This window comes from Hyaena hyaena, unplaced genomic scaffold (genome assembly GCF_003009895.1).
Source record: "Hyaena hyaena isolate Hyena2069 unplaced genomic scaffold, ASM300989v1 scaffold_230, whole genome shotgun sequence".
Taxonomy (NCBI): Eukaryota; Metazoa; Chordata; class Mammalia; order Carnivora; family Hyaenidae; genus Hyaena; species Hyaena hyaena.
Window position 1 is genome coordinate 1,047,861 of NW_024080863.1, and position 70,896 is coordinate 1,118,756.

Sequence of the window (70,896 nt, forward strand, 5' to 3'; positions counted from 1 at the left end):
CCGAAGCAAAACACTGAATAGAGTATGGCCTGGTCTATGTTCATCTTAATTTCAATTCAGTCATAAAATTCACTTTTAACACTTCATTATTCAGGAAAAGGCCGACAAGGACAAACGTGGCCACACTGAGCTTGTAGCTCCTAAAGCTTCCTCATCCCAGGCCCCCTTCCCTCATTATGATGCATCTCTTCCCTACTTTCGGATTTAGGGGCCAAGTGTAATTGTTCTTCTCTGACCCTGCAGGTCTGGCTGTGATTGTAGGAACAGTCAACGGGTGGGGGACAAGAAGTTCCTGTACTAAGGCTGACCGGAGGATGGGGTTCAGCTTGGGGACAAAGGGGCTTCCGGTCCCCGAACTGGAGGGATTCCCCTTCACAGGGCCCCCCCTGCAGCCCAGGGAAGCTCCGTGCAGGTCTTGAAAGGAGGTCCAGGGGCGCCTGGGTGGCTTAGTCGGTTAAGCGTCCGACTTTCGCTTAGGTCATGATCTCGCGGTTCGTGGGTTCGAGCCCCGCGTCGGGCTCTGTGCTGACTGCCAGCTCAGAGCCTGGAGCCTGTTTCAGTCTGTGACTCCCTCTCTCTCTGACCCTCCCCTGCTCACGCTGTCTCTCTCTCTCTCTCTCTCTCCTAGAAATAAATAAAACATTAAAAAAAAAAAAGAAAGAAAGAAACGAGGTCCAGCTCCTGAAGGTGCAACTCCGAACACTTAGCAGGGCCCTAGGGATTGAAGTGCACAGGCCCAGACCCCTCCCCACCCAACCTGGGGGACTGAGGGGACAGGAGAGGCTTGTTCTCCCCCCACTCTCTTGTCAGGGACACCGGGTCCCTGGAGCTTGCTCCCCCTTTCTCCTCATCTTGCCGGCTTTCCCTCGCAGATCCCCTCCCTGTCTCTGTACCTAGGTGCCCGATGGGATGGTCCAGGACAGTCCCTGTGCCCTCAGGAGCAACCTCAAGCGTGTCGAGCAAGGGCTGAACAAGAGTCAGGCACCTGGCCCGTGGGGAGCCAGCGGCCACCGGCCAGAGGCTGCCCGCCGCTCCCGCTCCCTCCTGAGGCACTCCGCAGCTGGCCCGCGGAGAGCGGCAGGTGTGCCACGTTCTGCACCGGGGCTGCCCACTCACTGTACTGGCCTCACTGGACTGGCTGGCCGTCCTCCCTGCTTTGCTTCTCCAAACAGACAGGCCCTCCCCTCCATCCCCAAATCCTCTTGGCCTTCCTGACCTGGCTCTGATCTTGTTCCCTGTGCTCACCCTCCATGTCCCACCTCATTTGTGCCTCTCGGGGGCCAGCCCCGCCTCGGGCTCATGGTCACCTTAGCCCCCTGACCACGTTCAGGATGGCAGGCCTGCTCCTCAGGTCGTCAGGGCCCCCAGCTGGGACAGAGAGGCAGTCAGTACCTTGAGTGGGTGACAAGAGCCAGGACGGGAGGGGAGGGGGCTTGTACAGCTTTGGTCAGAGCAGAGCCCAACAGAGATTTTGTGTTAATTTTCACTTCATCCCGCCCTTCTCTCTCCCCTCCCTAAGGGTTCCCCAGAGTTGGAATGCCCCCTCCCTGTCACCAAGCCGTGGGGGCTCCTTGTTCAGTGTCGGAGCCCCTCGCCCACACCATGCGCCCCCACCATCCTTGTGGAGGGAAATGAGGCAGAGAGGGCCCTCCCCTCTGCTAAGGTGGATGCCCCCTGGCTTCTAGGCTGTGGAGTGGACCCCGAGTGTACAGAGCGAGTTCGTTTCTCCAGGACCCAGTGGCATGAGACTATCAGGCAGGGCTTCCCGCCCACTACAAGGCCCCATCTGTCCTGCACTGACCCTGGCTCTCTAAAGTGGCCTGGGGGCTCTGGGCTGGCGCAGTGAGGGCGCCTGGCCCATTGGGAGCACCCCCCAGGCTAGTCGGCAGTGCTGAGCCATGTCCTTCCTGTTGCTTGTGAAACACCTTCACCCTGCAGCCCTGCACCCTGGGGACATGGAAGGTGTCAGGCAGGGGTGATGAGCGTCCCCTCAGCACAGGCCCAGAGCGTGGTGTCAGCAGCAGATCCTGGGTGTGCTACCCCTGTGTGGCCCCGGAGGGACAGCCTTGGGGAGGGGGAGGGGTGGGGGGCAGAACCTACTGTGCCCCCAGGACCCTGCAGGGAGCCCTGGGTGTGGGCTCTTGAGTCAGCTCTTCGCCTTCCCAACATCTTTTTCTGGTGCTCGTGACCCACAACAGGGCCTGGGGCTCTGGACAACGCCCCCTGATGAGGAAGCATAAGGCAAGCTGAGGGCCGAGCACAAGCTAGCACACCCAGCGCCGGGTGGGATGTATGAGGCACTCCTGACTGCCCAAGGACAAAGGGAAGGACAGAAACCAAATGGTTAAACTGATGAGAGTCTCCATCAGGTTACAAATATCTTGGTACAATTAGAAGGAAAGGACACTCTTATCAATAGCCTCATGTCCAGAACTCCCCACTGTCTTCATGTTAATGCTCTGCTAGAGGGAAAAACATCTTAGCTTGACAATAGCATGCACGGTAGCCTACCCTGCCCCCCCAAGCTGAACAGTAGGTTTCCGGCATGTTTCCCTCCTTATTATCTGTCCTGTTCTCACTGTAGCCTCAGAGTCTGGGACAGGCAGGCGGGGGTGGGGGGGTGGGGATGGGTTCCTGTTTTAATGAATGGTTGGTTGAATGAGGGCTATGTAATATCCAGAGTAGTTTAAAAGAATTTGGTAAGCTATTCCTCATAACAATATCAAATATATTACAAAATTATTATATTGAACATATTTGAAAATAAATCTTAGTCCAGATATCTCATCGTATTTGTATGGTGGTTTCTTAGAAGCAGTAGAATTTCTTGATCAGCATGTAGAAGTGTATTTTTATTATAAACACACACACACACAGAGTTCTGGTTCATATCAATTTATCAATTTTGATATGACACTGAGTAGTAGAAACATTTAATTTTTGTTCCTCATAAGCTTAGAAAGTTATTCTCAGCATAGGAAGAAATTCTCTAATTCTTTACTGAATTTTTATTTTATTTTCTTAAATTTTTAAAATATTATTTTAGAGAGAGAAAGAGAGATCAGGGGGAGGCAGTGGGAGAGAGAGGGAGCAAGAGAGAGAGAATCTCAAGCAGTTTCCACGCTCAGTGTGGAGCCCAATGTGGGGGCTCCATCCCAGGACCATGAGACCATGACCTGAGCTGAAATCAAGAGCTGGATGCTTAACTGACTGAGCCACCCAGGCACTCCCCTGGTTTTTAAATTTGATGATGATTTTTAGCATAGAGCAATATCACTAAATGGAATTTATTTGGTGATATGATAGGAGGTAAGGAGCCTCCTGAATTCTGAGTCACTGTCTTCTGCCTGCAGTCCTATTTAACAACCGATTTTTCCTTTCCCTCTGCTTTTCTTTCCTCCTTTATTACATGTGAAATGTTTACATGGACAATTATCTCCCTCCACCTAGGGTATTTCTTTCTGTTCCTTTCCTGCATCTATACCACATTCTTTTTAAATAAAGAGAAAGCATAAAAGTAAACAAAAAGGCCCAAAATCCCTCCATCCTGATTAACCACTTTTCACATTTTCTCAAAGCAGTCAAAGCGTATGCACAGCGATATGCTTAAATTGTACCGAAGGTTTTCAGTGGGTAGCACAACCCTCCCCACTCTTTCCCCAGCAACCTGGCTTTTTCATGTCAGTTAGTTACAGAAGTAACTTGTGATTCTTTGCTGAAATCTTTAAGCATATGCCATCTAAGTACAATACTGCACCAAACTAAACTTTCTAATACGTTTTAGTATCTGAGAAAGCACAGTGACAGTGAGCGCAGCTGAGCTGGAGGTAAAGCAAGACCTTGCTACTCGCAGGCACTTGCCCTGTGCCCAGGTGCCGGTGCAGACCAGGGACCTCGCTCTCACGTTCCATGCAGTTTCCCACCTTTGAGGACCTTTTTGCTCCCACAGTCTGTCCTACCCTCTGACTCTTACCACATACTGCTTTCTCACTCCACAACCCATCTATCCTCCCAGAGGGGCAATCAGCCCTGCCTTAGGGCAGGATTATCTGTTGACCTTGACTCCCCCAGGGCCTCCTGCTCAGGTGAGGCCCAGGCAGTGTGGCCTAATTTTCTGCTGAGGAGATGCCCATAAGGAATATAGAACAGCGGACTCACCAGCAGGGGGAGCTCATTAGGTTCCACTCCTGGGTCTAGGCTTGACTGAGTGTCATCTGTCCTTTGGGAAGTGTGTCCCAACTCACAGTCTCTGTGACTTTCACCCAACCTAGGCCAAAACTGTTCTCTGATGTCTTTTCAAACATTGTGTTCTTTAATTCCTGAACCTACTCATGTGCCAGATAGGCCTCCTGAACAATGAGATCACTGTGGCCAGGACTCTTGCTCTGGGCATGCAGGGTGCCTTGTATGAAATGCTGGTGACCTGGCTCAACAAAACGAGGCAGGGGGTCTCAAACAACACCCTACTGGACAGAATCCAGGACCGCCTAGTAGGTTCCAGAAAGTGCATCTATGAAGAAGGTGGGTGGGACAGGCTCTGCTGTGTCCTGAGTGGAAAGACTTTTTTTTTTAGTAATCTGAGCTTCTCTTTTTGCCTTTTCTTCTTGAAGGGGAGGCATAAGTGGACACTAGCCTGGAAGAGACAGCAGATACCTGATGAATACTTGAAAAAACTTGAATTCAAAAACATCCAGCTCTTCACAAGAGACTCTTTTAAGAATGTTTATTTATTTATTTATTGAGACAGAGAAAGAAAGCGTGCTAGCACATGTGCACAGCAGGGGAGGAACAGAGAGAAAGGGAGAGAGAATCTCAAGCTAGCTCTGCACCAGAAGCACAGAGCCCAACTCGGGGCTCTAGCCCATGGGCTGTGGGATCATGATCTGAGTCGAAATTAAGAGTTGGACGCTTAACTGACTGAGCCACCCAGGTGTCCCCACAAGAGACTCTTAATGATAGAGAACAAACTATGGGCTGATGGAGGGGAAGTGAGTTGGAGACAGGCTAGATGGCTGATGGGTACTAAGGAGGGCACTTGTGATGAGCACTGGGTATTGTATGTAAGTGATGAATCACTGAATTCTGCTCCTGAAACCAATTGCACTGTATGTGAACTAAAATTTAAATTAAAAAAAAAAAAAACGACAACATACAGCTCTTGGAATATCCTAGAGCTTTTTCAATGTGCTTGGAATAATTTTTATGAAATGTTGGATGTGATAAGTAAACTGTGTATAATAAGATGTGTAAAATAAGATTCTATGTGGATTATAGTTATAGGCATACCTCATTTTACCATGTTTCACTTTATTGCACTTCAAAGATATTTCATTTTTTACAAACTGAAGTTTTGTGGGAACCCTGAATTGAGCAAGTCTATTGGTACCCATTTTTCTACAGCATTTGCTGACTTTGTATCTCTGTGTCACATTTTGGTAATTCTTGCAATATTTCAAACCTTTTAATTATTATTATATTTGTGATAGTGATCTGTGATCAGTGATGTTTGATGTTATTACTTTAACTGTTTTGTGGAGTCACAAATCGTACCCATATAAGATTGTGAACTCAATTGATAGATGATGTGTGTCTTCTGTCTGGTCTACCAGCTAGCCATTCCCCAACCTTTCTTCTTCTCCGTGGACCTTCATATTCCCTGAATTACAACATTATTGAAATTAGGCCAATTAATAACCCCAAAATGGCCTCTAAGTGTTGAAGAGAAAGGAACAGTCATATGTCTCTCACTTTAAATCAAAAGCTAGAAATGATTAAGCTTAGTGAGGAAGGCATGTTGAAAGCTGAGATAGACCAAAAGCTGGGCCTCTCGCACCAAGCAGTTAGCCAGGTTGTGAATGCAAAGGAGAAGTTCTTGAAGGAAATTTAAAGTGCTTCCCAGCAAACACGTGAATGATAAGAAAGCAAAAAAGCCTTATTGCTGATGTGGAGAAAGCCTGAGTGGTCTGCACAGAAGACCAAACCAGCCACAACATTCTGTTAAACCAAAGCCTAATCCAGCACAAGGCCCTGACTCTCTTCCACTCTGTGAAGGCTGAGGGAGGTGAGGAGGCTGCAGGAGGAAAGTCGGAAGCTGGCAGAGGTTGGCTCCCAGGGTCTGAGGACAGAAGCGTCTCCGTGACATCAGAGTGCAAGGTGAGGCAGTGGGTGCTCATATGGGAGCTGCAGCCAGTTCTCCAGAAGATCTGGCTGCGATGGTTCATGAGGACGGCCACGCTGAGCAACTAACAGGTTCTCAATGTCGTGAAACAGCCTCTACTGGAAGAAGATGCCACCCAGGACTTTCATAGCTACAGAGAGAACGTCAATGCCTGGCTTCAAAGCTGACCCCCTCCTTCGGAGCTAAGGCAGCTGTGACTTCAAGTGAAGCCAGTGCTCATTTACTATTCTGGAAGGTCGAGGGCCCATATGAATGATGCTAAATCCACTGCCTGTGCTCTGTAAATGGAACAACAAAGCCTGAATGACCACATTGCTGCTTACAACATGGCGTATGGAATATTTTAAGTCCACTGCTCACTGACAATGCACCTGGCCACCTACGAGCTCTGACGGAGACGGACGACAAGGTGAATATGGTTTCCGTGCCTGCTCACACGACATCCATTCTGCAGCCCGTGGATCATTTCAGCTTTCAAGTCTTATTATTGAAGGAATGCATGTTGTAAGGCTATGGCTGCAGTAGACAGGGATTCCTCTGATGGATCTGGGCAAAGTAAATTGAAACCTTCTGGAAAGGATTCACCATTCTAGGTGCCATTAAGAACATTCATGATTCAGGGTGCCTGGGTGGCTCAGTCAGCTAAGTGTCAACTTCAGCTCAGGTCATGATCTCATGGCTTGTGGGTTCAAGCCCCGCATTGGGCTCTGTGCTGACAGCTTGGAGCCTGGAGCCTGCTTCAGATTCTGTGTCTCCCTCTCTCTCTGACCCTCCCCCACTCACTCTCTGTCTCTCTCTCAAAAATAAACATTAAAAAAAAAAGAAAATATTCATGACTCACGGGAAGAGGTAAAAATATCAACACGAACAGAATTTGGGAAGAATTTGGTTCCAGCCCCCATGGAGGACAGTGAGGGGCTCCAGACTGCAGCAGAGGAGGTGACTGCGGGTGTGTGTGTGGGGACAGCAAGAGAGCTAGGACTGGAAGAGGAGCCTGACGATGGCACTGAGTCGCTGCCGTCTCATGAGCGGCCTCGAACGGATGAGGAGTCGCTCCTTCTGGATGAGCCAAGACCGTGGTTTCTTGAGATGGAATCTACTCCTGGTGGAGATGCTGTGAAGATGCTTGAAATGACGACAAAGGGGTCAGAACATGACATAAACTCAGTAGACTGAGCAGCGGCAGGGCTTGAGAGGATTGACTCCAATTTTGAAAGAAGTTCTGCTGACAATAAAATGGTATCAAACAGCATCGTTGGCTGCAGAGAAATCAGAAGACTCCATCAACATGGCGAACTCTATTGTCTTATTTTCAGAAATGGCCACAGCCACCCCGACCTTCGGCCACCACCACCCTGGTCAGTTGGCAGCCACTGACAGGGTAAGCCCCTCCACCAGCAAAAAGATTACAACTCTCTGGAAGCGCAGATGATGGTTAGCATTTTTTAGCAATAAAGGATTTTTTAATGAATACATTGTTTTAGACATAATGCTATTTTGCACATTTCATAGACTACAGTATAGGGAGACATAACTTTGTATGCACTGGAAAACCAAGTAATTCAGTTGACTCGCTTTATTGTGATATTCACTCTGTCGGGGGTCTGGAAGCGAACCTGCAATATCTCCCAGGTATGCCCCGTTGCGTTCGTGTGTGTACTGCAAGAGTTGTTTCAGGGTGGCATTCTTTTCAGTTCGCGGCACTTTGTCATCCTAACAGTGTTGCTCTTTTTACTTGTATTTATTATATTGTAAGATGCAGTCATGTTGGATGTGTGCATTTAGTTATGTGTAACTATTAATGCTACAAGATGTGCATCTTCCTGTTTTTACATTTTTGTATATATTTATATGCGCATGAAAAACCTTTTGAAATGTACTGATTAGTTTGATTACCCAAGTCACCTGAATGGGAGCAGGCCACCATACAATGAACAGGAATACAAAAAGGGAAAATGAAAACGCTCACCTTTAGGGATGGCACTGGTGGGTTCAGTGCTCCCTCATATGCAGTCAGCGCTTTCCAGGATTAGATGACCAGAAACTTCCTAAGTGCCCACACTTTTCAACGTAATTTTGTGGGTGTATGAATATTTATAGGCGGATGTATCCAAGTAAGGAGAGTGAGGGGAAGTGGTATTCCTGTGCAGCCCTGTGTTTGGGTGCTCCTGAACTGGGCAGTCATGCGTGGGCTTCCTTCTCACCTATGGATGGGGATGTGGGGAGAGGGATGGGTTAGATCTGAGTGGCAAATAGGTTCTATGTCATGTGTCACTGCAGGTCACAGGACTGACCCTTCAGCCCCATCTTCCTTCCTCAGTCCTTCCATCATATCTAGATTCCAGTCACGATGGGCTAATGTTATAGAGGTTATTCTCGGGGCTCTTGGTTTTTTCCGTCTCAAAGGTCCGTGTGTGCCCACACTGGTATGGCTGGGCCCAAACTGGAATTGCCGGAGCATCTGGGCACTTTCAGGGTATTGGTGTCCTAGTAGAGTTCCGTGGGGGCACAACCCTCATGGCCTTGCAGTTTACCTCCCTCTCCCACTTCCTTCCGGAGGCCCCACCCTGCCCGTTCCCTCTCCTGGAAGACTCCAGTGTTTCCTGCCTCTGCTGTCCCTTCTGTGCGGGACGCTCGTATCTTCAGAAGGAGCCAGGGGTTTTTTGTCACCTGTCCCTTTCTCAAGAGGACTTGAGCGCTCATCCAAAGGATTAGCCTCATCAGTGTTTGTCATGCTTACTCATTTAAGGTAAGCTGCGTCAGAGCACGAAGCTGATCCAGTCCCAATGGCACTTGGCACTCAATAGGCACTTTATACGTGTTTCATTGGTGATTGGTGTTCTTCGTTCTTCTCTCCAGTGGAAGGTGCCACCTCTGAAGGGGTTGTTGGACATATCAAACAATACAAGGAAGGCCATTAGGTACAAAATACTCATGTATTTATGAATTCATGACCAAATTAAATATGAAACCTTATATAAAAAGAGGTGTGTGTGTGTTGTTGTTGTTTTTTTCTCCCCCTCCCTCCCAGTCTCCTCTAAAGCAGCTTTGAGCAACACAAGTACAGGGGTGTGTGTTCTTATGACCTGTCCTTCCTGTCTCCTGAGGAACTGGAATTCAGTCCCTCCTCCCTCCACACCCCCCCACCCCGGAGGACACCAGCCCTGGCCTGGCTCCCCCACAGCCCCCCCAGGCGCCATCTCTGGCTTGCACTGGGGCCTGCTGGGCTCGCACGGAGCAGCTAAGAAGAGGCAGTGGGTCCCTGAGGGTTGAGCCCACCCTGGTTGCTGGGGTGGTGGTCCTGTGGCTCCTCTCCCACGGGCTTCCTGCATGGCCTGGGCCATCCTGACTCCCTCCCTTTGGCCTTTCTGCATCATCAGCGGGCCACACTGCTCAGCTCTGGAAGCTCACAGACGCTTGGACTGTAGGTCTCTGCCCTCCTCTCATCAAGAGTTCCTGGGAGGCCCCGGGCCCCACCTCTGGCTCCCTTCTCCAAGAGCAAAGGTGCTGGGTGCAGAGTCGTACCCTCCGCCTTGCACGCTCCCTCCTGCCCCTGCCTGTTGGCTCGTCAACCTCGCGCTGAAGCCAAGGATGAGAACCAAGCCAGCCAGCCTGCCAGCTTAGAGAAGGGGAGGCAGCCATGGCCTTGAAGTCTGCAGCTCGGACAACAGAGGTCACAGCCACTCCAGACGTGCCACGTCCTGCTTCTTCCCTTGATGCGGACTTACCATCAAATCCCTAGGTCTCGGCACCACGAAACCGTGGCAGGCTTTTCCTCTGTTTCTGTGTTTGCTTGATCCCAGACCTAAAGCCAGGGTCTTGCTGGTGGAACCCACCCCAGGGTTCCAACCATCATCAATGGGACTCCGACTTTTAAGTCTAAATGTGGTGTGGGGGGGTGAAATATGGGTCAGGATCACAGAATAGGGAGAGGTCTGTTGTGGCCCAGCTTTTCCCCATGGGGCTGCAAGCTGCTGTCTTAACCCCCACAATCCTCCGGTCTTGTCCCCCTCTACTTGAGGCTGACCTTGATTTGCCCCTCCTCCTTCCCTCTTACCCCAAACCAGCACTAAGTGAGGTCATGTCCTATGATCCTTCGTTACAGGGACTCCCATTCTCCAAGTTGGTGTCCTTTCCCCTGATCTTTGACCTCCCAACACATTCACATCCTGTGAAGTCACCCTCTGAAGTCGAGGGGGATAATTGATTCTCAAGATGGGCAAAGTAGGGGTCCAATGCCATGTCTGAGCCCTGAGACCACCCCTCCCTTGCCCCTGCAGCCTCAATCCCAGCATGTTGAGTCGGAACTTGTGCTGTCCTCCGAGCCAGCCTGCGGTACCAGGGCATCCTCCATCACAGCCAGTGACAAGTCCTTTCCTGACAGGCACTGAATCAGCCTACAACCTAAACTTCTGTGTCATCAAACATGGAGGCCCCTGTTTGTAAGCTATACAGGGTCTTCTTCCAGCTTTCTTTCTTTGAGGGAATAGAGGCTAGCGTGTTTCTGTTGGTGGTGATTTTGTCATTTGGGGGTTTGTTTTTTGTTTTTGCTCATTTGGCCCCACCGTGCTAAGAAGCCATGCTAAACAGAGGCAGGGGGAGGAGTCCAGAAGAGCATAGGGTTGCTGTGCCCAGACCCCACCACCCACGTTCTCCTCGCCCCCTGTCCCAGCTGTTTCCTTTGGTTCCATCTCAGGATCTGAGTGGTGAAGGACGGAGGAGGGAGAAATTTCTCACTGCACCAAGAGGCACCGCTCCGAGGCCTGAAGCTCTGGACAGTCTCGGCCAGCCTTTATGCGGCCCGGATGCCTACCACCTTGCAGGGGGGTGCGGGAATGGCTGCAGAGTACAAGCCTTCCCGCCTGTGGCCTCGGCGGCTGCACCCTGGGATGTGGAAGCCTCGAGCTGGGTCTGAAGGCTTAATTTCTACCCTGACTTCTCCAGTGAGGATCTGAGGAGGCGCCGTGGGGAAATGCCCACAAAACATCTGCAGCCCTCAGGTCCATGGATGGAATAAGGTGGCCGTAAGAGCCGGGACCCTCCCTGCACGCCGCCGCCTCCTGGGAGGGGGCTGCCTCCACAGCCAGACACACAGCCTCATGCCTGGGAGAGTTTCCCCCGGGCGCCAGGGAGCCAGCGTTCTCCCGCCCAGAGTCTGATGCCAGAGCTCTCCCTCGCTTCCCGGCCCCCCGCCCCCCGGCAGTCGTCCGGCTCCTGCAGGAGTCCCCGTCCCGGTCCACAGGGCCCCCCTCCTTGCTTGCTGAGCTACGTTAGCTGATGAGAACAGCTCTGCCCTTAGGGTCCTGGTTATGCGGGTCCCCGTGTCCCCGGAAGGCGGAGGGGGCGATGCAGAAGAGCAGAGGGGTGACGACAAGGCGGGAGGACAGCAGCAGGGTCAGGAGAGGGCGGCGGCGTCTCAGACCACAGCCGAGGAGGACGACGGGGACGACGAGGAGGCCGCAGAAGAGGACGGTGAGGAGGGACTGTTCCAGAACAGCCACCGCCGCTTGGGCTGCCGTTTCAGGTGGAGGTAGTCCTCCTTCTCACGTTCCTTCCGCGCCCGCTGGTAGTGATCTTCCTCCTTCAGGTACCAGACGGGCGGCCACCGGTGCTTCTCAAAATACTCCTGGTTTTCTGGAGCGGAACAGTAGGGCAGTAGTTAGAGGGCAGGAGAAGGGAAAGAGGAGGGATGGGGCGTGGAGGGGTCCAAGGGATGGCCCCGGAGGCCCCCATACCGCCATGGGGACCAGCAGTGACCTCCATCTGGGTATCGGCCGTCAGAGCCGCTGGTGCAGCTTCCTGAAGACAGTCACTGCCAGTGGTGGGGCCCATTGTGCTGGAAAAGTCCTTGCCCTGTGCTGGGCTTTAAAGACAGAGGGCACACCCAGATGGGCTTCACGTGGCCTGGGAATGAACGAGGCTGGGACGGAGCCCAAGGAGGGAGGAGGGCGGGGGGGCGCTGGGCATGGCCGGAGTGACAGCGCCAACGGCCGGTGGGGCTGGGTTCTGAGGGAGGCGTAGGGAGGGGGGCTGCAGGACAAAGAGGGTCAGCCTAGAGGGAAGGCTAGGCTGAGGGGTTGGGACTGACTCTGGAAGGTATGAGGGGGAACGCGAGGTTTAGACCAGGGCGATGTGGCTGGAGCTGTGCTTTAGACAGAAAATGCCACAAGGATGCAAAGGAGAGACCAGGGGTGAAAGGTGTACGGGACAGCCTGGCAGCTGGGAGGGGGGCACCACAGACTGGAGGGTGAGGGTGACCAGTGAAGACCTGAAGAGATGAGTGGCAGGAACCTGGGGAGGCCAAAGCACCTCTCCCTGGGGCTCGGGCAGTTCTTTTTGGGCCCCGGGACTTGAGACTTTCATTAAGCAGAGGTGGACCCCAGGGACCTCAGAGGATATCTGGACCTGTGCTGTCCATGCTGTGCCCCTTTGCCCCTTTCTAGGTTATGAAATCAACGTGGTGGGTCATGAGCAGCATTAGAAACAATTTGCATAGTTTTTTATGTGTGCACTGGCTCACAACGTAAAATGTGTTTCTTATTGTGGAGTCTTGTCTGAAAAATACCAACACCGAAAAAAAAATATCGAGTCTGAAATACCAAAATAACAAAACACACACACACACACAAACCCACCAAAAGTCCAACCCCCTCTTTGTACCTGTGAGAACTAGAAGCCCAGAGAAGTTGAGTTGCCTGAGGTCCCCAACTGCCCTGCACTTTGCCTGGGATCCCTCTGCTTGGCTGGATACACCTTTGCAGGCTGCTCCCCACCCACAAGGTCAAGTTCAGCCCAGGGATCTTCGGCAGCCACCGGATGCCCCAGGGTCAAGTCAGAGATCTGGACCCAGGTTGAAACCCCTCCAGCAGGGGGCTGGAGCACAGGTCCCGGCGGAGACGCTCACCTGGGGACATGGCCTTCATGTCTCGTGGGAACTTGCGGCACACGTTGTTGTAGTTGGTGCAGATGTGGTGGAGACACCAGTCAGCCAGCTGGTACGCGCAGTGGAACTGGGGACAAACAGAAGAACCTCTGTGCTGGAACCCCAGGGCAGGGTCTGCACAGACACCTAGAGCTGTCTTCAGAGCCAAAGCTTTGGTGCCGACAGGCAACAGCCCTACAGTTGTAAAGAGCCCATCTCGAGAGGCAAACCCACACAAAAATGTGAGATAACATTTACTTTGCTCCTTGGCACCGCCCCCACCATCATCACCTCGCTTCTGTCCTGCCCCCAGCATCCAGGACATCCACGGCTGTGTGTGGTGCCTTCCTACTGTCTCAGTCCTCCTTAGATCCCACCCCAGAGATGTCCTCCTCCCGCCAGGGACCAAAGCGGCCTGCAGTAAGGTGTAGACAACCAGGCTGAGAGCTGACTTGCCCAGCTGCGTCTGCATGCCTCTGAGCTGCAACTCCAACTTCACCAACTAACTTCTGGTAGTAGCATTCCCGCACCCTGAGGGCCGGTGTGGGAGATTGTGCTTGTTTGCTGGGGAATGAGGAGGTGGGCAGTGAATTTTAGATAAAGAGGCCTCGATGACCTGGGGCAATCATGTCTACAAGCAAAACGGGGTTTCCTTCCTCTGCCCTATGGTTTTGCATGATGCCTCAGTCCCATCTCGCCACAGCCAGCCTCTCCTCTCAGCAGGTCCGAGTATATCTTCTGGCAAGAAAGATGAGGACGGGCCCTGCCGAATCAGGGAACCAAGTCTAACAATGGGCTCCCTTCCTGCCCACCACCTCCCAGTCTTCCCCAATCACTGCCAGTGAGCATACAGAGCCCAGAGTCAAGGATGTTGGAGAGATCTCTTCCCCGGTCCTCATACCTGAGCCAGTTCTAGGAACACAAGGACGTCCCCATCAATGTCCACCATCATCTGAGTTGCTTCCATCAGCCCGGTCACTGTGTACTGCTCTGTGACACACACAGCCAGGAATTAGCCACATGAATGGATATGTACTCATTTATACCTCCTAGCAGGGACCCTGCCGCAGGATAAAGAGAGATGAGGCCAGGTAGAAGTCCCAACAGGCCAAGAAAGGCCATAGCCAGTTTAAGTCTGCTCCCACCAGTGAGGAAACTGGGATGAGAGCAAGACTTTCCCAGTGGAGTGGGGATGGGGAGTGAAGGTGGATGTTAGAATCATGTAAGAGAATTGTTCAAACTATGTATGTCGGGCCCAGTAGTCTGATATATGTAGGGTGAAAGCCCCCAGTGGAACCAGCCATCAGTACTGATAGGAAAGGGTAGTAAGTCTCAGGTTTGCCAAGAACTATGAATTAGAACTGTGGAGTAAACCTAGGTGTTTGTATTAACTTAGATTTCATAACAAATTGTATACTAACCTTATATTTTAGGTTAAACCATTTACATTGGGAAAGTAAACACTCTTACTCCTGAAGTTTAACTGTATCAGTATAAACTCATGAGGTATCTTTAAAATACACTTCCCAGCTCAGTCCTTGGAAAAGACCTAGAAACAACTGCTAGGAATGCTACAGTAGTCATGGGCATCCCTAGTGCACAGATTATAGCCTTGAAATACCATTTCCAACTATAAGAAACAGACTTCTTAGAGAAATGGCTGATTCCAGGTCTGGGGCAGGAAATGTACCAAATGAACCCGGGCCATCTTGTCATTCCACATAACCAGAAAGCTCACTCTGGCGCCAACTTGAAGATATTCCTGCTGGCGAAAGGCGCAGTGCAGTATTTCACCTTTAATAAAATAGCTGCAATTATTGAAAACTGATCGAGTACATTCAAATCTAAAAATTGGGAGTAATCCTTAAAAACTAACCGGGCACCCTCAAAAGGTGATGGGAACCAAATTTATCTTGAAACTGGTCAATAAGAGGAAGCAATCAAGCATTCATCTGCCCCTCCTATATGAACCATACGACTGGGTAAACCAAGAGAAGAAGAAGCTTCTCTCCTTTTAGAAGGATTCCAATGGACAAAGGAGTGACTGAATTGGAATATTACCATTTCACAGCACCGAATAAATCAGCGGGCCTACTGATACTCAGTGGCTGCTAACATGGCAATAAGAGAGAAAGATTCTTTTTTTTTTTTTTTTTTTACAAATAGTTTATTGTCAAATTAGTTTCCACATAACACTCAGTGCTCATTCCCAAAGTGCCCTCCTCCATGCCCCTCCCCCCCTCCCCCCCATCCATCAGTCCTCAGTTTTTGTCAGCATTCAAGAGTCTCTCATGGTTTGCCAGAGAGAAAGATTCTTGATGAAAAACAGAAATGGGGTGCCTGGCTGGCTCAGTCAGTGGAGTCTGCGACTCGATCTTGGGATTGTGAATTTGGGCCCCACATTGGGCGTAGAGATTACTTAAAATCTTAAACAAGCAAATAAACAAAGCAGAAACAACCTATGAAGTAGTCTTAGCAAAATAAAATTGAATATGAATCTGATCTAGCCTCTAGATCCAATGCTCAATCAGTGAAAACCTAGATTTTCTAGAACATCGGTGGGTTTTTCCCAATAGATAAATTGCAAGGGGAAAAAAAATAAAGGACAAGGAGCCTCTAGATTAGAAGAAACTTAAAAGGCATATAAAAAATAAACCATGCTATTGTGTTTAAGGATGCACGCTTAGAAGATAAAACTATGAAGAATAAGGTAGCGAGGCCATAAAAAAATACCCTACAAAAGACTAATAGGTAAAGCCTTACTCCTGAGGAGGGGAAGGACCTGGGCAGGTGGACAGGCAGGGAGCTCCTGCTGTTGTCTGGTAAGAGGCTAGTTCTTGGGGCGCCTGGGTGGCTCAGTCGGTTGAGCGTCCAACTTCAGCTTGGGTCATGATCTCACGGTTCATGGGTTCAAGCCCCGTGTCGGGCTCTGTGCTGACAGCTAGCTTAGAGCCTGGAGCCTGCTTCAGATTCTGTGTCTCCCTCTCTCTCTGACCCTCCCCTGCTCACGCTATTTCTCTCTCTCTCTCAGAAATAAGTAAATAACATTAAAAAAAATTTTTTTTTAATTTTAAAAAAAGAGGCTAGTTCCTGATATGGGTCATTTGACTCTATAATAATTCATGAAGCTAAACATTTATTTCATGCATTTGTGTTACACTGAACAATAAAAAAGTTTTAACCTTGAATTAATAACTTCGTAGAAAGCAGATGTCATAAAACATAAAGCATCGGCGATTGTACCACCCTCGGCATTGTCTGCTAATCCTTGACAAGGTCCCTACACAACACACGTTTGTATGTTTTGTAGTATTTATGGACCGTTTCACAGGAAAAGTCATTCAACGGTATTTTCTATAAGCCTTTCCCTGCAACGGTGCAGTTTAACATTTTTGATGGCTGATTTGTTTCTGATTGCGCGCCATGATAAGGCAAACTTACAGAAACATCTTTGTGCATATTTTGCCTTTGGGTCATTTTTCCAAAAAGTTGAATTACTCGGTCCAAGAGTTTGGAAGTTGTCTGTGATCGTGAAGACCATACCTCTTTCCACAGGCAGCTATGGTGGACATAGTGCTTCATCTCTGGTCTTTAGTAGCCTCTTTCTTTCTCCTGACCCTAAAGCCTTCTGTGTCTCCAACTAGGGTCCCTGGACTCTTTCTGTAGACTCAGCTACTAACATTCTAATTCTGATCAGTGATTTCTTCCTTGTTCATATGATCAAGCCCCCTCTTATAACTCATTTCTCACTACGGTTTTGCTGTTTTCCTCATATGTGAGTCCCAGTCTTGATCATCTGTCCAATGCCCCAGAAGCTCTGATGCTAGGTCTTTCTCTGAATCTCAGCTCAGTATCTAAGGTCCTGCTCTCTGCCTCTGACCTGCCCAAGAACGTGAACCCCAATATTAACACCAGCACAGGCACCAACACCAACACAGTGCAAATGCCAATTCCAACTTCAACGGGAGCCTTCTGCCTGCCTGATTGCTGGCCCCAGACCCCCTTCATCTGGACACATCATTCGTGTCCTCTAGCCCTTTGGCCCCCAGTGGCCTGCTGCTCAGTGTCCCTGTTGCCTCAGGCCCTACTCCACCCCGAGGACCTCTGCACTTGGCCTATTCTAAAAGCTGAGCTCCGGCTCTCATGGTCTTTTCAAGGAACTAAGCAGGTCAATGTTTACTGTCTGTTTCTGGAAGAAGAAAGAGAAGGCGAAGGTGGAGGAGAAGGAGGAGGAAGACAAGAAGGAAGAGAAGAGAAAAGAAGGCAGAGGGACCAAAGAGGGGGTAGGGAATGAGGAACTGCATTCTATTCTTCTTGATTTGACCTTGCCAGAGTGAAGCCCAGCTGATAGAACACCGGGCACTGTCATCTGCTGGAGACTAGGCCGGTTGGACCCAAAACGCTTTGCGGAGAGCCTACAGCATGACACCATCAGCATGTCTCTCTCACTTCTTTACATCTGTGTCCTCTCCAAATCCCAATACGCATCGACACATTTCTCTGGGTGCAAACACATTCCCTTGGTGCTAGCAGCCTGTCCCCTGGGAGAAGAAATAATGACTTCTGGGAGTTTTCCTGGCTTCTCCCCCAGAGAGGTCCCCGCGTACCTGTGAGGGCAACCAAGTGTGGCAGGCAGAGGCGGTTGGCCAGGATGATAAGCTTCATGTCGTCCAGGTCGGGACTGGAGGTGAACATGCCCGTGTAGAGGTATTCCAGCACTGCCCTCATGCAGCTCTTGCTCGTGTAAGGAAACACCACCTGCAGGGGGGAGGAAGACAGGAGGCCTCAGGTCCAGGCTTCGGAAAGGAGGACCTCAGGTCTGAGAAGCTCAAAAGGCCCTGGCCCATACGGCTGGCTCCCCCGGACAGGCGGCCATCCCGCCACTGTCCCTGTATTGGCTCAGGAAGCCCTCAAAGGCCTACACCCCAGAGAAAAACCCTGCATGGAGCCCATGTGCCGGCAGCACCAGCGAGCAGGGCTCTAACAGCCTTTCAAAGGACCTAGATTCTCACTGGCATGTTTCCAAAGCCATGTTGGCTTGGAAGACATTTAAAGGAATCCTTCCTTTTACCTGAACCCACACCCCAGCCCTTCCTGGACTTGCAGAGGGCAGTGGGGGGGGGGGGATACGAAGGAGCAAAGCCAACATGGGCTGGCTTCTCTCGGGCTGCCTGACGCGGCTGCTTTGGGCCCCGGGGATCTCTTCAGAGTAGTGCTGCAACAAAAACTGCTTTCTCATCAGAGAAAGTCTCCCCAGGCTGCGTGCAAATCGTCTGGAGCTTTGAAGCTGCTTCTGTGATACCCAGAAGTGCGTAGGGCTGGCCGCTCCTGGGGCTCTGGGGAGCGCCTGGTCTCACTCACAGAAGCCAGTCCCACTCACACTTCAAGGATCAGAGATGAACTTGCATCTCAATCCCTCCACTTAGCTTTCCGGAAGGGCTTCCTTCCCAGAAACATTAAGAAATTTCTATTCTGTGTTACAGGAAGCTATGCTGTGTTATTCTCAGTCCAGTCTTTCACTCACGTGTTTGGTGAGCTCTTACTGAGAGACCAGTGTGCATGAGGGGGTGGCGGAGAGGTGGGGATGACATGGCAGAAGTAAAAGACCCAGTCCCCAGACTTGAAAGAAATCCTAGACCAGTCAAGAAAACTGAGTGTGGACACTCTGAACCTCATGCAGCTGCACAAAGTTGTACCTTTTTAAATGTGAGGCTTGAGTGATGGGCAATTAATGGTACAGGAGCTTAAAGAAAATAGAGACGGGGCACCTGGGTGGCTCAGTTGGTTAAGTGTCCAACTTTGGCTCAGGTCATGATCTTGGAGTTGGAGTTGGAGCCTCCCTGTTGTCGGGGCAGAGCCTGCTTCAGTTTCTCTGTCCTCCTCTCTCTCTCTGCCCCTCCCTTTACTCTCTCACATGCATGCTCTCTCTCAAATACAAAAAATAAACTTTAAAAAAAAAGTGATGAATTCATTTTAGGACACACAGAATTTTTTCCAGTTGGTTCATGTGTGTTAGGGGGAAAGCAAGATACAATGTATAAAGCCAAGGAATTGGAAGTCTTGAAGTCTGAACCTCTCCTTTCTACTTACATAACTTTATACCAGACACTTACCTTCTCCAGTGCCTCACTTTTCCCATAAAGTGGGAACACTATGCCATGTGTAAGGTGTGTGTGTGAGGTGATATAAGGAGATAATGTATTAAAAGTACTTTCTAAACCATACAGTGACGATGTTACTATAATTCCCCAATATATCGTAAAATCCTAGCCTATGGGAACCATCTCATCATAAACTTCTCTGAAGTTGGTCACCCAATGGTTAGCAAGAACAGTCAGTGCTGAAGAAAGTTCTAATAAATAGCAGATGCCTCAGGGGCGAAGCATGTAGGTCTCGCTCTCCCTCCCACCCATTCCCATCCTAGCCTTACCTCCCTGGTAGAACTCTCCACAAATGGCCCCCCAAACATGGCAGCCATCCAGTCACAGCTGGAAATCAACAGGGGCTTATGGGCGCTGATGGTGCCATCATCCAGGATGAAAGTCACATCTGTCCAGGAGGAGAAGAGGCATCACGTGAGGATGTGGCAGAAGAATGTGGGACAACCAACCCCAAAGACTGACACCGTGCCCAGACAACCCACTTCCTTCCGAAGCCACAGCTGTAGAGTGCTACATGCCCAAGCTTTCAGGCTTGGGATACTAGGCTTCAGGTGCAGAGCCACCATAGCTCCAGGACATCAGCAGCTGAGATAACTCAGGATGCTAATCAGACCAACCTGGACTCTTCAGAAGGCTACCTGGAGGGAACTCCCCTGCCTTCGGGCAGTGGGTTCCTAAGCACAATCAATACCTGAGAAGGTGCCCTTTGCCAAGCACTCCTTAACCCGGTTGGTCCGACGGACATGGAAGGCCTTAGTGATCTCTTGGTTCATGAAGGCCTCATTGTTAAGAATGTTGGCCACCATCATGCGTAGATCAAAGACCTCAAGCAGTTCAGCAATGTGGGCGATGTGCATGAGGTCCCGCTCATTCTCATCCAGCTCCCCGGTGTACAGGTACTTGAGAACAGCCCGGAAGGGCCCCGGCTGGATGGAGTTGTCCATTTTTACCACCACCATCAGCCGGGATTTGTAGGTCAGAGGATCTTCTGCCATCTCTTCCTGGATGCTCACAAAAGCTCGGCTCCAGGAAGACAGTACTCGACCCCGCCCCGGCAGATACCCTGTTCCATTGCCCCGTAAGATCCCATCGCTGGTTGAGGCCCGGAGCCCAGTAGGACCGGAGCCCCCGCCCTCCTCCACGCTCTCGCATACGTCAAAGCTGGCCGCCCGAAGCAGGAAGTCCCGGCCATGGTGGTGGTGGTGGTGATGGTGGTGGTGGTGATCAGGGTGAGCCCGGTGGTCCTCTGGGCGGGGGCCCCCTGGCCCCGAGGGGCCCCCCAGCTCCCCCTCACTCAGGTCCATGAGGAACAGGTCATAGAACTTGGAGGAGGAGGTGGAGAGGTAGATCTTGTGGGCAAAGATGCGCACCCGCTCCTGCAGCACCAGTATGACGTCCGCGCACAGCGGGTCCTCCAGGAGGTGGGCGGGGCACTCCTCGCTGCTGGAGGGGGGATCTGGCACCACGATGATGGGGGGAGGTGGCTTGGGAGGCAAGAAGGGCGCCTGCAGCAGAGGCCGCTGCACATTGCGGAGGTGAGATTTCCAGAACTGCAGGTGCCGGCGGGAAATGAGCGCGGCGCGGATGGCGTTGTCAAAGACGTCCTTAATGCCGAACTGGGCCACCACGCTGGTCTCGTAGTAGGGGATGCCCAGCTCCTTAGCTACCTCCCGACCCTTCTCCGGGGGAAGGATCTCATTGGGCTTGATGGGCCTGGTAGGTTCAAGAAGGAAAACTCAATATGGTGGTGGGGGACGAAGGGAGGGGAGGAGAAGGGAGAGATAGCTCTCCAGAGCCTGCCTATTCTCCAGGGGACTGAAGGGTCTCTGCTCAGGACGGTCTCTGCCCTACTCCTGCCCTTCCTCCTCTGTCTAGACAAATCTTACCAGTCCTTCAAGGCCCATTCCAATCCCTTCTTCTTGCAGGAAGGCTTCCATATTTCTGCCCCGCCCCCAGCCCTAAGACCTCCAGCAATGAGCATGCAATGCTCCACATTGGTTTTTAACATGTTCATACATCAAGTTCAACTCCCAGCATGATTATAAGCCCCTTTCATGCAAAGACTTCCTTTTTCTCCTTCTCTCCTGTAGTGCCTAGCCCAGTATTGCCCACACAAGGTGTAATAGATGAATGAATGAATGAATGAATGAATGGGAACTCTTTCTGGCTCTCTCTATGGCTTGCTTTAAATGGAGGGTAAGGTGGGAGGCTGAGTGGATTACCCAAGTGCTGAACAGGGAGCCATGGAGATTCACCCCTTCCCCCTGTCTTCCTCCTCCCCCTCCCTGGGCACCAACACCCCTTACCTAGCCAAGGGTCGCCTGGCCCTGTTGACGGCCTCCAGGTCAGCATAGCGCAGGTCCAGCTGGCAGCCCACCAAGATGACAGGTGCTCGGGGGCAGAAGTGCTTGATTTCTGGGTACCACATGGTCTTGACATGGTGGAGGGAATTGGGGTTGGCAATGGAGAAGCACAGAACTACCACATCAGATCTGGGGGTGGGAGAGTGAGGTTATGGCAGAGAAAGCTAGAGGTGGGGTTACCTGCTTCTGCAACAAGGGAGAACACGCACACACGCAGCCCACCCCCATGCCACAGCGCCACACCTGTCCTCTGTATCTGCTCACAGAATGTATAGTAACAGCGCCTCTAGTTTAGCCTTTTAGAGCTTCCAGAACCCCTCGTTTTGACCTCACAGCTATCTTACAGTTTATAAAGTACCATTTCACAAATCATGGCTGAGAAAATCATTTTAAAACAGTTCCCCTAATTGCTCATATTCACAGAGCTGATAGGCAGCAGGGCTCAGGGTCCTACCCGGCCTCCGACTCAAGCCCAGCTCCTTCCACCGCCCCAGGCTGCCTCCCATGTGAGGTCTGCTATTCTGTTTTCTCTGCTCCCTCCTCCCAGCTCACATTTCCCAGCGTGGCTCCTTCCTCCGGGAAAGCAGAGAAACCCTACCCACTTGGCTCCCTGCAGGCAACCAGGGGCCTGACCCACCTCCCATAAGCAAAGCGGCGGTCTTTGTGGTGGTCTCCAAAGGTGTCCCAGAGGCGAAGGGAGACGCTGACATCATCTACCACGTCTCTGGAGCGTTCCAGCACCTGTGGGGTGGGCCAGGGTAGAGGAGTGGGGATCGAGGGCGGTAGTTCTAGGGGACCCCACAAGTCAACTCAGGCTGGTGCCAGCTCTTCCCTGAGGGTCCCAGATGGCATGGGGATGGAGGGACAGACCTAGCACCTCTCTCTGTGTGTCCTGCCCGGCACTTTATCCAGGGGCCATCTCTGCAGACTCAATGGCAAGAGCGGCCTCTAAGCTGGCCAAACGGGAAGAGACTGTAAAGGGCACACTGTTGTGGTGTGGAAGGGAGCTCGGGGAGCCCTGTTCCCAGCTTTACCTGCAAATTGCAAGCCTCTGATTTTGGTATTGGCCGACGGCTTCTCTCTTCCTCTCTGCCCTCAGCGCTCCAATGCCTCCCTTCCCTCAGTGCTCCCCATTACTGGGGGCTGCAATTGCAAAAGATGCTGTACCCCAGGCAAAGCGTGGGTCTCAGGCACCAGCTGGGCCACACAAATCCCATATAGTTAAGGATCTCTCTCCGGGGTGGGCTCATCTCAGACCCTTCTCCGGGGGCTCCTTCCTCTTCCACTGCCTCCACCCCATCCCTGGGGGCCTCCGTGAGCTCAGCACAGGCCCGGCTGAGTTTGGAGACACCGAGTTACGGTCTGGGAAGAAGCCCAGATGCGCAGGGTGGGATCCCCAACCCTGCAGCCTTACCTCCTGGCACACCCGATACTGGTCGATGGCCCAAACCGTGGGCACATGGGTGGCGAGCAGCTGGTACTGGGTGAGCGTGGCATTGCAGGCCCGGGCACAGATGAGCCTGGTCTTGCCCACCGCGTTGTCTCCCACCACAACGCACTTGATGGTCTCTACGTTTGGCCTTTCATAATCCATGTCAGAATCCATTAATTGGGACCTGAGGAGGAGGAGCACAGTGGTCAAGGCGGCTCCGCACACCAGCTCCCTGAGGGCCAGGGCCAGCGGCTCTCCTCAGCCGGGACCAGCCCCTCTGCCAGCATTTGCCCAGAGATGGGCAATAGTCCTGTGGGGCCTAAAAAGCTGGGGGCCCATTCAGGCTGAGAGGAGCAGTTCTGCCACGCAAACCACTTGTCTGCCTCCTGTTGCCCCCATCCTCCCGCTGGGCTCCTGGCCGGGGGAGGCCTGTGAGAGAAGCCTAGGCAGAACCTGTCTCAGGCCTGTCCCCACTCTCCCAGGAAGAGGAGAGTCAGCCTGGGAAGCGCACTCATCATCTGCTCTCCTCCCCTGGGCAGGGGAACAACAAACAGCTGAGAGAAGAGTCTGAGCCAGGTCCCCACCCCTTCCCAGCATGCCTGAGGGTAGGGCCACTTTAAAATTTAATGGACTTGTCAGAGCTGGGTGGCAGCTCTCCTAGCCTCCACCTTTGCCTCTCTCCCTCCCTGATGGGAGGTTTTCAAACCCTGCCTTGTCTATGAGTCCCTCCAATGCTAGTCCCCAGCCCCTTTCAGGGAGATGCCAGAGGTTTTCTTCCCAGTCCCTCTGGGCTGGAGAGATTCTAGATGCACCAGAGCAGCCCATGGGCCTCCCCTCCCCTCCTCTGGGCCTGTCCTTGCCTGGATGGCTCACACGGCTGCAGGCCCAGTTCTGAGATGGCAAAGGGGATAAACACGGGCCTGTGCCTGTACACTCCATGGCCAGGGGCCTGGCCACCCCTACTCAGGTGAGCCCGTAAGCACTGGCAGGCAGCCTCAAGGAGAGGGAGATACATCGCCATCCACACTCCCCATTCCTAGGGAGAAGGGTTCTCAGGCTGGAAGCCCCCAGATAGGTGGCTCTCCCAGAAGGGCGCTCACTCAGTTGGCTGCATGGGTGATGGGGCTGCTGGGGGAAGAAGAGGGCCAGAAACTTGGGCCTGAATTTCCAGGCAAATGCTTGCCTCGGTTTCCTTCTGTGTTGGGCACAGAGGGAGGGATTATCCACCCACAGAGAGGGATGGTTCAAAGGAACAAACAGAATGCCCTTCTGTAGTGGAAGTGTCATGTCAGTGTTTAAAAGCTGTCCCTAGCAAGGGCCCCTCAGCTTGAGGGCTGTGAGGGACTTTGGGTGGCAGTCTCCCAGTGGTGTCTGCTCTCCTGAAAGGGGAGAGGGGAGGGCCGTGGGGTCGGGGCAAGGCAGGCGTTATTATTAAGAAACCCGGTTTCGCCTAGGTCACTGGCCTGCTCCTCCCAGTCCCTGTGTGCACGAAGTCAGTTGGGGACTGGAGCACCCCAGAGGACTCCGTCCTAGGCCAAGGAAGGCTGAGCTCATAAGAGTCCTGGAGGCAGTCCAGTGCCCTCACTGCTGAGCTATCCGGCAAGAGAGCAAGGCCACCAGCAGCAACACAGCAGCTCTACTCCTGCCGGGCTGTAACTGGACGCCAGCATGCAGGAATGCAGAACTGAAATATCCAAGTAACGATGGCAACTGGGATTTGCGCGAGTAGATACATCTCAGCAACCTAAGCAAAAAGTGCAGCAAGGACTTTTCAATGAGACAAGCACCCCCTCCTTCTTGGAATTTTACAGCAACTGGACTCTAAGCAACAAGGGGTCTCCACGCAGTCCCTCCCTGGTCTCCGGTGCAATCGTCTGCAGGATTCCTCCTGCCTCCTCTACCGGCTTCGCCCTCCTAGGCAGGCAGCCGTTATTCTAACCACCATCTTGCCTCCTCCCTGCTCTCTCCTGAGCTGAGGACCAGGAACCCCACGTTGATGGCTCCTGGTCTCAAGTCAGACAACTGGGAAGGAATCACCTGGCCTGTAGTTTCTGTTCTAAAAATTGAAGGACAAAACAGACAGAATCCCAAATACAAACATGATTAGCTGGAGGAGAGACTAAAACCCACTAGCCAACAGAACTTCTTTCTCAAATGTAGGTTCTAATGGCACGTGGGTGTGTAAGCAAGCAGAAGGGGGGGATGAGGAAGCACGGAGGAGGGGCACCAGTTCTTCAATCCAGGAGCATCTGGAAGGCAAAGAGGATGCCAGAATGCCAGCAGAGCAATGCAGGTTCAGAATCAGAGCATTTATGACTAAAATACCCCGCACACCTCACGCACCTCTAGGGTTAAGTAGGGGACAGCCAACCAACAAGTAGGAGAGGAACAACACTCCCGCGAGTTTAGACAGCAGACCTGCTGGGGGCTACTCAGGCTGAACAGCCTCTCTTCATCCATTCTTCAGCTGCTCCTGCAGCCTTCCCCTGCCTGTCCTGGACTTCCTTCTTATATTTACCATTCTCACCCACTCCACCCCTGTCCTGACTGCCATACTTCATTTCTAGGAAACCTCATACCTAGGGAAGTGCAAATCACTTCACTTCTCTAGGCATCAGTCTGCCCTTCTGGAAAATGGGTATGAGGACCTTGGAAGAAAGTTTCCCAAATCTTGGTGAATTCGTGCCAAGAGAGGCTAGGCAGAAAGAAGGTATTTGCCTTCTTATGTAATCTGGTATTATATAATGCTAGATTACATATCTATATATGTAATTCTATCTCTCTTTAAGATAGACTGGCCCAATTAACCCAGCAGGCAAAACTCTTAGTTGAATCAGACCCATCTTCAAGGAGGATCCTGTACTAGACAGAGCGTACCAAAGCCACCAATAATGTAATTTCTGCTCTAGAATATTGCTACTTTACCGTATCATTGCTGATGTATGATGATACAACCCACTCAATGAGCTTCTCAATTTCCCCTTCCCTGGCACTCTACTCCAATGACTCTAGACTTTTCCGCATCCTCATTCCTTCTGAGCCTCTAGACTAACCTCCATAAACTATGGCTTCCTTGCCATTCTGCCCTGGGTATCACAACCCCCAATTCATTCCTCTCCTTCAGTGATCCCAGAGTACATAGATGCTCCCTCTGCACCCTGTCCCATGATCCCTGTCCCCCTCTCCACAAACAGCCTCCCGTCCACTGTTCTCCCAGCTCTTTCTACTCAGGCCAGGCCAAAAGGCAAGGTGTGCTCAGCTTAGCTACAACCCTCAGCGGCTCCGGGTCCCACCCCCACACCCCTACACACACTCTTTGCAGAGCCCAGAAAAGCCCCCCCTTTCCCTCCCACAGCTGATAGGAGGCTTGTTCATCTGTGGCTGCCCTAGTCTGGTTGTCAAGGAAACGACAGAATCTCCCAGGGAGCCTGACTTGTCTCCTAGCAACCAATATCCCACATCCTGCATCTTACAAAATGCAAAAGGGAGGAATATCCCAAAAATGAAGGTAAAAATCGAGGAGGATGGATAGGAAGGGACAATCGGGAAAAGAAGACCAGAGAGGGTGGGGAGGCTGCCAGTAGGTTGCTGACATTGTAATATTGGGGAAGGTGGGGAGATGAATCCTTCCTGCAGATCCAATGGACAGCAAAGCTCAAAGGGATCCTGAATGATCATATTAACAAAGAACGAAAACCTAAACACATAAAAAAGCCTTCTCAGACATCAACAAACAACGCTAAGCATCTCTCCCATAGTTTGCCAGAACTCTGATGCACAGACTGCAATGGAGTTGGGTTGAAAGAAACGTCTCCAGAACGGCTAGCGAACCAGCTAAATTCCATTGGCTTTTAACAGAAACATTTCCACCACTCTGGACCTTTATTCCTGACAACGCTGCTCTGCACACACACACGAAATAAAAATAATTTATTTTAAAATGGGGAGAGGGGAAGGCGACGACACGCCAAAGCAATCAAGTCATCTTCCTTTCCCTAGAAAAACCCAGAAGAGGTTAGTCCCCCGCCCCCCCGAGACCCCAGCAGCCAAAGCTTTACGGAAGGGGAGAAGGGGAGCCGAGGGGATGTCAGAAGGGAAGCAGATAGGGCCAGGGAGGGCACAGGAGGGCGAAGCGGCGCGTTTCCAGGCAGCTTGCAACCCGGCCATAATAGAAATTAATCATTTACTTACACCACTACATGTGACGGGGTAATTTCTAGTGTAAGGAACACATCTCTTCCTGCTAAGCACGCTCATTTTAGTGAAATATCTGGGGTCACTCCACGCGTGCAAGTTAGGACGATGCCGGCGCCTCCGCGCTGCTGCCGCTGCTGCTGCTGCCGCCGCTGCTGCTGCTACAGGCTCCGGGCCCGGGTCGCGCTAGATCAGAAACTCTGACAGAGCAGCCCAGGCCGGACGGCGGGCCGGGAGCGGCCGCGCGCGCGGCACTGCAGCCACTGCCTCTTCCGGATCAGCATCTCCCCGCGCCCCGGGCGCCCAATGTCATGGAGGCACGCCGGAGTGGGCTGCGCGCGGCCGCTCCGACCTCGGGCGGCTGGGCCGCGCCGCGGCCGCGGGTCCTCTGGCTGCGGAGGCTGGAAGCGACGCGCACTTGAGGAGGAGAGGGGCGAGGCCGCCGCCGCTACGCGCCCGGCCCGCTCCGAAGGCGCGGCCGCGAAGACGCCTAGCGCTGCAGTCCCGGGGACCGCTCACGACCTCCTTTTTTCATTCACAAAAAAAGGAAAGGGAAAAAAAAAAGAAAGGGAGGAAGAGAGGGGGGAAAAAATCGCACCCAGGGCGACTGCCGTGACAGACTCCGCCCACCGTGGAGCTCGGTTGGTGGAAAAGGGTCTGGGGGCGGGGAAGGGGCGGAGAAAGAAGGGGATTGGGTGCCCTGCGGTCCCGCCCTCGGCCCCGCCCCGCGGTGCTGCTCGCTCTCTCCCTTCCCCCGCCCGTAGGCACGCGGCTGGGGCGGGGCCGGGGGAAGGTCTCGGCTCACCTCCGGTGGCGGTCTCCTCCCTCTACCTGGCAAGGCGCAGTACCTCGCTGGACCCCCATGGGGTTTTCCCCTTTCTTCCGGGAGGCTGACAAAGGACTAAGATGCACCTTAGCTCTGGAAGGGATGCGAGTTAGGGGAGGGCAACTTGACATATTTTCCTCGTCCCTTGAACCCAGGCCTCCATCCCTTTCCCCTGGGGAGAGGAATACAGCGTTTCCATACAGGCCCTCCTCTAGCTTGAGAGTTTTCCTGGCACTTGAGGGCCTTCCTCCCTCGATCACCATCACCACCCGTGCAGCTACAGCCTGTGCCTCCAACTGCTGTGGCCCATGATAAACTGTATCACCTGTATCTTTTCCCATTAGGTCTTCTGACACTCTTCAGCTGTCTCTGCTTCCATCCCAACCGCATCCTTTTGCCACCTAGAGTTTACCAGTATCTTCTGACCTCTTAAAATAAATGCCATGAAGACACTAGCCCCAGACACAGTGCCTAAAACACCTTTGAGTTCTGTCTCCATTTACTCCTCTGTAAAACAAAGTGGCTATGAAGGATGACATCTGTAATATGAGCAGACCCCAGAGGAAGTTTTCATGTTGAAGGCTGGTTTGATTAGGATGATCTTGACTACTGGTAATTACAGCAGCCTGCTCAGTCCAGTTTGATCCATCTTGTCATTACCTCTGGACAATTTTTAAAATGGAGACTGACACGCCTCCCACTTAACCCCCTCCAACTTGTGCTCTGAGAACACAAATCAGGTTTAATAATAGTTTATGCAAAATATAATTAGGAAGAGAAATCCATTGCCAAAAAAGAAAAAAAGCACCAAATAATAAAGGAATTTTGGGTTCTCTGAAGCATGCTTTCCATCTATGAATGCAGATAATTGAAAGTTGCCCATTAAGGTATTTGTGATAAATGTGCTTTCTGGCCTGGTCCAGGTTCATTAAGTGCCTGATTGGTGGAGGATGCTCCCGTCCCCCTCTTCTGTATCCACTCAGAGCTGGAGAAGAGGTTAAGGATGCCTGAAGGTGCCGCTTCACCCCTCCCGTGAGGATTCAGTCTCCATAAGAACAGAAAGCATTGGTTTGAATACATTCTTCCGTAAGAAGCTTCACCATGTACAGGCGTGTTCTTCCCCTATGTTTGGCATCGAAGAGCCTCAGCCCATTCTCTGTGTGCTAGAGGTCACTGCCCCAAAGCACAGCCTAGCATGACATCTCTGTGTGAGCGCCACAGAGGTCACGGCCTCTCCCACTGACACCCAGCTCCAGAGCACCAGCCTGTTGGCTTCGTATTTCACACAACCCCGGAGCAGCCACGGCAGGAAAACAGAACTGCCCTCTGCCCAAAACCACAGGGCTCCTGGGCCTGCCTCTGTGGACCCAATGCCCCTTCCCTCTCTGGAAAAAAGCCCGCTGAGCCCGCCAACCTCACTGCCCAACGGGGCCGCCCTGTGGGGGCTCAAAGGTGTAAGGTTGGCCACATGAAGTTGCTCCCTCTGTACCCGGCTGGCAAACTGCCTCAGGCAGAGCCAGGTTCTCCGCCCAGGGACAATAACTTAATTCCCAGTCCTGCTTTTTGCACACAATCTTTTTCTCAGCTTTTCTTCAAACCAGAGTCCTTCCTGATAGCATCAGGCATTCCCAGTCAGAGCCTTCTCCGACATCTCTTCCCTCACCGAAGGCCTCTTGTCACTCCTTTCTCTTGAGCCTGTCCCTCAAAGGGACCCCCCTCCAACTATCCCCATAAGCACCTTCCTCAAGGGCATCACAAGCTGCCATTTTCTGAACCTTGTGAGCAGGAGGCCCAGTCTGGAGAGAACACTGTCCTTCCTGGTTCTCACGGAGGCACCCATGCAGCAGGCTGTCAGCCAGCGCCACACGCCCTCCTCTCTGCATGGCTCTGAAGGTGCGTCCTCAGTGCCGACCCAAGCTCCACTGACCCCGCTCAGTGCGCCTCCTACAACCTGCACGCTGCATTTATGTCACAGACAGCTCCAGCCTTTCTAACGGTTTGCAGGCTGCTAATCTCTCTTCTCTCTCCCCTCTCCTGAACACTCAAGCCTCTGTGAAGCCCACCCCACAGGCCTTCTGACATAAAACTCTGCCCCTCTCCCCAGCAGTGTGCGGTCTGGGGCATATAGCCTTGCCATCCTGTGTTTGTGACCAGCCGAGAGCAAAAGCAGAGGCATCATGCAGAGCCCAGGCAGGATGAATGAACAAAATCTGGAAAGTCTCATCCTCCTTGCCCAGGGCTCAGGGGGCACCACCAGGTATTCACAAGAGAACGCTTTTGGGCCTTTGCACAAACAGTTCTCTCAGCCTGAACACTGTTCTTCCCATCCCTCCACCCGGATAATGCTTACTCATCCTTCAAGTCTCAGCCTAAATGTCACTTCTTCCAGGAAGTCCACCATGAAACCCCCTACAAAGTCTGCAAGGTTCCCTGCCCTTCTTCTGTGCTCCCCTAATCACTGGGTTTCTCTCCCTCCTTCACAGTGCTGAGAACTGTCCGGAGAAGGGACCGTGCTTATTCAAGAGTTTCCTTCTTGATGGTCTGACAACTAGTATGTAATAGGAACTCAATAAATGCTTGATGGATGAATGAATGTTTGGGTGGGGAACTTGATGATGAGGGACTTGACACCACCCAGGGGCTACTCACATGCTGCCCAGAGAGGTCTTCCACAGGTTGTGCCGGCCTTGTCTTTGGGTTGCCATTGCTCTGTGTTCCCTCCAGCCTCCTGGCTGGGCTGGACAGAAGTGAAAGGGGCAGGCCAGCGGAAGACTGTGAGAGAAGGAATAAACAGCTACGAGTCACCCAAAGAGATGCCCAGGTCAGTCAGCCCAAACAGAGGGTCTACTCAGGGCGAGAGTATGGCTCCTTCTGTTCGGGCCCCCTGGGTTGAGACACTCAGACTGGAGGCCAAGACAGAGGCCACCCCAGGGAATCAAGAGACTCCTTGAGGGACAAGAACTGGGTTCATGGTCCATCCCATGCTCCACATTCTGAACTGGTTTGGTAATTTGAAAAGAGCAGTCTGTTGTCCATCAGGAGACCTGGATTATGTCCTCACACAGCTATGCAACATTAGACAATTCCCTCTCCTCTCTGATCCTGTTCTCTCACGTACAAGGGTTGGGCCGGGTTCATCCAGCAATGATATCTAATACGGGTTCTTAGCATGGAAGACCTATACTTTACTAGCCATCCTTTTTACTGAAGAAGCTCCTGACCCAAATTGGATTCAGCGGAATATCAGCTGATGGCCACCAAAGCTGAGAACAGAAGAGGGAAATATTTGGGGACAGAGTGGGGAGGGAGGGATTAGAAACATAGTAAGAGGCAGAGATTACCCCCTTCAGCTTCCTTAAATGGTCAGTCACAATGTTGGGACCAGTTCAGCCAAAGAAAATTCTAGAATTTTAGGAGAGATAGGGAATAATCTAGAAAGGGCTTGGAGAGGCCGGCCGGATACCTCTGGAAGCAGGTGGCACTATGTTGTTTAAGGGTAATGGAGGGGCATCTCTGTGACAGCCCTCCAGAGACAGGGTGCAATAAGGTAGAAGAAAGCTAAGGCAAGAGGAAGCTTCCCACCCCCAAGCCCAGTATGGGCAGGGATATGGACAATAGGATCCCCAAGAGCCCCAAGTAAAAAGAAATCAAAGTAGAGGAGTAGCCATTGCAGTAATTGGTGCTAACCTTGGTTCTAGTCTCCCCTTAACCAGGAATTGGCTGTGTGACTTTGGGCAAGGAGCCTAATCTCTCTGGTCTTCCACTGGGATAAAAATATTACGTGCCAGAAGACAGGGGATAGCCAGAGGATGTTCTCAAGCCCCGTGCAGTTCTGAGATCAGAGATTGTGTGATCCCTTTAACTCTTCCTTCATTTCTGCCTGCTCCCCCTCACAGACTTATGCTCAGTATCCCTGTGTAAAGGGGGACTCAGGATGTGGGTGGGAGATGGGCTAGATGGGAGATGGGCATTAAGGAGGGCACTTGTGATGAGCACTGGGTGCTTTATGTAAGTGATGAATCACTGAATTCTACTTCTGAAGCCAATATTGGATTGTATGTTAACTAAAATTTAAATGAGAGAGGGGAGGGGGGGAGAGAGAAGGGAAGGGAAGGGAGGGGAGGGGAAGGGAAGATAAAAGGGAAGGAAAAGGAAGGGAAGGGAGAGAAGGGGAGGGGAGGGGAGGGAGGAAGTGGGACTCAACTCCTGTTTGTGCCTATGCTACCTAGGTCCCCTATGGTGAGCAGAGAGCACAGAGGGTGTGGAATTCTGACAGTCTAACCTACCAGGGTTGGAGAATCCCATGCCCACCTTGACCCTGGTGCCCAGTGGGTCTCCTGAGAAAATGGACAAGCAGGTGAGGCAGTGAAAGGAACACAAGCGGGAATTCTGCTTGGGATCTTCAAAGCACAGCCAGCCCCTTGCAACCTTCCTACACCACACTGTGTGGGTGCTGATGGGGCTGCTCAAACCAGGAGCTGAAGAATCCACTCCCAGTCTGGCCTGGCCAGGCTGCAGCCAGCCCCTGCTGGCAGACAGCTGAGCACGCAGACCCCTCTGCCCTCTCACCCAGGCCCCTCCACCCTAGCCCCGCCTCCTAGGAAGCCAGAGCTGGCTGAGGCCCCCATGCAGCCTATACTGCAACTTTGAAGCAGCACTTTGCTCAGCAGAGAAACTTGAGTGCTTGTTGGCTTATGTGCTTTAAGAGCTGCAAATACTACCACCACTAATGCCACGGAGGAAATGCACGATCCACCCCAAGTCTCCTGGGGTGTTGATTTCTCAGGGTAATACACCAGAGGCCACCACTAGGTAGGCCTCCAGCAAAAAGAAGCTACACGGTGTTACTGCTGCCCTGTTTTACAGGCAGAAAAGTTAGAAGTCGGGGGCAAAAGTGCACCCCCTAGCCAGTGCATCCAAGGCCCAAGATCCTTCACTTTAAGCAGGCTGCAGACCTTCTGAGAGAGGACAGGCTCGTTCCTGGAGCCCTGCAGAGCTGCAAGTGAGAAGCTCTGAGGAGGCTGATCACCCCAAAATAGACTTGTTTCTTTTCACAACTTTTTCATGAGGCATTGGCATCTCTTGCAAGCATGGAAAAAAAATAGCCTGAACTGTTAACAAATAAAGATTATAAAAAGCCCCAACTGTTCCCCATGGGTTTCCATGTGGCTGCGTTCTAGAGGGGGCAGGGAGGAGGCTGAGAGGGAGGCGAGGGGAGATGTGCGCCCAGGAGCCCCCTATCTCCTTTCCTCTGACCCACTTTTCTCCCTGGGTTGCCCGTTCTGCTAGAGCCCATAGGGCTAACAACCCATGTGAGAGATGGGAAAGATTTTTGTTGACCCGCAGAGGTAGTCCACTGTGCGTGTGTATTATTGTTTACTGCTTCCAGATAAAAGAATGCATGGCATGGAACAGGGAATCTTAAAAACTGAGAAGAGGACAGGGTTTGTTTAGTAAACACTTAGAGTCCTCAGTGTTCTTGTCAAGGTCAGCTTAGTCTGAACTTGGACCCCACCTCGGGCCCTGCTGCATGTCAGTGACTGGACCTGAGTTTGGGGCTGTAGCTGCTTTTGACCCAGGTTAAAGGATTGTGTGGGGCTTTCCTGGAAGGGACCTGGCCCTCCCCTGCACTCTGGGTTCCCCTTGCAGAGGGCTCCAGGCCAGACCTTGCAGAGCACCCGAGCACCCTCTACCCCAGTCCCGGAGCCTCCTCTGTTCTTGAGCCTCCTACAACACAAGAAAGGAAATGGTGTAAAAGGCACTGGAGTGGAGTCTGGAACCGGGTCCCCATCCCCTCGGGGTTCTCAGGAAAATCAGGTAGTTCGACCTGGATGATTATCTAAGGAGCCTCTGGCCCTGGCTTTCTATAACCGGAGGAAGAGAATTCTCCGAGCTCCCAAAGCCGCATGTCCTCCACAGAGTCTGGGATCGGCCAAAGACCAACCCTATCCACCGTTAAGGCATCCTTTCTCTTCTCCTTTCCTCCTTGCCTATCATTCTCCCTTTCCTTTGCCTCCCCCATTCTTCCCTCTCCCTTCCCCCTCCCCCCACCTCCTGGGCAGAGATTTCTATAAAAATATCCACACGTGGCTCTGGCTAGGCCAAAGAGAAGAGGACAGCCAGCTGGCGAACATGTGGCACACCAGGGACCCTCATGGGCATAATTCAGCTTTGGTTGGTTCCCCAGAGTAGACACCTGGGGAACCTGGGCAGAGTTTCCCGAGGTGGTGGCAGTGGTGAGGGCCCAACAGGGCAACTGCATTGTCTCTGGACTTCTCTGGACCCAAAAGTCCTCTTGGGCTGCAACCAGCCAGAGTTAGTAGCCAGTTACCCTGGGAAATTGCAGCCCTTCCCAGGGTCATGATTGAAGAAGGCGGTGGCCACATACAGAGTCCAGTGTCACTGGTCTTGACCAAAGCATTGCTCCACAGGGCGTGGCCATTTCTAGCTTATTAGACCCCCCAGGGCAAGGCATGAAGTGAGGTGGGGTGGGGGGCTGACACAGAGACGGAGGGTGAAGGAGCTGGTGCTCAGAGTTGGAAGCTTCCCACAGAAGCTTCAGTTCTTCACATAGCCTGTGGCACTGGTTCCTCGGCAGATGGGAGGGCGCGGCGGGTTGTGTTATGTAGCCCCCTGGAAATAGTCCAGGGCACCTTAAAAGCCCCTGAATGCATGCCTCTACTTAGGCTGGTAGTTTGGACAGTTCACCCCTGCTTACGCTGCCTTTCTCCCAACCCAGCTTCTTCGTTCTCCTAGAGGACATGTGCTAAGAACTGTCTGGGAGCTTGAGCTGTGGGGGAAATCCTGGGGCTGGAGGCAACCCCCAAAGGAGACTCTTGCGCTGCCATCTCCACACCCCGACAGGAAAGTCTTTAAGTCAGCCGAGTGGCATCAGCAGACCTTGGCTCACAGCCACTCCAACCACCATCTTGTACACTCAGAACTGAGGACTGTGGCCCCAGGGTCCTAGGAAGGATCAGAGTGCCGATGACACTTAGCCTCCGCAGGGCCCAGGCAGTAGCCACGCTGCAGACAGAGGGGGCATGGGCCATTAAGAGCCTTGCCAGGCCGAAGGCACATAACTGGCTCGTGCAACCCAAATTACATTGCCTACTTACCCTGAGACTCTGGGGCAAAAACGAGGCTTGTTTGCTCATTCATTCACTTATCTTCTGTTCTGTTGACCACATGCATGTTAAACTCCTACTAGTGCCAGGCACCGCCCTAGCGATTGCGAGAACTATAAAATGATAAGGATGCCATCCTGGCCATCAAGATGCTTGAGCTTTGGGGTGCCTGGGTGGCTCAGTCGTTTAAACGTCTGACTTTGGCTCAGGTCCTCACAGCTCGTGGGTTCAAGCCCCCAGTCGGGCTCTATGCTGACAGCTCAGAGCCTGGAGCCTCTTTCCAATTCTAACATACTACTTTATTTACACTTCAAAACAATCCTCTGAGAAGATACTATTAATGTTGACTTATTTTTGTGGGGGGGGGGGCAGGGAGAGAGGGAGACACAGAATCTGAAGCAGGCTCCAGGCTCTGAGCTGTCAGCACAGAGCCTGATGCAGGGCTTGAACTCAAAAACTGCGAGATCGTGACCTGAGAGAATGTCGGACACTCAAAAGACTGAGCCACCCAGGTGTCCCACTTAGGAAGTGCTATTATCCCTGCTTGGTAGATGAAGGAAACTGGAGCTTCCAGAAGTGAAGTGACAGGCCACAATCGCAAAGCAGGCAGGCCCAGAGCCTCTCAGAGGAGATGCCAGTCCCTGAGCCCCCACCAACCCCGTGCCCTGATTTTAGAGCATTAATATGTTGTTCTTAGTTCCCAGCAAAATAACTCTTTATCTTACGGTTGGGAAAACTGAGCCAGAGGAGAAAACAGCCCCGTGCAAAGTCACAGCCGTGTGCAGCCATGTCAGACCCCAGTGCTGTGGCCCTTTCCCCAGACCTTGTCTCTGTGGGCTTCTGTTTACTCGCATATGAAACCAGGTGGTTCTGGTGGATGATCCCCACTGGTTTTGAGATTCTGACTGTGTGATGTTATTATGTGACATGTTTTCTGCCATTGGAGGATCGTTGTAGGGAGACAGAAGGCAGAGAGGAAGGAATGGACCAGTGAGACTTACCTCAGAGCCCTCCCAGCCCACATTCACCCCGCAAACCCTGCCCCAGAGGGCGTCAAGATGGTGGAGATGTTTCATGCCTTAAGGCATGGGCTTTTAACTCAGTTGATGGAATATATATATATTTCACATGTGTCAGAGAAAGTGACCTGCCTTCACAGCTGGAGATAAAGACAAATGCTCTAGAAGTGAAGGCACAAGGAGGAGACATAAAATTAGAGCCCAGGGCAAAGGTCACCTGTAAACAGGGGCAGCTGGTATCTCAGATGGTCACTCACACAGCCCCACCCCCACCCCCACCCACCCACTGCGGCCGGGCTGACTACTTGTCCAGGGCTGTGCTCGTCACCTTCACTAGGGCCCATGGCCGCCCACCTCTCAGCATCGGCCCCTTGTCAATTTCCTAGTGGGACATCCTCAGGCCCCTATAAGCCTCCGTCTCAGGCCTCACCCAGCTACTCCTTTGCAAGGAGGTGACAGCAGGCTGGCTGGGGGATCTCTGCTGCCCTGGAAGGCATTCCTTGCCCAAGCCTGAGTACTTGGCCAGGTGTGATAAGAAAGATGAGCCAAACTGGGCTGGCGAGGGCAAAGGGGGACGTGGAGAATTAGAGTTAGGGGTTCTGCTCCATTTCTTTTTGGAGAAATGGATCCCACTGCCTGAAGTCTCAGACAGCTCCTGGGGTGGGGAGGGAAGATCAAGGGGCTGCACAGGGCCCCCCGGGGTGAGCGGTGGGGCAGGAAGACAGGCAGGGTGGAGGCATCCCTGGTATTGGGAGGGGCCCCTCGGGCTGGAGAGGGGTAGAGGCAGAGCGGGCGTGAGGGCTGAGGCGGCCCCAGAAGTACAGGCTTTACTGTGGATGTAAAGGGGTCTTGGAGGAGGAGAGACCCCCTGCTCCCCTTCTCTCCTGGCTAGGTTCCACGGAGAGAGTGAAGTCCACATGTGTCGTGGCTTATGGCACCTGTAGACACTGCCCCTTGATGCTCCTGTTGCAGCACGTGGATCTGCGCCCTCCCGTCCTCCCCTACAAAGTTTCTGCCTTGGAACTGGCTGCCTTGGGCTGCTGGTCCACAGCCAAGAGGCTGCTACACCCTGATAGTTAAGACACCTGATTCCTTAACCCACCTCCCGGCTGCCTTCACACCCCCCTCCTCCTGAGGAGATCCCATTCTGAGAACTGCTGTTGTACTGAGTTCTGGAAGGGACCAGGTGAGGACAGGTGGAGTAGCCAGAGCTGGAGCTCCTCTTTTTTCCCCCTGGGCACAGAAAAAGGACAGGATGGAGGTGGGGGGTGTCTCGGGATGGTGGGGCATGAGTCAGAGACTTACCTGCTGCCTTTCCTCTGGGGCCCAACTGGCCTATCACTATTCCCTGTCCGGAAGCAGTGTCTTGGGCCAGGGCAGGGGGAGGGAATTCATGAGGAAACAATACACGGATTTTAAGGGCTGGGATCCAAAGCCCAGCCTATGGGGAGCCAGGTAAGGGTCATGGTTACTGTTTCCAGGGGTGGGACTAGCAGGCCGGCCTCCTGGTCACTCCCCTCCTCATCCAGGTCTGTGTGGAGTCTGGAGATAAGCCACCTGGGCAGGAGGCTCCACTCCCGTCTTTGGACAGGTGAACATTCTTGGTATCTGGGCCCAGCCCCTGACCCCCAGGGCCCTGATTTGGTCTGCCCTCAGGCTCTCATTCTGACTTCGGTCCTGGCCTCTCCTCCTCCCTGGTGACTCACTTGGCTTTGGAATTTCACTCACTGTTTTTTTCTGACGCACATCCTGGGAGCCTGGCCTAAAGCCAGGGAACAATGCTGTTGCTTCAACCCCGCCAGTGATTAATTTTGGGAACCTGAGCTGGAGGCTCTGTAGAGGGAAGCGAGGCTAGAGAAGCAAGATGGAAGATGGGGAGTGTTGCTGGACAGTGAGCCTTTCTTCCTGCTTCTGCTCATCTGCGCTCAGGTAGAAGACAAACAACGGAAAAGCTATTAGCTTGTAGTGGTCAGACATACCCCGCTGACCAGCCACGCGCTGGTCAGCCAAAAGAAGATTGAGCAACTGGGTTCAAAACCTAGACTGTCCACTGTACTTCTTGGAATCAATTTCTGGACCTCAATTTACCCTTTTGTGAGTCTTAAAGGTTTGATAGCCCCTAATTTTGAACGCTAAGAACAATGGCCTTATACTCAGTTAATGGCGCTTACATATCCCTCACAATGGCTGGGACTCTGTTATCTCCCTATTTTGACTATGATGTGAGGGTTGGGTGTTGTCTGGGATTGTGGAGAGGGTTGGGATTCACTTCCAGGTCTACCATCACCTCCTACTTGTCCCCATCAGATGCCTCAGCAGGAAAAGGAGAGGATCCCCATGTACCATGTACCCTGGGTCTCTGGTGCATCCTCACTCCTCCAGAAGCTGATTGTTTTTCCCACCCCTCCCCCAGACTGTTCTCAGTCTCTTATCTTCTGCAACTGCCCAGGGTGCAAGGAGTCATGGTCCCACCCTGCCCCTTTCAGCTCCTCTGCTGAGAAGCAAAGGGCTCTGTGCCAGTCTGATCAGTTGATCCCAGGGAGCGCATGCATGGGGTAGGGCTGAGGGACACCCTCAATGTCTTCAGGAAACAAAGCCCTCACCCCTTTGTCTAGCCCCAAAGAGTGACTGCAGTGAAAGGAACCAAGGGCCAGGTCAGGGGGGTTGGCCTGTCAGTGAAGATGTTGCCCAGGGTTTACCCTTGGTTTACCCTTCTCGCTGCTAGGGTAAATCTTGTCTGTAGGATGTTCTGGAAAAGCATGATTTTGGCACTACTTACCTTCTTCTTAGCCACACTGGGGGGACCATTATCATTTGGGAAGATGTGAAGAAGTACAGGTTGGGGTTAAGGAAATGACTCTGTACCTTGATACCCATACCAATGCTTATAATGAGAATTTTTTTTTAATTAAAAGCACTATTAATAAGACAATATATCATGACCAGGTAAGTTTAAGAGTTTGAAATCCCAAGTCAGACTGAGTTCAAACCAAAGGAGTTTCACATACAGGTTTTGGATAGCTCATGTATTTTGTTCTATAGTCATTAACACTTTTAAATTATATAACATATGGTTCATTAGAAATTACACATATCCGGGGCGCCTGGGTGGCTTAGTCGGTTAAGCGTCCGACTTTCGCTCAGGTCATGATCTCGCGGTTCGTGGGTTCGAGCCCCGCGTCAGGCTCTGTGCTGACTGCCAGCTCAGAGCCTGGAGCCTGTTTCAGTCTGTGACTCCATCTCTCTCTGACCCTCCCCTGCTCACACTGTCTCTCTCTCTCTCTCTCCTAGAAATAAATAAAACATAAAAAAAAAAAAGAAATTACACATATCCAAGTTATAAAATATAACAAAGACCCAAACAACTGTGAATCCCTTACTTGACTTAAAAAGTGTAATCCAACCAGGACACTGAATGGTTGAAGCCACACATGTGTGACCCCTCACTTCTGCCTCCAATCTCTCCACACAGGGACACCTATCCTACATCAGGTGTTCGACATTTCCCTGAAGATTTAAACTATTTTCTATCATGTGGTGTGGGCATCCCTAAATAATATACTGTTTTGGCTTGCTTTTTTTTAAGGTTTAAGAAATGCTACACTGTGCATCATCTTGTTGGCCCTGAGTTTTCTCAGCTTTATGTTACTAAGATATGGCCACCATGATGCGTGTAGCCATGGTGCCTTCATTTTCACGCCAGTGTAATTCCCAGAGCAATGGCATTTATTCTCCTGTTCAGTTTTTGGCTATTATGAAAACTGTTCCTTTGAATATTCTTGTGCTTGTCCAGGTATACATGTTCAAACATTTCTCACTGGGTAGATACCTAGAAATGGAATTGCTAGGCTATGGGGTACATGCATGCTCAACTTGACAAGATTGCACGGAAGTATTTTCCCAAGTGGCTAGAACATCTGTAGCGTAGAAAGGGTTCCCAGCTGCTGCTAGTTCTCATCTCCAGATTTAAATCTTTCAGATTTAAACTTCGCACCCTCTGTTGGGTGCCTAATGATATCTCAGCAGTAATATTCTTTGTTTCTCTGATTACTAAGAAGGTCCAGTGTGTATCTTCATAGGTTTTGGTACATTTGTGTCTTCTGTGAGGTGCCTGTTCTTGTCCTTTGCCCATTTTTTTGACACTGTCATTTTCTTATCATCTGCAATGTGTATGAGTTATTTACATATTCTGGAACTAACATTTTTCATTTATATGAAAAATATATATTAACATATACTTCTAAGTATTATGTATTTTAATATACAAAAAACATTTCTAGTTTTTCAGCAATATGTGTGACAAATATTTTCTCCAGGAATGTGGCTTGTTATATGACTTTGCTTATGGTGGCTTTTGATGAACATACATTTTAATTATATCAAAGTCGAATTTATCAAGTTTTCTTTCATGGGTAGTATATTTTGTCTTAAGAAACCTTCCTTATCCTAAGGTGATAAATATAGTCTTCTATATAATTTTTTCAAACACGTTAGCTTGCCTTTAGGTCTTTCTCTGTAATTGATATTTAACAGTGGGGTTTTTGCTAAGAAAAAAGCCTCAGCACTTTATTTATTTTTTAATGTTTTATTTATTTCTGAGAGAGAGAGACAGCATGAACAGGGGAGGGTCAGAGAGAGAGAGAGAGACACAGAGTCTGAAACAGGCTCCAGGCTCTGAGCTAGCTGTCGGCACAGAGACCAATGCGGGGCTCGAATCCACGAACTGTGAGATCATGACCTGAGCCAAAGTCGGATGCTTAACCAACTGAGCCACCCAGGCGCCCCCTCAGTAATTTATTTTAAAAATATTTCTTTGGGGCACTGGGTGTCTCAGTCAGTGAAGCATCTGACTCTGGCTCAGGTCATGATCTCACAGTCCATGGGTTCGACCCCCGTGTCAGGTTCTGTGCTAACCACTCAGAGCCTGGAACCTGGTTCAGATTCTGTGTCTCCCTCTCTCTGCCCCTCCCCAACTTGTGCTCTGTCTCTCTTTCAAAAAGTAATTAATTAAACATTAAAAATATTTCTTTGGTTCTATTAACAAGTATTTATTAATAAATAGTAATAACTATAGGAGACTTGGAAAACAAGAAAAATTCAGACTTTTTTAAGCCACCAGTTGACACAGATATCTAAACTACATAATTGGCGTATAACACCATGCATAGAGCATTATCCTCTTTTTTAAATCTTATTTTTCAGCTTCATAGTAGAACATTTAGAAGTAGAAAATAAAGAAAAACGTGTGTGTGTTTCACACTCCTCTGAAATTGGTCAATGTGCCTCCCAAACACCCAACCTAGTTCTTTAGGAGCAGAGGTCTCCACTGGCAAGATCATGGCCATGACCCTGCCTGTGCAAACTCTTCAGGTGCATCCTTGGTCAGGAAGAGACTCATGTATGTCTCCTGGAATAAGCATATCAGGAGGGGACCTCTAACAACCCAACAGAATTCCAAACGGGCCCACTCAAATTCCTGAAAAAAATTGTGAAATGAGTTACTAACTGATAAATAAGCCATGCCTCCACCAAAACGCTTTAATTCCTTAGGGTAGGAAATAAAAAGATAGTTATGATCATTATCACAAACACCAATTGTTTTCTCCCCGCATTTTACTTATACTTTCCTGCGGCCAGATTATCAGCCTCAGAGTTTCAGCCCTTTGTAGAGAAACTATCTGAATTCTATTTCACTGGATTGGTATAGTCTATAAATTGGTGCAAACATGTCTTCCTGGTGTGAATGCACCCACCACGGATGGGGCAGGGAGAGGTAGTTGGTCGAGCGAATCACCATACCCACTATTGTTTTTCAATATTTATTTATTTGTTTGTTTGTTTATTATTTATTTTGAGAAGGAGAGAGAGAGAACACACAAGCCAATGAGGGTCAGAGAGAGGGAGTAAAAGAATCCCAAGCAAGCTCTGCACTGTCAGCACAGAGCCCCACACAGAGCTCAATCTCACTAACCGTGAAATCATGACCTGAGCCAAAATCAAGAGTCAGACACTTCACTGACTGAGCCACCCAGGCACCCTGGTGGTACTCCCTGTTTCTAAACTGAGACTGGAAGGTGCCTCGCAATCCACAAGAAAGATGGTGCCTTTACCAATGACCTGGAGTCTGCACAAAATCTGGAGTCTAGTTTGTGAGATAGTTCCACCCTGATACATCAAAAAGACTTGAGAATGAGGGAGCTGCAGGAAGGGGCAGTGGATAGCTGGGAAGGAGATACTGGACCAGAATCTTCTGCCAACAGGTTGAAAGGCCAGAAGACCGAGGAGAGATTTCCAAACAAGCATTGCCTTCTTGCCCAGGCCTCCCTGGGCCTGCAAGATGGAAATGGAGGTAAGAGCCACAAGCCAGCAGCCTCTGAGTTTTCCTGCTTGTGGGCTAGGTGAAATGCTGAGAGAACAGAGCTGGGAGTCACTGGGAGCCATGGAAGGCTTCTCTCTTCCAGTTCTGCCACACAAATGCTTGGGCAGACTCAAGTGAATGGCTTCCCCAACAACATACATCACCTTTTACTGGGGCCTTGGAGAGCACAGTGGGGAGCCCTGGGGTTGAGAGAGTGGACAGAAGGGTCAGCTGTACCTGAGCATGAAGTGATCCAGACCTTGGGCTGCCTGGGCTGAGCAGCATAGCACTGCCAGAGCTGGAGCTCAGCTGCCTGGGCTCAGGGCCAAGCTCAGGCCCTAAACTCCTCTGGAGAACCTGGCACTTTCCTATAAGAGCATGCCAGCCAGAGCATGCCTACTGCTCATTCTGCAGACCCTGGAGAGCAGACCAGAACTTCTTTGGCGGCAGGTAGGAGGAGAAAGGGGCTGCACAGTGGGTACCTATCTTTCGTCCCTTCCCATCCTCGCCTCCCCCTCCCCTCTGGTGCCCCCCACCCTACAGGAAGAGCCTGCACCAGCTGCAGCTGTGAATTCCTGGCAGGGACAGTGGCTGATTCAAATGAATCTGGTTGGCAGAAGACTCAGCTTTCAAAAACAGCCTACTTGGAACAATCTCGAAGGGCCTCCTAGTGAGGAGAGCATCTCATGGCTTCATGGAAGCAAAGAAGAGGGTGGGGGTGGGAAGGGGGGGGTCACTGCAGCTCAGGAGGCTCCCGCTGAGCTCCTGGTAGGGTCACTGGCTCACCAGGCTTGCCGAGCTCTCTGTCTTCCAGTCAGCTCTCCAGTTAAAAGTCCTGGTCAGCACAACTAGAGTTAAAAAGATGGTTCACTCCTATCAGTGGTTGAATCAGCTCCAGCCAACAAGCATTTATTGTATTAGTTATGGCGGGCACTGTGCCAGGCACTGACAATCAGCTTTTACAGTAGGAAATGAGCTGGGAAGGAAGAAACATTCTCACAAGCAGAACTTTTGTGTATACTGCCGTCTAATTCTGAAGACTACATTCCAAAATCTCAGAGGAAAATCAGTAGATGGTTTAAAGCGTGAACAATTTTTTGGGCTTACATCTCTGCGGATAAGGTATCACAGTTGGAAGAAGGAGCAGTTTAGAGCTATTCTGTGTTTTCTTTGGATGACTTACGGCGGAAAGGGAAAGTGAAAAATAGCTGATGTGAACAAATGTTATATGTTGTTGGGGGGGGTGTCATAGCTATGGAATGAGAAGTGCTTAATGCAAAAAAGCAGAAACACAAAGTTGTAATTTGGGATTTCTCAAGGATTTGCGGACGTCACACAAAGCTGTAAGCAGATTTGATTCCTTGGAATTTGAAGCTCTAATTTTAAATATCCACAGAGTTTGTTTTTTAAAAAAACTTGGTATTGGACATGAGTTCAGACTTCCACTTTGAAGCTAGCTAGGATAACAATCAAAATTGTCCTCATGAAATGATCTGATCCTTCTGTTTTTTAGAATTATTAAGGAATTTGACGATTAAATGAATTCTTATTTCTCTTCACACTGGTAAGATAAACACACAAATTTTCACTGTTTGTCCTCATAAATATTCTATGTAACAACTGAGCATTTAAAACCTGAAGGATTTTAATCTACCAGCAAGAATTTTAACAAATAAAATAGGCAAAACACATGCAAATATAATTTGTTTTTTAAAAGGAAATAAACAGGAAAACAAACGTTTTTAAAAAGGCTTAACCTCAGTTATTTTGAAAAGTGAAAATTAGATCAATTTTTAATCTAGCAAATCAGTAAGAATTTTTTTCAAATGATGATACTCAACTCTCTCTGCTTTCTGAAAAACAATCAGATGATATTTGTGAGGACCCACTCAGAACCCCCGAGTTGGTATAAAGATTATTTTAAGGTTTTGGGTTTTCTTAGGGGGGAGAGAAAGCACAGGTAGGGGAGGGGCAGAGAGAGAGAAAGAGAGAGAATCCCAAGCAGGTTCCCCATTACCAGCACAGAGCTCGATGTGGGGCTCAAATCTATGAACCGTGAGATCATGACCTGAGCCAAGATCAAGAGTAGAATGCTTAACTGACTGAGCCACCCAGGCACCCCTAAAGATTATTTTAAATAAAGATTATTTAATGCATGAAGACATTTGAGAGGCAACAGCTGCATAAAGAAGGCTTCTCAGAGCTTCCTATCTGACTAAAAGCAGCAAATTCTGGGAAATAAGTCTGCCATAAATTCTTTCTTCAGGGCAGACCTATTCCCAGAATATATCAAATAAACCTACCCGAAATCTCTTGGCTGGGGGATTTGTATGGCCCTGAGGGAGACAGAAAGAAAGGCAACTCAAACCTGATAGACAAACAGCATCACAAACTTTCTTATCTCTAAAAGAGATTGTTCTGAAAATCCATTGTCTTTCTTAAAAAAATAAAACAACAAAAATATTTATTCTTCCTGTAGAAGCCTTTTCTCCTCTTTCCTTTTCCCTAATAAGTTAGATAGTTAAGCCTTTAAGTTTAACCATTTAACAAGCCAGCTATTTCATTTGTTGGTTCCCATGTGTAGCCCAAAAAACCTCTTTCCCGTGATACTCTGCCTTTTGTTGGTTTAATTTGCAGGCCTTACCAACTAAACCTAAGAGGCAGATGAAAAGCATCTTTCCCCAGTTTTACATATATATTAAGAGGCTCAAAAGAACACATACACTTTGATCCAAGAAAACTCTAAGAACAAAATCTAGGGAAATAATCAGAAGTCAGGAAAAGATTTACGTGAGGGATAATCTAGTAAAAGTCCATGTCTCGTGTTTTTTTGGTTTGTAAACGCCAATCTTCTCTCTGTGTCCTCACACAGTAAAAGGGGGAGTGGATCTTTCTGGGGTCTCTTTCAAAGGGCCCAAGTCCCATTCCCCAGGGCTCCATCTTGCTGACCTAATCACCTCCCGAAGACCCTGCCTCCAAATACCATTATATTGAGGATGAGGGCGCCTGGGTGGCTCAGTCTGTTACGTATCTGACCGTGGCTCAGGTGAGTTGAAGACTTGCATCTCTGTACTGACAGCTCAGAGCATGGAGCCCGCTTCTGATTCTGTGTCTCCCTCTCTCCCTGCCCTCCCCCCTCAAAAATAAATAAACATTTAAAAAATTTTTTAAAAAAGAAATGAGAGGGGAGCCTAGGTGGCTCAGTTGGTTGGGCGGCCGACTTCGACTCAGGTCATGATCTCACGGTTCATGGGTTCGAGCCCCGTGTCGGGCTCTGTGCTGACAGCTAGCTCAGAGCCTGGAGCCTGTTTCAGATTCTGTGTCTCCCTCTCTCTGACCCTCCCCTGCTCAAGCTGTCTCGCTCTCTCTCAGAAATAAATAAAACATTAAAAAAAAAAAAAAGAAAGGAGAATGAGTTTTCAACATATGAATGAGGTGGGGAGAAAAACATTCAGTCTAGAGCCCTAAGTGCCTTACAACAGGGGAAGTTTTAAAGAACTGATGATATATTCGTAAGATGGAATGTTTATTGCATGCACGCGCGCACACACACACCACAGGATACCTGGTTGTTTATCAGCATGATCTCAACTAATAAAGAAAAATTCATACATGAGAAAAAGCATGGAAAGAGAATCACCAAATGTAAACTAGTTATTTCTGAATGTTGAAATGAAGGGCCTTAAATTTATCTTTCTGTATATTTTAATATTTTCCAGATTTAAAAAATAAGTATGTTAATACCTTTTTATAGGGGATGGGGGAAGAGAAGCAAAAAGAAAAGTAATTATTAACCCAAATAATAAACAAATCAGTTAATGTTGAGGGAAGAGAGGTAGTACAGAAGGAAGGAAATGTTTTGCCAGATCTTTTCCTTCAATTGTAAAATGTCACTAACACAATAAATGTGGGTAGTTTTTTATAAGGTATAAACAGCATTTTAATTGTTTTATTGAATCCGATAGGCCAGTGATAAAAGAAAAAGTAATGTAACTCAAGTTGAAACAGGAAGTTGTAGGTTGGTATGTTAAATAACTTGGTGCATAAAAGGCTAATAAAGCAGGTGTACATACACAGGTATATATCATGACACTATATAAAGGATGTAGGAAGTTAGGCACTGAACTGCTTATTGCAAATAGCTTTGAAATTTGCTTTTCAAAGATAACAAAACATAACAGCAAGTTAAATAAAAGATATCGTCCATGGGCGCCTGGGTGGCTTAGTTGGTCAAGTGTCCGACTCCTGATCTCAGCTTAGGTCTTGATCTCAGGGTTGTGAATTCGAACCCTGTGTTAGGCTCTGTGCTGGGTGTGAGACCTACTTCAAAAAACTAAAAATCCTAAAACAGATGCTGTCCATAATTTCAACATCAGAGCGGCAATTATTTTCAGCTCTTTTACCTCCATGTAATTTGTTTTGTCTATATTTTTTTGCTTTTTTTATCAGTCTTAAAAGATATTACATTTTTTCCTGATTCTAGCCTCATGTTTCATGTTGTATGGTATAAATAATATTTAAACATTTTTTATTGTACATATTTGCAATTGCACAGAAAAATTGAAAAGAAATAGTTTAATAAATACTCATTCTCATTACCAAGATTTAACAATTGTTAACATTTTTCAAGGGTTTTGTTTTGGCCAAAACTTTTCAAAGTAACTTGTAGATATTGGGAAGGAACATCTTCAAGGTCTTTCTAGTTGGACTGAGATCAAACTGACATGAGACAGATTAACAGGAGAAAATCCATTTTTTTCCATATGCATAGGGAATCCATACCAACGTGGAATTTCAAAGACAGGCAGACAGGGGCACCTGGGTGGCTCAGTCAGTTAATCATCCGACTTCGGCTCAGGTCATGATCACACGGTTTGTGGGTTTGAGCCTCGCGTCGGGCTCTGTGCTGACAGCTCAGAGCCTGAAACCTGTTTCAGATTCTGTGTCTCCCTCTCTCTCTGACCCTCCCCTGCTCACACTGTCTCTCTCTCTCTCTCTGTCTCAGAAATAAATAAAACATTTTTTTTAAAATTTTTTTAATGTTTTATTTATTTCTAGGAGACAGAGAGAGAGACAGCGTGAGCAGGGGAGGGTCGGAGAGAGAGGGAGTCACAGACCGAAACAGGCTCCAGGCTCTGAGCTGGCAGTCAACACAGAGCCCGACGCGGGGCTCGAACCCACGAACCGCGAGATCATGACCTAAGCGAAAGTCGGACGCTTAACCGACTAAGCCACCCAGGCGCCCCTAAATAAAACATTTTTAAAAATTAAAAAAAAAAAAAATGACAGGCAGACAGAATGAGGTATATATGTCACCTGAACTTAGGAGAAGGGGTCTGTGTCTGAGGCTTCAAAGAGAAGGAATGAAGTTCACTGGAAGATGATAAAGAGTAAATGTTTGGTAAACAATGTTTGCAGGGGTGGTGGAGGGAGCAGAGGTGGGGGACCCCTCAGGCCACTCAGAAACAATGGGATGCACAGGACTTTGACCAAACAGGCCTTTCTAGGTTCCTTCCTGTCTAGCACACCTGGTTCACATCATAATGGAGTTATCTATGGTGACAGCCAGGCCTCCACTTAAATTCTTTTTAGGCAGTTGAGGGGGTGGTAAAGAGCTTTTCTTGAATCTGCTGGGTTTTGATTGCGTTTAGCTCTAAATCATCTTCGTGCTAAAGTGGCCCATTTTAGGGTGGCTGTCCCTGGCTCCTTCATAGACATCATGCCACTTACTCTGAAATACTTTACCATGCACTCCCCTACATAAATAACCACGAAACCATCATCACCCTGAAGTAAATTAACACAAATTCTTTCATATCATCTACTACCCAGTTGGTACTCAGAGTTCCTGAATTGTCTCCAAATATATTTTACAGCTATTTTTTCAGCCATATGTTTTTAACAGTTGCCTAATATTATCACCAATGGATACACCATGATGGAATTAACCAATTCCCCTGGAGTTAGTTTGAGATTGTCAAGGAACTTCTTTCTTTGCAAACTTGTTCTTTCAACAAGTGTTTATTGAGTGAAGTGCTGAGTGTCGGAGTTATGGCGTAAAAGTCATTTTCTTGCCTTTGAGTAGCATGCGGTCGGTGCAAAAGGAGCCTTTATTTCTTCCCCTGAACATTTCTAAATTAGCAGAACGAGTAGAAACTGAATCAAGTAGTGAGAACTTGCATCTCGATATGTATTTTTTTCTTTGGGGGAAAAAGCGTTCTACTGATAATGCCATATTGATAGAAGCAATGCTTCCGACATTTACCCCAACTGAAAATGACAATACCCCCTCTCGGGATTTCTCCCTTTCCCCTCCCCATTATTTTGGTATTTCATTGAGTAGAAAATGATATTGCCTGTTCTTTATTCTTTAATGAAGCAAAATGGATTTTTCTTTTCAAATCCCCCTGTGCTTACAGGGTCCTTTCCTTTTGTTCTTTTGTCCTGGCTTCCCCACCTCCCAAGCATTCCTGCCCCTGGAGACACGAGAGATCTCTCCACTGCCGTGGGAGAGGGAGACCCACTGGGTGGTCCGCAGTCCCCTGCCTGCCACTGTCTCTGTCTCAGCCTGCAGAAAGTGTCTTTCTGCTTCCACACTCCCACTCCAGGAGCCCCTCGGGGTGATGGGGGTAGGGAGGACTTGTCCTGTCCCAGGGAACGAGAAGAGAGATCAGAGGAAGGAAAGGGACTGCCCAGCTGGAAGGAGACCTTTGGGTTCAAGCCTCCTCAGGCTGCCGCCTCCGTTTTCTCCTAACCCCCACTTTGCTGTGTTCTCAGAGCATCCCACATACCCTGGGTGAGGGATGAGCTTTGCCTTACCCTACCTCTGTTCCTTCTCAGGGCTGTGTCCCTGCCTAGAATGTGCTACCCATTTTCTCCTCCACCCCCAGTTTTGCCACCCCTCAAGGCCAAAATCTCAAGCTTTAAAATTTCCCTTCACTTTGGCACTTGGCTCACACCACAGCCTCTCTCTGTCCCTCCCCCTCCTCACCACCACCACCCACCAGCTCTCCCAGGGGAGTGGCCTCCTCACTTCCTTCCAGCTCTGGGGGGAGTCACCTGATGATCAGTTGCGTGGGCGGCAAGACAACTCAGCATCTTGAGGGGAGCCATTCGCTAACTGGATTGCAAGGGGATGTGGGCAGAGGCCCCGCTGCACAGTACAAACCCAGGATTCTTTCCCGGCAGTCCTGAGGGGATGCAACACTGGCTTCTGGACGGCTGGCTAGAGATGTCCCCGTCGGTGTCCATTCTGCCCGTCAAAAGCAGACATGGTGGGGGCAGGTGGCAGACCAGGCCCACAGCAGCTCCCTGGGGCGGGGGATGATCTGAGGATCATCTGAACATGATGCGTCAGTGGGACAACTGTTTGCAGATGTGGGCCTGACCCTCAGAGGAGGTGCCAGCTTTGGGGGCCAGCACGGTGGGGGGGGGGGTAGAGCTTTGGACCCCGGAGCTGGGCCTCTGCTTCTAGGGAGACAATAAGAGGTCCAAGGGGGAAAATGGTGGTGCAGGAGATACCCCCATTGAAGAAGGGAAAATGGGGCACTTAGTGAGTGAATGATTTCTGTTGTCATTTTCTCCCCAGTCCCTCAAAGTGCTGGGGCTGCCAAGCAGTACCTACTCCTGCACAGGGCCTGGGCCAGATGGCTCCCAGCAGCCCTTTCTCTCCCCCTGCTGGTCATGTGATTCAACTAGTGACTCAGGAAAGACAATTCCCTACGGAGGGTCTTGATGACCAATTACAACTCTACCCGGTGCACTTCACAGTCTGGGACTCTGCAGGGAACCTAAATTTTTCCCTGACCACTGTTACAGTGACTAAGGAATTATCCTTTAGCAGGGCCCCAGGGGGACACAAATCAGCATTGTGAACTGGGGAGGCGCCTTGGCCTGCACTGTTTGGACTCTCTGAGCCTGGAGCTTTCTGTAGCTTGATGCCGTGGTGAGGTCCACGGGCCACTTGAGTCTCGTCTCTGGAGCTATAGGCACCAGCTTGTCTGGTTTTCTCACCCGTGACACTAAAAAAGCACAAAGAGCAAGCAGGCCACCCTGCACCCTGCAACTTGCCTCTGCCTTGTGACTGAGCTTAATATAGGTCAAATGAAAACAGCTCCCAAAATAGACCTCTGAGAAGCAGCTGCGCTTGTGAAATGCTCCACAGAAAGGGAAAAGGTGTGGGTGACAGGGGAGTGTAGTCCTCCTCAGGTGTTATGTAACTTGGACCTGAAAATTGGGGCCAAATATCTGTGGAGAAAAATCGAGTGTACCCCCGCCCCTGCCCCGCCCCACCCCCCCCCCCCGGGCCCCCAGGAAGCAGCCCAACCCTTACATACATCAGGAAGCTCTCAAGAAGCTGGGCAACAAAGTCACCCCTCAAAACATCACTCTAGGGAGCTCGGTGAGCACACCAAAGTGGTCACATGACTCCCACCAGAGCTGGCTGGAGGCCCCAGAGTGAGGAGGCAACTCCCCTGGTAAAGCTGGTGCATGGGGTGGGTTTCGTCTGCCCCAAGTGCTGGGCAGGGGGCTGAGGAGAGCAGGGCCGGCCTGTCTTTGTTCAAGGACAGAAGAAGCCTGAGAAAGAGGAGAAAATCTGCTGTGTCGCCCCCTGCCCCCACAGGTGCAGCCTCTCTAACCCTCCGCACCTTGCCCCTCCCTCCCCCTCCCCCACTGTCCTCCCTGGAGCCACCCGTGTGGCCCCGCACTCTCCATGGGCCTCTTCCTTTGCTTTTCCATCTTTGCCTCAGTGGAGAGGAAGTGTTTCTATAATGAAAGAGTGGCACCTCCGCCATTATTTACTGTCCATTCATTCACTCAGGGGTAATTTAGTAAGGGCTGCCTTTAGTAAAGGCAGCAGAGGATCAAGACTTCCCTGAAGAAGTGACTTGAAAAGAGACAGGAAGCTGAAAAAGGGCTAGCCAAGCAGGGAGAAGAAGCCAGAGGTTTTGAGGAAGCACCTGACAGAGCAAACAAGACATGTGCAAAGGCCCAGAGGCAATAGTGGGTGCATATCTCCAAGAGATAGTACAGCTATTGCAGTGACTGGATGATAGTCAGAAGGGCCTGGGGAAAGGTGAAGCTGACAAAGTAAATGGCCATCATCTCCTGAAGGGCCTGTAGGAAGTATGGGCTTCCTCCTGACAGAATCGGAAGACTACTGAGGCAGGGGCTTCCACAACACGGCAGCATACTAGAAAAGCAGACTGCGAGGGGCGCCTGGGTGGCTTAGTCAGTTGAACATCCCACTTCGGCTCCGGTCATGATCTTATGGCTCATGAGTTTGAGCCCACTTAGGGCTCTGTGCTGACAGCTCGGAGCATTCTGTGTCTCCCTCTCTCTCTGCCCCTTCCCGGCTCATGCTCTTGTCCGTCTCTCCTTCAAAAATAAAGAAACATTAAAAAACAAAACAAAACATAGAACAGACTGTGGGCCGCACCTCAGGTCTATTGAATCAGGGCTGTGGAGGGGGAGTTCCGCAATCTGTGCATTGACAAACCCTCCCCATGCCTCTGATTCATGCTCAAGTTCGAGAACCACTGAGCAGAAGGTGTGGCTGTCCATTTGTGGAAGCAGAGGCAGTGAGCAGGGGTTGTGTCTCCAAGAAGCTTGGCTGTGAAGGAAAGAGAGAGAAGGGGGGTGGTTGGGAGGCCTTGGGGGTGACAGAGACTGTCTTGGTTGGTTCGCTGAAAGGCAGACGCCAAGATGAAGGTTTGCAGGCAGAGGTGGAAGCTGGACTGCGGTGCAGGGTCACAAAGACCTGGGCAGGGCCCTCCAGGAGCTGTGGAGCTAGGGAGGCCCTTCAGAGCTCTCCCGGAATCAGCGCAGGGATGAGGGGGTGGGTGTTGAGCCTTTACACCTGTATTAATCGTGCCTTTTGATTTGCTGGATTTTCTCAGGTTTTAACATCAGGCTGGTCCTAGAGAGCCCCTCCCAGGCCTAGCTAACTTCTAGAGATAGAAAATGACCCTCCTGTGAGCATCACTTTCATATGCAAACCAACCAATCCAGAGCCCATACCCTCAACCACTTCCTTAATGGCACTCTTAAAGGTTTCTTTCACGCAGGGCCAGTCTCCCCCTGCCATAATCACCTCAGGGTCCAGCACCAGATGACTAGGGACAGCCCTATGCCCTGGAGTCCATAAAATCATTCAGACTAGCCAGTCTTACGTCTGTTGTCATTGCCTTGCATGGACTTTCCCATGGAAGCCATAGGAAAAGTTATTGCCCCGGTTTCCCCCGATTTCCCCCTTGCTCCCTCTGTCTCGCACTTCCCCGTGTGGCCTTGTATGGCGTTGCCTTGGCTCCTGTTTCTAGGGACCTGTGAGTATAAACGTCTTCTTTCAAGGCAGTCCTCTGCCTGTCTGTGTGCCTTACCACATCTCAACAACCCTTATACAGAAAGATAAGGCAAGACGTTAGATTCCGCTGAGCTCTGTCGGCAAGCGTAGTTTTAGAAGACAGGAGACTGTAGAAGACAGTCAGCAGGAATTCAAAGTGGTCAGGGAACGAAGAGGAGGCCAGCGGACGGCCTCAGGAAGAAGGCACACGGAGCGCAGGAATGTCCTGGAGCAGGAAGGGGACCCTTCGCAGTCAGCTGTAATGCCGGTGCCTGCAGGGAGGTGGCGCTCCCAGCCCCTCCTCCGTGTCTGTACTCTACCTACCAAAGCCGCCTTTGCTCCGCCTTGTCTCATGACCGCAGGGTGTGAGGTCTGTTAGATAAGAGTTGTGTTTCTTTTTTAAAAGGAATTTTGGAGCAAAAGAGGCTTGAGAAATCATATCATTTTACACATTAGATAAATATAAGCGAGCTTGAGGTGTCAGCTCACATGAAGGACAGGTGGCTATTTATGGAGATTCTTTTCTGTCTCCCATCTTATACCCATCCATTCTCCTCTCTCCGATCTACTTATTGAGTGTAGCTTCTGGATTTATGATAGCAAGACATACATTCTCTTTAGGACATTTTCAAAGAAAGAAAAGGATTAAGATGCACACACAAAACCAAAACTCCAATGCTTGCCCCCCAGAAATAACCACTCCTAAATCTGTACACACCCAGAATCCAAAAGCAACCCCTGTAAAAATTCTGACTTTTTCGTCGAGGCTTTTTACTTTGTCTTCTTAAGGCCATAGCCTACCTGTGGTTTTTGGAATGCTTCCCTTGCAAAAACTATTTAAAAATCAACCCTAATGTAATCTTACACCCCAGGTATCCCACTAAATAAAATTTATGTAAAAATGGGCATCAGATTTCAGATAGTGCTTTGCAACCTGCCTGTTTTGCTTAACTTTGTGTCGTTCTATGGAGGTGTCCGGGCCCCTTGGATCCACTCTTTCTCTGTCCTGTGGTCTGTTCTGGAGGCTGAAAGCAGCCTTGCCCTCTGGCTTCCAGATGGGTCTGGTGAGAGGAAGCCTCGTGGGAGATGAGAGGAAGGGAGGAAAGTGAGAGCAGGTATTTCTCTCAGGCAGCCTGTCTGTGGGTCACCTTGGGCTGCCTCCGGCCCCCTGTTAAAAGGTCACAGCTCCTTTCCATGCAGACTTTTCTACTGGATCTTCCTTCTGGATTCCTTTAATAGCTTCCTCCCCTAGGGCCAGGACTAGGATGGGGTGAGGCCGGTGCCTCTGGCACAAACAAGTAAGGAGGCACTCACTGTCTCTTGCATAACCCTGAGGGGGGAATGTGTCCTCAAATCCTGCATCCTAAGTACCTCACTCAGCTTGCTCTAGTCCTCGCCCTCCCCTCCCCAAAGTCCTTGAGGTCTAGTTGGGTGTTCCTAGCCCCTGGTTACTTCACCATCCACCCCTTAGGATTCCCAGTACCCTGCCTTCACCTTTGTAAGTAACCCCTTTATCAATCTCCCTTTGATTCATCCCAAATAATTTGAGTGTGCCATCAAGTTCCTCCTGGGACCCCACTATAATTGTGTGCGTCTTTCCATAACACTTGCTATTTTTTACATTACTTTTAATGGTTTATTTTCTACATGAAAAACAATCATTAAAAAAAAAAAAGATCTTATTCCCTCCTTTTAGACTTATATGGTTTCCAGACTATTGCTAAGACAAATAACGCTGCAGTTACTTCAGTAAATTCCTGGTAGAATTTCTGGGTTAAACTGTATAAACATTTTTAAGGCTTTTGATATTTATTATGTCTCAAAATGTACTTAGTTTCAACTTGTGATCTTTGTTGCCAGTGAGTAGGAACATTTTTTAGTCATTTTTTAAATTTATTTTTTTATTATAAATTTTTTAAACATTTATTTATTTTTGAGAGAGAGAGACAGAGTTGAGCGGGGCACAGAATTAGAGGCGGGCTCCAGGCTCTCAGCTGTCAGCACAGAGCTTAATGTAGGGCTGGAACTCACGAAGCACAAGATTATGACCTGAGCAGAAGTCTGACGCTTAACCAATTGAGCCACCCAGGTACCCCACTCATGTGTGTGGGTTTTTTAAAAATTTTTTGTGACCAATATTCATTTTTCAGGGCAGTGGTACTTTATTCATATTGATTTATAGTGGCTTCTTATATATTAAGAATATTAATCTTTGTCATTTGTTACAAATATTATCCCCTAGTTTGTCGCTTGATTTTTATCTTGTTTTTTGGCATTAAGTAATTTTATGCTTGTGAATGGGCATTCAGAAATTTCAGAGTTTTATCTCTTAAAGACATCCATTTCTTGCTTTCGGTTTTTTTCTTTTCTTTAAATCATAGCAAGGCCTTTCTCTCCCCAATATCATAGAAATATTTTATATTATTTTTTCTCCTTCTTTTAGAGTTCCATATTCCATGTTTAATGATTTGAACTGTTTGGAATTAATTTTTTTTCTGAATAGCCAATTATCCTAGCCTCTGCACTTCCCTAATTTAAATCTCAACTTTATTCAATTTTTTTAAGGTTTATTCATTTTTCAGAGAGAGACAGAGTGTGAGTGGGGGAGGGGCACAGAGGGAGAGGGAGACACAGAATCCGAAGCAGGCTCCAGGCTCTAAGCTGTCAGCACAGAGCACGACATGGGGTTTGAACTGATGAACCATGAGATCATGACCTGACCTGAAGTCAGAGGCTTAACCTACTGAGCCACCCAGGCGCCCCATCAACTTTGTTATGTATTAAATATTTACTCGTATTTAGATTTGCTCCTAGGCTTTCATGTCTGTCTCATGGAGCTGTTTATTCTTGTGACAGAATCACATGTTTTAGTTATCCTAGCTTTACAGGAAAAAAATAAATAAGACATGCTCTTACCCCTTCCACACCCCATTAACTTCTTTTTTCAAAAAACTTTCTTGACAATTCTGCTATGTTGATTTCTTCCAAAAGAAATTTAGACTTATTTTCTGAACTTGCACTAAAACCTCACAAATTATTATTGGAATTACTTTATATCTATAAATTCATTTAAAGATAATTGATACCTTTAAATCTTCTTTTCAAGTTTGTTTGTTTATTTTGGGAGAGAGAGCAGGAGAGGGGCAGAGAGAAAGGGAGAGAGGGAAAATCCCAAGCAGGCTCCACAACAGCCGCACTGAGACCAGCTGAGGGCTCGAACTCACATGCCTGACCTGAAACCAAGAGTCAGATGTTTAACCAACAGAGCCACCCTGACTCCTCAATATTGGATATTTTAAATATTAAACTATTTAAACTAAATATATAGATATCTCTCCATTGATTGAATTTTCTTTAAAAATTCCAAACTTCATTCATACTAAATTTTTATAATTTTCTTCACATAGGTGTTGATTTAATGTAGATCTTATTTTAATATGTTTAGAAAGAGCTTCCTATTGAAGGTTGACTTAGATATAGTTGTAGTTTTTTAGAGATTTTGTTTTTAATTTAAAAAATATATTTATTTAGAGGCACCAGGGTGGTTCAGTTGGTTAAACTTCAGACTCTTCATTGAGGCTCAGGTCATGATCTCAGGGTTCATGAGTTGGAGCCCTGAGTCTGGCTCCGCACTGATAGTTCAGAGCCTGCTTGGGATTCCCTATCTCTCTGTCCCTCCCCCACTTGTGTGCATGCACATGAGCTCCCTCTCTCTCTCAACAAATAAACAAATAAATGAACTCGAAAATTTATTTAAATTATGGTAAAATATGTATCATAAAATTTGCTACTTTAACCATTTTAAAATATACAGTTCTGTGGCATTAAGTACGTTCACACTGTTGTGTACCTATCACCACTGTCCACTCCAGATCATTTTTATCTTGTAAAACTGAAACTCCTTACACATTAAACACTAACTCTCTATTCACCCCTCCCTTCAGCCCCTGGCAACCACTGTTCTACTTTCTGTCCCAATAAATTTGAGTACTTATTCTAAGTAGCTCATATGAGTGGAATCATAAAGTGTTTACCCTTTCGTGACTGGCTTCTTTCACTTAGCATAATGTTTTCAAAGTCCATTCATGTTGTAGCATGTGTCTGAAATTCCTTCCTCTTTAAAGCTGAATAATGTTTCATCATAAATATGTATCATATATATCATATTTTCTCCATCCATTCCTCTGTGGATGGACACTTGGGTCGCTTCCACTCTGGGGCTGTTGAGGACAATCCTGGTGACGAACCTGGGTGTGCAAACCTCTCTTCAAGGTCCTGCTTACAACTCTTTCGAGTATTGCTGTTTTGCAACGTCCTCAGGAACTTTCTGAGTGTAATCTGAAACCAGCCCTAGTACGGGAAGCCAAGGAGAGACAGAAGGAGGAAGCAGAGCACTCTAGATTGGTAGGCGGCAGATTTGAGAAGCAACGGAACTTACTTACGAGGCCTGTCTTGGGTAGCTGCAAGATGAACAGATCGTACACGTGCCTGCCAGAATCTGAAAGGTTTGCACAGAGGATGTAACTGGGTTTAGCCATGTACCCAGTCCAGATAGCCTTAACACCACATCTTGAGGTTGTATCCTTGGGGCCCTTTCTGGGACAGAGAAGGCAAGTGGGACACACATTCCTAGGACAAGAAAGGGGTGAGAGCCTCCAATTGCCCAGGTCCAGCCTGTCCATCAACTGGTGGTCATGTCTTCCTTCCTTCCTTCCTTCCTTCCTTCCTTCCTTCCTTCCTTCCTTCCTTCCTTCCTTCCTTCCCTCCCTCCTTCCTTCCTTCCTTCCTTCCTTCCTTCCTTCCTTCCTTCCTTCCTTCCTTCCTTCCCTCCTTCCTTCCCTCCTTCCCTCCCTCCCTCCTTCCTTCCTTCCTTTCTTTCTTTCTTTCTTTCTTTCTTTCTTTCTTTCTTTCTTTCTTTCTCTCTTTCACATACAGTGTTATATTAGTTTCAGGTGTACAATATAGTGATTCAACAATTCCATAAATCACCTGGTGTCCTCACAACAAGTGCATTTCTTAATCCCCATCACCTATTTAACCCATTCCACCACCTGGTCATGTTGTCTCGGTACGCTCCTCAAATAGATATATACCCAAAAGTAGAATTGTTCGATCATACGATAGTTGTATTTTTAATTTTTTTTTGAAGACCCTCCATACTGTTTCCCACAGTGGCTGCTTTATTTTACATTTCCACCAGCAGTGCATGGCGGTTCCAGTTTCTCCACACCAACTTGTTATTTCCTGGGGGGGGGGGAGGTTGGTAGTATCCTTCTAATGGGTGTGAGATGGTATGTCATTGTGGTTTTGATTTGCATGCCTTTAATGAACTGGTGATGTTGATCATCTTTTCATGTATTTATTGGCCATTTATACATCTTGGAGAAATGTCTGTTCAAGTCCTTTGCTCATGTTTTAATTGTTTGTTTTTTGTTGTTTTTGAGTCTCAGGAGTTCTTTATATTTTCTGGATACTAATCCCTTATCAGATATGTGACTTGCCACTAGTTTCTCCCTATTTTGTGAGTTTTTTTTATTTTGTTGATAGCATCCTCTGATGCACAAAAGTTTTCTAATTTCTAAGAAGTCATCTCAGCCATATTAAGTCTTCCAGTCCATGAACAAGGGGTATCTTCCCATTAAGATTTTTTTTAAATTTCTTAATGTTTATTTATTTTTGAGAGACAGAGAGACAGGACACAAGCGGGGGAGGGGCAGAGAGAGAGAGGGAGACACAGAGTCTGAAGGAGGCTCCAGGCTCTGAGCTGTCAGCACAAAGCCTGATATGGGCTCAGACTCACAAACCATGAGATCGTGATCTGAGGCAAAGTCAGAAACTTAACGAACTGAGCCACCCAGGGGCCCTAAGATATGTTTTTAATATTAAGAATGGACATTGGAAATTATCAAGTTGTTTTTGGAACTGAGATGATAATTTTTTAAAGTTTTTATTCTTTTGAGAGAGAGAGAGAGAGAGAGAGAGAGAGAGAGAGAATCTTAAGCAGGCTCCACGCTCAGTGCAGAGCCTGACACAGGGCTTAATCCCACAAAGCTGGGATCATGACCTGAACTGAAATAGAGTAGGACGCTCAACCAACTGAGCCGCCCAGGTGCCCTGAGATGATAATTTTTTTTTTAAGATTTTGTTTCTAAGTAATCTTTACACCCAACATGGGGCTTGAACTCATAATCCTGAGATCAGGAGTCACATGTTCTTCTGACTGAGCCAGCCAGGGACCCCTGAGATCATCATTTTTAATATATTTTTTTTAAATTTTATTTCTAGGAGAGAGAGAGAGAGAGACAGCGTGATCAGGGGAGGGTCAGAGAGAGAGGGAGACACAGACTCTGAAATAGACTCCAGGCTCTGAGCTGGCAGTCAGCACAGAGCCCGACGCGGGGCTCGAACCCACGAACCGCGAGATCATGACCTAAGCGAAAGTCGGACGCTTAACCGACTAAGCCACCCAGGCGCCCCTGAGATCATCATTTTTAAAGGGATAATTACATTAATAGATGTATTACTATTCAATCACCCTACATTTCCAGGATAAAGCTAACATGGTTACAGTCAACTATTCTTTTTATTGCTGGATTTGACCTGCTAGCAGATTTGGCATTTTCACTTTTCTATTCATATGAAAGATTGGTAATTACTCTCTTTTGGACTTCGTTAGGTTTTACTGTCACAGTTGTGCTACTTTTGTAAAATGTATTAGGAAACTTCATATATATTTCTCTAATGGTGAACATTTTTTCGACTTGGGAAATATCTGTAGTCATTAAGTTTTTATAGCAAGGATGAATTTTGCACGGGTTCAGAGATACAGATATGTAGCTGTCATCTCTCAATAACAGATGCTTAGTTGAAGACACTCCATTTCTGCTGATGAGAGAAAACTTAGTCATTTTAGCCACTTTTGTATTGAAACATGTCAATTTAGAGTATAAACTGAAATCCACTCCCCCCACCTCCCTTCCCCATGGTGATCTGAATTCTCAGAGGCTGACTTATCTTTCTAGCAGGCGATGAGTTATCTGGTCCTGGAGCCACCTGCTGTCTTTGGTTCCTGTTGCCATGTGCGGGCATCTGCGCAGATGTGCCCTGCCCAGTTCTAGCATCTGCTTGGCAGTGAGCCCATGAATTCCACATCTCCCTTGTCCTGACACGACTCTCCAGCTTTCCTTGTCTGCCTACACGCTACTTCTATAGGTCCCTGGGGCTTGTCTGCTCTCTTTCAACGGTCCAGGGCATAGGGAGCAAACCCCACTGGCCATCCACCCAGATGATACTTTCAACCATTTGGTTTTACCACCTTTGTTCTACATCCTCCAAGGTTTGTTTGGCCATGGAAAGCCAGCCTTTGGGCCTCTTTGCCCTGGGGACTCTTTTCAAACTATTCAGGTTTCTCTTACCCTGCCCCTCAGTTTCTACCAGGAGACAGCCAGGCTGTTGAGCACTCTTTAGAGACTCTTTGTTTGGTGTATATCAATACCACCTCCAGATATTGGGTGAGAAATCTGTCCTTTTGCAATCCTAAACTCTCTCCTCAGCGATTTTGTCTATAGCCATTGATTTGTAAAGTTACATTTTCAAAAATACAAAACAAAATAAAAGTAACTTCTTTCTCAAAAATCTGCCTCTTGAAAATCAGGTGTTTTCAGTATTCAGGCTCTGTGTCTCCAATAAAGTAAAAATGTGCCTTGAAACTGAAAGCTAAGCAGCTACTTTCTTGTTCCACCTTCCCTGCACTATCCATACTGCAGTGAATGCCTTTGAGTTAAGAATGGATGATGAGGGGGTGCCTGGATGGCTTAGTCGGTTAAGCATCCAACTTTCGCTTAGGTCATGATCTCACGGTTCGTGGGTTCGAGCCCAGCGTCGGGCTCTGTGCTGACTGCCAGCTCAGAGCCTGGAGCCTATTTCAGAGTCTGTGTCTCCCTCTCTCTCTGACCCTCCCCTGCTCTCTCTCTCTCTCTCTCTCTCCTAGAAATAAATAAAAAAAATATATAAAAAAAAGAATGGATGATGAGTTCTGGGCAAGTAGAAGAAACCAGGAGTTACTTTCAGTTAAAAAATGCATCAATTGATGTTAAATAAAATATCCTGCTATTTTAGAAATCGTTTTCTCATAAAATCACCTGGCTGTATAGTACATGTCCAGAAGGTAATTCTTTGATAACATTTTCTTTTTTTTTAATTTTAACGTTTATTTATTTTTTTAATAGTTTATTGTCAAATTGGTTTCCATATAACACCCAGTGCTCATCCCCACAAGTGCCCTCCTCCATGCCCATCACCCCCCTTCCCCTCCCCACCACCCCATCTGCCCTCAGTTTGTTCTCAGCACTCAAGAGTCTCTCATGGTTTGCCTCCCTCCCTCTCCCCAACTATTTTTCCCCTTCTTCTCACCCATAGTCCTCCGTTAAGTTCCTCCTAATCCTCCTATACATGCAAACATATGGTATTTGTCCTTTTCTGCCTGACTTATTTCGCTCAGCATAACACCCTCAAGTTCATCCATGTTGCTACACACGGCCAGATTTCATTCTTTCTCATTGCCAAGTAGTATTCTATTGTATAGATAAATCACATCTTCTTGATCCATTCGTCTGTTGATGGACACTTAGGCTCTTTCCATGTTTTAGCCATTGTTGAGAGTGCTGCTATGAACATTGGGGTACATGAGCCCCTATGCACTTTGATAAAATTTTCAAGTTTCCATTGCTATTTGTTTCTTTGTGTTTTTAATTTTTTGTAGATTTGAATACCTTCATGTATTCTGAAAAGCTATGTTTTATCAGTGTTTTCAGGTTGATTAGCATGGTGCTATACCTGTTACTCATAACCTAAAATACCTTCATATTTATGATTGTCTCCCTTTCCTTACATTATTGGTCATTTCTCTCTTTGACCTGCATCTGTCAAGGCTTCAGTTGCAGAAATACAGTCCTTCTAACTGGGGTAAGCAGAAAGGAAGCTGTGTCAGTGTGGAAAATAACTTACACAATTGTTGGGAAGACTGAAGAAGCAGACCCAAGGTTGAACTTCCAAAGACACATGTGGAACTTAGGGAGCCCCTTCTGTGAACCTCCCCCCTCCCCTCCCCCCCACATCACCTTTTAGCACTTTGTATGAATCATCTCAGTGATATCTCACAAAACCCCATGAGGAAGGACAAAAACAAAACCACTGAGTCCATGGTCTCCATGGTTACAATCAGGCCAAAAGGCAGGGGACCAAGACCTGACATCACCTTCAAGACACGAGGTTAAAACAGAGTTGGGATGGGCCACCCATTGTTGGTGGCCACTGCAAGCAGGTACCTAAGACCCAAAGAGACAGGGACAGCCAGTATCTAATAGCAGGAACCAGAATTGTGTACTAATCTAATTCTGAGATCAAATTATGTTCTTGGTAGGAGATCCTTAATTTAATTCTACCCTAGAAAGATGAAATGTGGTCCCAGGATGTGGTTGGATGAGGCTGTGCCTGGAGTAGGAGATGGAGGGAGAATTTGTTAAGGCAGGATGAAAACAGGGAGGAGAATGAGGAGGCACATGTTAGTGGCCCTGATATCCTCTCTTCCCCAAGTAGTTCAAAGAAAGTAAACAATGGACTCCTAAAGCTGGAAGCCTGGCAGGGTCCCAACCATCTTTGTACAGAAATCTGAGGACTGCTGGCCTGGCTTGGACCCTCCATCCAAGCCACACACATGTTTACCATGCCCCATGAGCTGCTAGACAATGTGGCTATGAGGTGTGTTTGATACTGGCCTCCTGCACTCCGGGTTCTGTCCAGAAGTGCACCCACGGCTTCACAGAACTTACACGTTTCAGACTTGTAGCCTCTTGAGTAACAGACTCCATGGTATAGAGTCAAGTTTCTTTGCTTTGATTCCTAAAATGAACCCCATGCTTCAAGCTCTCCTTATCCAGCATTGTGCCCCAGTTTATCAGGCGTTTAAGGAAATAAACAAGTTCATGTTTACCCTATCATACCATCTTCCTCTCAGACTTCACTTGTCCAGGTTGTTAAAGAAAGTTAACTTCTTCAGACTGTCTTCATTTTTTTTAATGTTTTATCTATTTTTGAGACAGAGAGAGACAGAGCATGAGAAGGGGAGGGGCAGAGAGACAGGGAGACACAGAATCTGAAGCAGGCTCCAGGCTCTGAGCTGTCAGCACAGAGCTTGACACGGGACTCGAACCCACGAACATGAGATCATGACCTGAGCCAAAGTCAGAGGCTTATTGGACTGAGTCACCCAGGCGCCCTGTCTTCATTTTTTTAAAAGTTTATTTGTTTTTGAGAGACAGAGAGAGAGTGACAGAGACAAGGTATAAGTGGGGGTGGGGCAGAGAGAGAGGGAGACACAGAATCTGAAGCAGGCTCAAAGCTCCAAGCTGTCAACACAGAGCCCGAAGTCAGGCTCAAACCCATGAACCACAAGAGCATGACTTAAGTCAGACGCTTAACCAACTGAGCCACCCAGGTACCCCTGTCTTCATTTTTTAAATAAATACAGTACTCTACCAGGTTCATTTTATTTTTAAATTTTCTTTTATGTTTTAATTAATTAGTTAATTAATTAATTAATTTTAAAGTAGACTTCACACCCAGCGGGGAGCCCAAACCAGGGCTTAAACTCATGACCTTGACATCAAGACCTGAGCTGAGGTCGACAGTCGAACATTTAACTGATTGAGCCACCCAAGTGCCCCTTTATTTATTTACTTTCAATGTATTTCATTTTTAAAAAGTAATCTCTACCCCCAACATGGAGCTCAAACTCACAACTCCAGGATCAAGGTTCACATGCTCCACTGACTAAGCCAGGCAGGTGCCCACAGCCTGCCTTCATATTTAAAGTTTTTTCCAGGTCCTTCTCATATTTCATATATTATACACCCACACGATACTCCAGGAACAGCATGGCTTCTTTGTGCCTCTGGGCAGTGGGTGAAAAGAAAGAGCAGTGAGTGTACTTTCTCAGCTGAGCAACTCAGCAAGGCTGGTGCTGATTGTCAGGGGTAATCAGCATTATGAAGCCCAATGCAAAGATGAGTTTAAAAAACAACCCATAAGGGCGCCTGGGTGGCTTAGTTGGTTAAGCGTCCGACTTTCGCTTAGGTCATGATCTCACGGTTCGTGGGTTCGAGCCCCGCGTCGGGCTCTGTGCTGACTGCCAGCTCAGAGCCTAGAGCCTGTTTCAGTCTGTGACTCCCTCTCTCTCTGACCCTCCTCTGCTCACGCTGTCTCTCTGTTTCTCTCCTAGAAATAAAACAAAAAACAAAAAACAAAACAAAAAAAAACAACCCACAGCAAAACTTAAGCACAAATAGCATATTTCCATAATCTCAAAGTATTTCCTCCCAAATATTTTTAATTACGAAGAGGAAAATAGTGAGTCTACAGGAGAGAATCCTTTTTTTAAAAATTTAATTAATTAATTTATTTATTTTTTAATTACAAATAGTTTATTGTCAAGTTGGTTTCTATATAACACCCAGTGCTCATCCCCACAAGTGCCCTCCTCCATGCCCATCCTCCCCTTCCCCAACCACATCCATCAGTCCTCAGTTTGTTTCTCAGCATTCAAGAGTCTCTCATGGTTTGCCTCTCCCCCTTTCCCCCACCATTTCCCCGCTTCTTCTCCCCCATTGTCCTCCGTTAAGTTCCTCATAATCCTCCTATACGTGCAAACATGTGATATTTGTCCTTTTCTGCCTGACTTATTTCGCTCAGCATAACACCCTCAAGGTCCATCCATGTTGCTACACATGGCCAGATTTCATTCTTTCTCATTGCTGTGTAGTATTCCATGGTATAGATAAACCACATCTTCTTGATCCATTCGTCCGTTGATGGACACTTAGGCTCTTTCCATGTTTTGGCTATTGTTGAGAGTGCTGCTATGAACATTGGGGTACATGTGCCCCTATGCATCAGCACTCCTGTATCCCTTGGGTAAATTCCTAGCAGTGCTATTGCTGGGTCATAGTGGAGTTCTATTGTTATTTTCCTGAGGAACCTCCAGGCTGTTTTCCAGAGGGGCTGCACCAGTTTACATTCCCACCAACAATGTAGGAGGGTGCCCATTTCTACAGGAGAGAATCCTGGAAGACAGCACCTTAACCAAGTGACCAAGGTCAATATTATCAGTAATAGATCAGCATCATACATCCTCTGGTTTGATGCACTGAGCAGACCACTTTTGTGATCTCCTTCCAGATAATGCATGACCTCAATCTAATCATGAGAAAGCATTCTCCAGAGTATCTAACCAGTATGCTCAAAAATGCCAAAGTCGTGAAAGACCAGGAAAGAGTGAGTGTCTTAGTCCTTTAGGGCTGCTATAACAGAATACTAAGACTGGGTGGCTTATAAACAATAGACAGTATTTCTCACAGTCCTGGAGGCTGGAAAGTCTGAAACACGGTTGCCTGGCAGATTGGGTGCCTAGTGAGAACTGTTCTCTGGTTCATAATGGACACCATCTCTCTGTGCATTCATATAGTGGAAGGGATGAGGAGGCTCTCTGGAGCCTCTTTTAATAAGGGCACTAATCTCATTTGTGAGGGTTCCACCGCCATGACCTAATCATCTCCAAAATGCCCCAGCTCCAAATACACTGAAGATTAGGCTTCAACACATGAATTTTGGGGAGAGACAAAAATCCTCATCTGTAGCAACAAGGAACTATAACAGACCGGTGCTAAGGACACATGACAACTAAATACGGTGTGGGGTCCTGGATTGGATCCTGGAAGAGAAAAATTGCCTAACTCCAAAGGTGGAACTAACGCCATGGGCCCTACATGAGATATATAATAAGATAAAATATCATGAAATATATTCCTTAGAAATGAACAGGTCAAAAAGCAACCTGTGAGGCTGTCTCCTGTCTTGTTCTAAGTACTGTTCTAAGTCCTTTACATAAAAGAACTCATCTGAGGGGCACCTGGGTGGCTCAGTCAGTTGAGCGCCGACTTCGGCTCAGGTCATGATCTCACTGTTTGTGGGTTCGAGCCCTGCGTAGGGCTCTGTGCTGACAGCTAGCTCAGAGCCTGGAACCTGTTTCGGATTCTGTGTCTCCCTCTCTCTCTGACCCTCCCTGGATCACGCTCTTTCTCTCTCAGAAATAAACATTTAAAAAAATTTTAAAAAAGAGAATACAGTGTCATTACCAAGTGGCATCTACCTGGTGAGCACAAGTCTCTAAAAAGAGGTTTTCCCAAGGACTCCTGCCAATACAAAGACATAGTAGCTGCTATCAAGGAATTTGTAAACTACCCGAGAATATAAGACTTATTGAGCTAGAAAGCCAAATAATGATATGTCAGTCTAAGTGTTACAGGTCGGGAGGACGACTTGTGGAAAGCTTGAAGACAGAAATGAGCATGAGGTGGGCATTGAAGAGAGGTCAGATTTGGAAGCAGGGCAAAGATGGGTGGTGGGCATTCCCAGGGCAAGGTAGAGTGGAGTCCCGGAACAAAGTGAGTAAGGCAGAGGAGGCCCAGAAGCAGGGCAGTGGGGGAGGGGTGGGGTTGGCTAATTGCTGGGGAGTGTTATCTCTCAAGAATGAATAGGATCTGGAAAGAAACTCTCCACAGCAGTGCTCTCTCCTAAGAAGCCGCGGTTAAAATTGGGTCCCCAGGTGAGCAGTGCTCCTTCTTTAACCAACCAGGATATCCCCCTAAAACCCCTAATTTCAGAAGACTTTCCCTCTTACACTTATCAAAAAATACCCAGACTGTAAATGGAGTCCACTGTGCAAATGGAGTGGGCCACTGGTGGCCTTTCAGAATGATCTCTTTCCTCCCATCAGACTGCTCTCCCATAGGATGGTTTGGAGAGGCCCCTAGTGACCTGAAGGGAACATCGAAAGTGACATACAAGAGATGCCTGGGTGGCTCAGTTGGCTGAGCATCTGATTCTTGGTTTCAGCTCAGGTCATAGGATTGTGCCCCACATCTGGCTCCGCACTGAGAATAGAGCCTGCTTAAGATTCTCTATCTCTCCTTCCCCTCTGCCCCACTTGCACACATGCACATGCTCTCTCTCTCTCTCTAAAATATAAAATTTTAATTTTTAAAACTGTTTATTCATTTTTGAGAGAGAGAGAGAGAGCATGAGCAAGGGAGGGATAGAGAGGGAGACACAGAATCTGAAGCAGGATCTAGGCCCTGGGCTCTTAGCACATAGATGATGCAGGGCTGGAACCCAAGAACCATGAGATCATGGCCTGAGCCAAAGTCAGATGCTTAACTGACTTAGCCACCCAGGTGCCCCTCTAAAATAAAATTTAAAAAAATTTTAAACAAATTAGAGGGAGCCAACAAAGCTTGGCAGAAGGAGGTTAGGCAATGGAGCTAACCTCAGCCATATTCACAATGCTGTCAAGGAAACATCAAACCCCAGTCCTCAGCATTGTAGAGGATGGGTCAGGAAAATGTGGAGGGAAAGAGCAGACGCCTTGAGGCATTATGGCTGGCTTCAAATCCAGTCCACCACTTACTAACTGTGGGTCTTGAGCAAGGTTCTTTTCTTTTCTTTTTTTTTTTTTAAATGTTTTATTTATTTCTAGGAGAGAGAGAGAGAGAGACAGCGTGAGAAGGGGAAGTTCAGAGAGAGAGAGGGAGTCACAGACTGAAACAGGCTCCAGGCTCTGAGCTGGCAGTCAGCACAGAGCCCGACGCGGGGCTCGAACCCAGGAACCGCGAGATCATGACCCAAGCCAAAGTCGGACGCCTAACCGACTAAGCCACCCAGGCGCCCCACTTGAACAAGGTTCTTCTATTCTCTGTGCTTCAGGTTCCTTGTATGAAAAATGCAGATATACCCCATACCTCATGAAATATCTGTGAGGATAAAAAGGGATAACATGTATAGAGAAGGTGGAAGAACAGATACCAAAAGCTCAGTAGAGATAAATTAACATCAATTAATACAGTGAGATCTTGGCTATTTACTAGCAGAATTATTTAAAATATAGATATAGCTATGTTCACGTTCATGTGTGTATATATACACACACATATTTCCCACCTCCCAAACCCCACAAAGTTCCTGAAGACCTCCAAAGAGCACAGATTGAGAACCACTGATCCACATCCATCCTTTTATGAGAATGGAATCCCTTCTATGATGCCCTAGCAGAGCATCATGGGACCTATCTAAGCATTTTGCTAATGGGTCCCTGTGGCTTTCCAGGTGGCCCAATAAGGGCCTGGTCATCTTGTCACTGGGAACTGGAGGCTGGAAACTTGCATCTGGGTAGCTTGATCCATCTCCCCTCTGGAGCCACGGAGGATGAAGCTTTCCCCAACCCTTTTAAATGAATCCACTTGGGGTTGCTTTGAGAAATAATTACAACCATAGGTGCCACATATAAAATAAGGCAGTCCCCCTGAGTTCCCAAAAGATCTGCCTTCATCTTAGCGGGTACTTTCCTTACAAAGCCCCCTCCCAAGTTAAGTGTCGTGGACAAGACCCAGGAGAAGAGGAAGGTAAGAAGGTCCAGGAAGACCAGCCTAATTTTCCTATGAGGTCTCAAATGACTTTCCCAGGGAGGAGCAAGAGCCTGGCCCTGTCCCAGTCCTGCTCTTTATTCCTTGGCTGATGTCTGTGAACACTGAAATGTGGGCCAGGCCTCTGGCAGCTCCCCATTCTCACTTACCGTCAGTGGTTTTGGGCTTAGTGACTTGGCTGCCTTTACTGATCCACAGGGCAGTGCTACAGCATTCAGCCCTCCAACCAAACCACTGCTCAGAAGGGACTGATAGGTGCATGGGCTTGTTGGAGAGTAACTCTGGAGGCCCCATCCATGAGCACTGAGCCAGGGGCAGCTGTGAGGCACGCGGCGAGGCTAATCAAACCAGACTCTACAGGGAAAAAATCAGATGTCAAAGCTTGGGGCTCAGGCAGGCTGGAAGGATGTGATGCATGAATTCCAGTCTCCCTCAAGGAAAAAAAAGGATGAGCTGAGTAAGCAGCCCTTGAGACTCACTGCAATTACCCTCTCCACTGTGAAGTCTTCCTCAATTCTAATTGCTCTTATTTCTTTCCAGTGTTCCCACTATTTGAACATTTTCTTATAGCTCTTATCAGAGACTACCTGGTTTCACTGTTGGTTAAGTAAATACTTATCTTTCCCATTAAACCATGGAGGCAAACACTGTGGTATATCTATCCTAGAGGAAATCCCCGGAGCTTGAACACGTCTTTGTACAATGTTTACATTGAATTGGAAGCTATTCCAGTCACCTTTCCCAGAAGGGACCAACTAAAGTCTGTCTCCAAACCCAGCTTAGACCACTTTTTCTCCCTTAGTTGCACACGGATGTAGTGGCAAGGATGATGCATCCTCAGAGGTATGTAGTACTTGGCCTGGAAAGGACCCCAGTGAATGTCTATCAACTGAATGACTTTAGAGAATGGATGACACATGGAGAAAGGTGTCTAAGAGGGGGATACAAAATGTCCTGTGTGACCCCTGCACTTTAGGCGAGTTCAGAATCAGAGATGGAGCTTGTTGCAACAAAGGAACGTTTGCATCAACAGGCCTTTGGACTGAAATTGGTCCAGGACATCCTAGTGAGGATAATAAGAACAAAGGATTGGATTCAGACAGGTTTGGGTTGGGATCTGGGTCTTCCGTTTACTAACTATACGACACCAAAATTCAGCTGTAAAGTGGGGACAATAGTGCCCACATCATAGGGCTACGGGGAAGATTAAACGAGATAGCACTGGTTACATTCTCACACACTGCTTGGTACCAGTCGGTGCTCAGTCAAGGTCATTGGGATAGGCGTGATGGTCCAAGGTGTTCAAGGGTGCAAGGTACCTAGAGGCAGAGAGAAGAGGTGGAAAAGACCATCTATTTTCAATCTCTCCTTTCTGCAGAGAAGTTCAGGAGACAATAGAGGCATCTGAACTCATGTGGCATTTTACAACATCTATTTGCCCTGCAGCTTCCTCTTAAGGCTCTCCTGGGACGTGGAACCAAGAAAGTTCCAAAGCCTCAGTTTAGTACAGCAAGATGATGGAGGCTGACACTGGATAAGCCAACAGATCTCAGGGCCCCTCTGTAGACCTACAAGGACCACCTTATGAGTATTGACTGGAAGAGACACTCTTACTGAACTGTTACTGGTTGGCCTCTCATGAGCTGCTATCTTGCAGTTCTGATGGAACATGCTTCTTTTTGTTCTCATCAGATCTAGTATGAGTCCTGGTTGAAGGGGGTAAAGATAGAAACAAATATATGAAAGATCAAAAACTGTGTTCCCCTTTCCCTCCTCATCTGCACGTCAGCCATGACACATGTATTAGTGTGCCCATTCTAAAGATGATGAAATGGGCCAAGTGAGTAAGAAGGTTGACCACGGGGATAGGTCCATAGTTCAGACCCAAGGCCCATGCTCTGCTTCAGGAAGAGGAATCTTCTCTGCCTGGTTCTGCAGTCTATTCTCTTTTCCATAGGCTCCTTTGGGCCAGAAATGTTGGTGCCAGTGTGGAGGGTCCCTACCATGACCTTGTTAATATCACAGAAACCCAAACTGAGAAATAGATTAGTTGGTAGGGCCTGTTGGAGAGCAAATAAGTGCATAAATTACCTTTTATTTGAGCAAGAATAAACTCCCCAGCATGCCGTGGTTTCCCCACCTGCATCCCATCCCCTTCCTCACCCCATTGGTCACCTATGCTAAATGCTCCAGCAATTCCATCCTGCTCTAGTCCACCAACTGCTGGGACCCTTCTATGCCTCAATGCTTTTGCTTATGGGATACTCTTCTCCTGCTTCTCTCTCAAAGCCTTCCCTGATTCTCCCTCTTATAAGATAGTCATTGCTTCTGTCTTGATTGCACTGTGGGATTTTACTTTTATTTACTTATTTATTTAAGTAGGCTTCATGCCCAACATGGTGCTTGAACTCACGACCCCAAGATTAAGAATCACATGACTG

General features: G+C 48.6%; 1 protein-coding gene across 2 annotated transcripts; it reads right to left on the reverse strand.

Moving 5' to 3' along the window:
- Nucleotides 1–9,095: 9,095 nt before the first annotated feature.
- On the reverse strand, nt 9,096–37,592 carry RHOBTB2 (Rho related BTB domain containing 2). Of its 2 annotated transcripts, none has more exons than XM_039243795.1 (11): nt 37,528–37,592; nt 30,726–30,848; nt 23,039–23,240; nt 22,262–22,365; nt 21,568–21,753; nt 19,953–20,974; nt 19,531–19,649; nt 17,708–17,858; nt 14,002–14,090; nt 13,083–13,188; nt 9,096–11,812 (listed from the first exon to the last, which is right to left on the reverse strand). In XM_039243795.1, the coding sequence occupies exons 2-11, from the start codon at nt 30,779–30,781 to the stop codon at nt 11,595–11,597; spliced, it is 2,253 nt and encodes a 750-aa protein (XP_039099726.1). In that variant the 5' UTR covers nt 30,782–30,848; nt 37,528–37,592; the 3' UTR covers nt 9,096–11,594. The 2 variants fall into 2 exon arrangements, with proteins under 2 accessions (XP_039099726.1, XP_039099727.1); XM_039243796.1 differs by lacking the exon at nt 37,528–37,592 and adding an exon at nt 27,248–27,775 and having other exon boundaries at nt 30,726–30,772.
- Between the last annotated feature and the right edge of the window lie 33,304 nt (nt 37,593–70,896).

What these genes read in the sequence shown, in the direction of transcription:
- RHOBTB2 (XM_039243795.1), bottom strand. Translation starts at nt 30,781, where the DNA reads ATGGCAACCCAAAGACAAGGCCGGCACAACCTGTGGAAGACCTCTCTG. An exon ending in ACACTTGGTTGCCCTCACAG is followed by an intron (nt 14,091 to 17,707) that starts GTACGCGGGGAC and finishes TGTGTGTCACAG; the next exon opens with AGCAGTACACAGTGACCGGG. An exon ending in CATGAAGGCCATGTCCCCAG is followed by an intron (nt 11,813 to 13,082) that starts GTGAGCGTCTCC and finishes GTTCCGCTCCAG; the next exon opens with AAAACCAGGAGTATTTTGAG.